This window comes from Neofelis nebulosa, chromosome 12 (genome assembly GCF_028018385.1).
Source record: "Neofelis nebulosa isolate mNeoNeb1 chromosome 12, mNeoNeb1.pri, whole genome shotgun sequence".
Taxonomy (NCBI): domain Eukaryota; kingdom Metazoa; phylum Chordata; class Mammalia; order Carnivora; family Felidae; genus Neofelis; species Neofelis nebulosa.
Window position 1 is genome coordinate 57,938,033 of NC_080793.1, and position 72,089 is coordinate 58,010,121.

General features: G+C 36.2%; 1 pseudogene; it reads left to right on the top strand.

Moving 5' to 3' along the window:
• Window positions 1-37,603: 37,603 nt before the first annotated feature.
• LOC131490763 (proteasome subunit alpha type-7-like) lies at window positions 37,604-39,174 on the top strand (annotated as a pseudogene).
• The last annotated feature ends 32,915 nt before the right edge of the window (window positions 39,175-72,089 follow it).

Here is a 72,089-nt window from a genome sequence, read left to right on the forward strand (position 1 = left end):
TGCGAGATCAAGCCTCGCATCAGGCTCTGTGCTGACAGCTCGGAGTCTGGAGCCTGCTTCAGATTCTGTGCCTTCCTCTCTCTGCCCCAACCCACTCACATTCTGTCTCTGTCACTTTCAAAAATAAACATTTAAAAAATTATAATTAAAAAAAAAGTTGCTGTGAATGTAAAATGTAAAACGACATGGTAGTTCCTCAAAAAATTAAACATAGAACTGTAATATGATCCAGCAATGTCACTTCTGGATGTTTATCCAAAATAATTGAAACCAGATCTTGAACATATATCTGCACCCTTATGTTGATTTCAATAACTCTTAATAGCGAAATTGCAAAAATAATTCAAATGATCATCATGGATGAATGGATAAAGAAAATGTGATAGGCCAAAGTATTCAGTCTTTAAAAAGAAGGAAAATGATGTCCTAGGTGACAACCTATATGAACTTAGAGGATATTACACTAAGTGACATAAGCCAGTCACAGACAAATACTACATGATTCCACTTACATGACATATCTAACATAGCCATACTCATAGAATCAAAGAGTAGAATGGTGGTTGCCAGCACAAGTATGGAGGGGGAATTATGGAGCTATTTAATTAAATTTTCAGTTATGTAAGAAGTAATATTTCTAGAAATCAGCAGTACAGTACCGTGTCCATAGTTAACAATATATATTGTGCACTTACAATTTTAAGAAATGAATTCTCATATTGTGTTCTCACTACAAGAAAAAAAAAGACAGAAGGGAACTTTGAGAGGTGACAAACATGTCTACTACATTGGGGACAGTTTCAGATGTAAGCATATGTCCAAATTCATCAAATTATATACATTAATATGTACAGTTTTTTGTACATCAATTACATCTTCCTAAAGCTGTTCTGAAAAAAATGTATTTATTGGTTTATATGCATCATGTTTCTGTTGATATACAACATAAAGAAAGCAAGTTGAAAACATGAAAGCATTATTAGAAAAGAAAGAGAAGACATAGAATATTATGTTACTTTTAAAATTATTTTATTATAATAGAATTTTAATATGGATATATATTTTAGTTGAAAGGAATTAATATAATAACTACCCTGTTCATGCCACTTATTTTAAAATTAATCACACATATATAGAGTGATATTTATTAATTTGCCTAATATTATTTGGTTACTGACTTTGTTTAAAGTACTATGTTAGGCACTAGGAATAATACAAAATGACTTGAATTAAGATTTTCAAGATGGTGGCAGGGCAAAGGACCATAGGCTCATCTTGTCCCAGGAACATAACTCGATACCATCAAATCATTCTAAATAGCCCAGAAATCAACAAGAAGACTGACAGAACTCCACAACTAAAGGGAGAGAAGAGGCCACATTGAAGAAGGTAGAAAGTGTGAAGGTGTGACTTAGGGGAGAAATGGATGATGGGTGCTGCAGAGAGGAAGGGCCCTGGTCACAGAGAAGAGTGAGAGAGGAGTACACAGGGGAATGCACAGGGAGAACATTTCCCCTGAAGCCAGGGGAAATAAGAGGCTCAATTTCATGAGTTAATGCAACCAGTGGGGCTTTGAGGGCACTGCACTGTTCCTAGAGAAAAGGCATTCAAACAACAGGGTGGAGGTTGGGGCAGCCACCTTGGAAGAAATGACCTGAAAAACACCTGAGGCATACAGAGGGGATGTTATTTGTTATTCTATGAGCACTTCCTTGAGAGGCAGCTTTCACAGAGACACCTCTCTTAGAACAGAGGAGCTGGCTGGCATCATTTCCCTCCCCTGTTCCCTCACCATGGACACAGAGCCACCTGAGGAAAGCAGCTCAGCACTGGCTGCCTAACTTCCCTACACCAAGCACCAAACCTCTGTGCTCTGGTCTTCTCAGTCAAGCTTGCCTCAGTCCCAGCACAGCAGGCCCCTACCCCAGAAGACCAACACAAACCCATGCCCACACCACATCTCCCAACTAGACAGTTCTGCAGGGCTTCAATTCTGATAGAGTTGGTGCCAAGTCTCATTTAAGAAGCAGACCAGAATCACCTAGTTAAAACTTGCCGCATTCAGGCCAGGAACCAAACACTGCCCACAGCAGGCAAGGAGAGTCTCTGCAGATGACTAAAGTATCGAGCAGCCAAAACAGAACAGCACAGCACATACAACTCCCTGAAGTACCAGGCCCTGGGCACTACATGACCTCTTCTTCATAAGGCCATGGCTTTCAGGAACAGGAGACATAACTGGTTTCTCTAACACGGAAGAAGGGAGAGACTTAGACAAAATTCCAAGATGGCAGAATTTATTCAAATGAAAGAAGCCCATGACTAGAGATCTAAGTGAAAGAGATAAAAGTAACATACCTGATGGAGAATTTAAAGCAACAATCATAAGAATATTGACTGGGCTTGAGAAAAGAATAGAAGACATTAGGAAGACCCTTACCACAGAGATAATAGAGTTAAAAAAAGATCAGAGATGAAGAATGAAATGAATGAGATTGGAAACAGGCTTGATGCAATGAACAGCAGGTTGGAAGAAGCACAGAAACAAATCAGTGACCTAGAACACAAATTAATGGAAAATAACGGAACTAAACAAAAGAGAGAATGCAACACAAGAACAGACTTAGGGAACTCAGTCACTTCAACAAACATAATAACATTCTTATCGTAGAAGTCCCAGAACAAGAAGAGAGAAAAAGAACAGAAAATTTATTTGAAGAAATAATAGTGGAAAACTTGCCTAATTGGGGGAAGAAAAAAAAAAAAGATTTTCAGATCCAGGAGGCACAGAGAACTTTCATCAAAATCTCCAAATGTGGTGGGGCACCTGGGTGACTCAGTCAGTTGAGCGTCCGACTTCGGCTCAGGTCATGATCTCATGGTTTGTGAGTTCGAACCCAACGTCAGGCTCTGTGCTGACAGCTCAGAGCCTGGAGCCTGCTTCGGATTCTGTGTCTCCCTCTCTATCTGTGCCCCTCCCCTGCTCACAGTCTATCTCTCTCTTAAAAATAAATAAAGATTAAAAAAAATTTTTAAAAAGATCAACAAATGTGGGCCAACAAGGAATATTATAATTAAATTTGCAATATATAGTGATAAAGAAAACATCTTAAAGGCAGCACGACAAATGAAGTCCTTAACTTATACAGGAAGGCACATAAGGCTAGCTAGAGTTTTCTTAACAGAAGTGTGGCAAGCCAGAGGGAATGACATGATATATTCAAAGTTCTGAATGGGAAAATTTGCAGCCAAGACTACTCTATCCAGCAAGGCTATCACTCAGAACATAAAGAAAGATAGTTTTCCAAACAAATGAAAACTAAAGGAGTTCATGACATTAAAACAGTCCTGCAAGAAATATTAAAGAGGACACTTTGGTTGGAAAAGAAAGACCAAAAGTGACAAAGAATAGAAAGGATCAGAGAAAATCTCCAGAAACCATGATAAAACATGTAATAAAGTGGCAATAAGTACATATCTGCAAATAATTACTTTGAATGTAAATGTATTAGTGCTCTAATCACAAGACATAGGGTATCAGAATAGATTTTAAAAAATTAAGACTCATCTATAAAATTAAGACTTAAAGCCACCTTCGAATTGAAAGTGAGGGGGTGGAGAAATATCTATCATGCAAATGGATGTGAAAGGAAAGCCAGAGTTACAACACTTATATTTGACAGACTAGAGTTTAAAAAAAGAATGTAAAAAGAGAAAAAGAAGGGCCTAAAGGAGACAATCCAACAAGATCAAACTATTATAATATTTATGCCCCCAATATGAAGGAACACAAATATATAAAACAATAACAAAAATAAAGCAACTAGTTGATAATAACACAATAATAAGACCCCATTTACATCAATGGACAGATCATCTGAATAGAAAATAAACAAGGAAACAATGGCTTTGAATGAAAAACCAGATCAGATGGACATAACATTTGTATTCAGAATATCCCATCATAAAAAAGCAGAATACACATTCTTTCCAAGTGTATGTGGAACATTTCCCAGAAGAGATCACACATTAGGTTACAAAACAGGCCTCGACATATACAACATAGTTGAAATCATACCATGCATCTATTCTGACAATGTTATGAAACTAGAAATCAACAAAAAAAAATAATTGGAAAGTCTACAAATATATGGAGGTTAAGCAATATGCTACTAAAATAATGATTGGGTCAACAAAGAAATCAAAGAAGACATATATCTACATATATATAGAGAGAGAGAGAGAGAAAGAGAGAGAGAGAGAGAGAGAGAGAGAGAGAGAGAGAGATGAAAATGAAATACAATAATCCAAAATCTTTGAGTTGCAGCAAAAGTGGTCCTAAGAGGTAAGCACATAGCAATATAGGCCTACATCAAGAAGCAAGAAAAAATCTCAAATAAATAACTTGACACACAAATCAGCTAGATAAGGAACAAGAAACAAAGCCTAAATCCAGCAACAGAAGGAAATAATGAAGATCAGAGCAGAAATAAATGATATAGAAACTAAATTAACAATAGAACCAATTGATGCCACCAGGAGTTGGTTCTTTGGAAACTAATAAAATTTATAAATTTCTAACTGGAATTTTTGAAAAAAAAAGGAAAAGACTCAAATAAATAAAATCACAAATGAGAGAGGAGAAATAACAACCAATCCCACAGAAATACAATTATAAGAGAATATTATGAAAAACTATATGCGAACAAAATTGGACAACCTGGAAGAAATGGACAAATTCCCAGAAACCTATAACCTACCAAAAATGAAACAGGAAGGAATAGAAAATTTGAACAGACCAACAACCAGCAAAGAAATTGAATCAGGAAAAAAACCCAAAAACCTACCGACAAAGTCCAGGGCTGATAGCTTCACAGGCAAATTCTACCAAACACCTGAAGAAGAGTTACTACCTATGCTTCTCAAACTATTCCAAAAAAATAGAAAAGGAGAGAAAACCTCCAAATTCATTCTTGGAGGCCAGCATTATTCTGATGCCCAAACCATATAAAGACACAATCAAGAAAGAGAAATACAGATGAATATCCCAGACTAAGATGGATGCAAAAAATCTCATTGAAATAGTAGCAAACCAAGTCCAACAATACATTAAAAAAATCATTTACCACATCAAGTGGGATTTATTTCTCTGTTGCAAGAGTGGCTCACTATTTGCAAATCAATCAACATCATATACCACATTAATAAAAGAAAGGATAAAAATCATAGGATCTCTTCAATAGATGCTAAAAAAGTGTTTGACAAGGTATATCTATCATGATAAAAACCTTCAACAAAGTAGGGTTAAGGGAATATATCTTAACAAAATAAAGGCCATATATAAAAAACCTGGAATTAGTATCATCCACCATGGGGAAGAACTGAGAAATTTTCCCCTGTGTTCAGGAACAAGACAGGGATGTCCAGTCACACCACTTTTATTCAACATAGTAACTGGAAGTCCTAGCCACAGCAATCAGAAAACAAAAAGAAATAAAATGCATCCAAATTGGCAACAAAGCAGTAAAACTTTCATGATTTGCATATATGATACTTTATATAGAAAACCCAAAAAACTCTACCCCAAAACTGCTAGAACTGATAAAAATATTCTGTAAAGTCACAGGATACAAAGCCAATGTACAGACATCTGTTGCATTTCTATACACCAATAATAAAGCAGCAGAAAGATAAATTAAGGAATCAGTTTACAATTGCACTTTGAGGTGTCTGGGAGACTCAGTTAAGTGTCTGACTCTTGATTTTGGCTTAGGTCATGATCTAATGGTTTGTGAGATGGAGCCCCACATCGGGTTCTGCATTAACAGTGTGGAGCCTGCTTGAGATTCTCTCTCTCCCTCTCTCCCTGCTTCTCCACTGCACTCTCTCTCTCTTCTCTATAAAAAATAAATAAATAAACTTAAAAAAATTTACAGTTGCACCAAACACAATAAGATACCGAGGAATAAACTTAACCAAAGAGGTGAAAGACTTATACTCCATAAAATATAAAACGCTGATGAAAGAAATTGAAGATGACACAAATAAATGGAAAAATATCCCATGCTTATAGACTGCAAGAAAAAATATTGTTAAAAAGGTCTATACTACCCAAAGCAATCTATATATTTAATGCAAACTCTACCAAAATACCCCTAGGGTTTTTCATAGAGCTAGAACAAAGGATCCTAAAATTTGTATGGAATCACAAAAATCCCTAATAGCCAAAGCTACCTTGAAAAAGACAAGCAAAGCTGAAGACACCACAATTCCAGACTTAAAGTCATATTTCAAAGCTGTAGTTATCAAAACAGTATGGTATTGGCACAAATAAATAGCCAGATAAATCAACAGAACAGAATAGAAAACCCAGAAATGGACCCACAAGTATGTGGTCAATTAATCCTTGACAAAGCAGGAAAGAATATCCAATGACAAAAAGACAGTTCTTCAACAAATGGTGTTGGGAAACTGGAGAACCACGTGCAAAAGAATGAAACTGGATGACTTTCTTACACCAAACACAGAAATAAATTCAAAATGGATTAATGACCTAAATGTTATACCCAAAACTATTAAGACCCTAGAGGAGAATACAGGCAGTAACCTCTTTGACATTGGCTGTAGCAACTGCCTTCTAATATGTGTCCTGAGGCAAGGGAACCAAAAACAACAACAACAACAACAACAACAACAACAATTAGGACTTCATCAAAATAAAAGCTTCTGCACAGTGAACAGTCAACAAAGCAAAAAAGCATCCTACAAAATGGAGAAGATATTTGCAAATGGCATATTTGAGAAAGGGTTAATATGCAAAATATGCAAAGAATTTACACAAGTCCAAACCCAAAACCCAATTTAAAAATGGACAGAAGACATGAGTAGACATGTTCCCAAAGAAGACATCTAGATGACCAACAGACACATGAGAAGATGCTTAACATCATTGATCATCAAGGGAATTCAAATCAAAATGACAATAAGATATTCCCTCACATCTTTCTGCATGGCTAAAAAAAAAAAAAAAAACCACAAGAAACAACAGATGTTTGTGAGGATGTGCAGCAAAAGGAACCCTCTTGTGCTGTTGGTGGGAATGCAAACTGGTGCAGCCACTCTGGAAAACAGTATGGAGTTTCCTCAAAAGTTAGAAAAAGAACTACCTTATAATCCAGCAATTGCAATACTAGGTATTTACCCAAAGAATACAAAAATACTAATTCAAAGGGATACATGCACCCCAATGTTTATAGAAGCATTATCTACAATAGCCAAATTATGGAAACAGGCCAAATGTCCATTGGCTGATGAATGCACAAAGAAGAGGCAGTGTATATATATAATGGAATATTATTCAGCTATAAAAATAACACAGCCTTGCCATTTACAATAGCATGGATGGAGTGAGGGAGTGTTATGCTCAGTAAAATAAGTCAGTCAAAAAAAACCAAATACCATATGATTTCACTCATATGTGGAATTCAAGAAACAAAATGAATGAGCAAAGGGGGACAAAAAGAGAGGCAAAGTAAAAAGTAGGCTATTAACTATAGAGAACAAACTGATAGTTACAAGAGGGGAGTTGGATGGGGCCATGAGTTAAATATGTGATGGGGATTAAATGCTGCGATGAACACTGGGTATTTTGTGAAAGTGTTTAATCAATATATCAGAAACTAATGTTATACTGTATGATAACTAACTAGAATTTAAATAAAAGTTGTAAAAAAAAAATGACCTGGGTTAGGACTCAGTGCTTAAAGAGTCTAATGGAAGATCTCCTTCATTGAAAAATAGATCTAGGCTATAGCATAGATAACCAAAACAGCACTGCAATTGCAGAGGTAATAAGTTCCTCAAAGGATGTATATACAGAGATCATAGAAATTCAGAGACAAATGAAACTACCATGAAAAGGGAGAACAAAGAAGGATGTCACTAATTCAGTAGTATTTAAGCTTTGTATTCAAGGTTAGGTAGAATTTGAATACATGGAGATTTAGGTGAAAAATACAGCACTTAATAAGACACATCATGAATACAGACGCATGTAGGTAAGCAGAAAAGCAAGCAAGGCTTATTGCAAAGAGGATAGTTCATTCATTCAATGCGGAGATAATTATATAGATATAATAATGAAGAATAATAATGGAAAGACATGTAGGGGCTAGATTATAGAAGTCATGGAAGGCCATGATAAAAATATTAAATGAAATATTTTGAATAATCATGAATAGTTATGAAAGATTTATCAGGAAAGGTCTGTCAAAACTAACTTGTAAGACCAAGTAACAGAAAAAAAGAGAGAGAAGAACATTAATTAAGAGTCTATTGTTATCCAACAATTAAAAAATGAATATTGGGGAAAAACTCTGAAAGTGAAAAGACAAGGTCAGAATCCTGATTTATTTACACGGAATACTAGGAGAATTGGAAATTCATTTGAAATGGATAAAAAAAAACAAAGATTTTGAAATGTATGCTTCAAACTGGATAGTTATTTCATTAATAGAACAAATCCTGAAAGGTGATATTCAAAATATTCCGTAACTACTAAGGTATGAATACTAATCATATGGAATGGGTACTGCCTTGTGGACTATACTGTCGGTTCCAGCTTTGCATTTCACACAGAGAAAGATTATTGAAGGGGAAGAAAATGCAGTAAGTGTCCAGGATTTTCAAGGTTATTAAGGTTTAAGTTGTTCATTGTATATCAATTTGGACATGTCCTGTAGTCATATGCTACTGGAGAATAGTACTCCATAATCTGGTATACTTCATTTAAACCAGTGGAAAATTGAATTCAGTTATAGACAGCGACAATCTGAGCTCAAAGTTACAAAACAACCTCAAGCAGTTATTGCCTGTAAAACATTCCAGAAGTTTTTCAGCAGTATACACTAAAGAAGATGGCAACCACTAATTGCGGGGGGGGGGGGGGGGGGGGCTTAAAATACATTGTATTCTGGCTCCACTAAAGAACTCATGGTATATTAGGTGAAGTATTTATGACTATATATTTTCATTAAGACAAAGAACATAATGCAGTGTGGTATAATGGAAGAAATACACAATTTTAATTTGTACTTATTTTCCTGCAAATTTCAGATATGTAAATTTAGGTATGATAATTAATGCTTAACTTCTCTGGGACACTCTTTCCTCCCATGCAAGATATGAAAAGTAATACCCTTAGGGTTTTTATTTAAGGTTCAAGTGGATAATAAATGTAAAAGATTTAACCAACACAAATGTCAGAGTAGTTGTGCCACAAAATCCAATGTGTACTATGTCATGCTAAAGCAGCTTGATGGATTTCCATTATGTTATAATGTATGCTTGAGAATGGTCTGATTTAAAGTATATTTTATAGGCATAATCAATACTAATTTTGGCGGCTTTCAGAGTGTGTATCAAAGTGAAGGGAAATCTATCTGAGTGGCTGAAATCAACATGCTGTATGTGGTTGGCGTGACTGTCTTTTAGAAAAACATGAGAATTTTCTAAAACAATGTGGACTAGAAAATCAACGGTTGTTTCAGAATCACCAATACAAAAGTCACAAGGGTACATAAACTAAATTCTAGGCTTTAGAAAAAGTCAAGAATGACTTATTCAACATATATCCCAGGATTTTTAATTCATGATAAACAATATTCTTTTAGATGCAGTAATGAAAGTATCATCTTAGTATTTAAGTTACTCTTTCATAGACGTTCAGAGCCTTGGAAAGCATTCCTCCTTTTGCAGAAAATTGCATATTGTACTGATTTATGAGAAAGTAGCTAGACAGAAATTATGCACCTCTTAAAGCAATAATCTCAATGTGAGAGAACAATTTAAAATAACACTGGGCATTGTGAGCTTTAAAAGTAATAAATATCACTGTTTTATTGTCATCAAACAAATTAAAATATGACTAACTCCCTATCGATTTAAATGGTTTCAAAGGGCAACAATTCCTTTTCTTAAACATTTGTAATGCAAGCCAGTTTTTTCCCCCACTCATGAACTAACCTCATTGAAACACACTTATAGCAGAGAATCTCTTGTGTTAAATGCACTGAAGTTTAGGCCGGTGACAGACCTGCAAATTATATGCCTGTTTTTCTTCAATCAAATGTATACTAAGATTCATTCATTCAAATCTCATTCCTGGAGCATACTTGATTATTTTAAATATCCTGTAAGGGCTCAAGTATTTCACTATTTCATTCACTGTACACTCAAATCTCTTTGTAAAGGAGTTTTCCATGCTTTTGTTAAGAACTTTGAAGGAAACCATAACCAGTGAGAGAAAATCAGAGACACATGCAAGAAACTATATGCAAGAAGAATTTGTTTCTAACCTGTTTTGGAAAGAACTGAAGATAAGTGAAAAGTAATTTGATGCAATAAATTTATGAGATAATTTATGATAGCGTATCTCTTGACAGATGGCAGATCTTTGAATATACTGTGGTTCTGTGGACATACAGATTTGACAGTGGCTTTAAAATCACCTTCATGTGATTGAAACCAAGGTGACAAGGATAAATGTGTGGACCAGAGGGGTATTTTACTAATTTTAAAAAGTTGTTGGCATTTTTTGTTTCTTAACAACACATATGCAATTATTTTTGCTTTTAATTATATAGACAATTCGATGCATTTTTGTCAACTCTGATACATTTCCAATGATATAGTCACCTACCTGCTAACATAGAAGAGATGGGCCTGGAGGTGGTAAGTCAGGTAGTATGTTCTTCCTTGTTTTCTTTGACATGTTGATTTGCCTCAGATCATGGAAGTAGATAAGAAAATGAGGACAGGATACTAGGTCTCCTAAGTCTCAATGTACTGCTGTTTCATGGTCTCCTGAAAATACAATGTAAGTCAAAAACTTCTGAAAAATAGCTAAATTTATTTTTTAAAACTTACACATGTCCATTGAATTTAGTCATTTTTTTATTCTAAAATGTTATAGTAAAGCATCATATGTGTATTCTGTTCGCATTCTGTCATTCCATGTGAATTTCTTCTTTTCACATATTCCTCATTATCTCACTTATTATATCAAAATTCTAAATTTTTCACCTATTTATTGAAAAAATGCCTTCTCCCGTGGTGTTTTGTTCAGGGAATTTAACTACAAGTACGTTTCAATGTCTTACACTGGGCATCCTTTTTAAACATCTTTCATGTTCCATTTAGTTGCTGCAGAGGTACTCACCATTTAGGACACTATTATCAACCATTGCTAGTAACAAGCGACTCCAATCTTAAACAGTTTATAAGACTCTTGCATTTGTACCCCTTAGGACCGGCTGTAACAGCTGTGGTGTGTAAAAATGATTATTTTTACTTTCCTTTAAGGATCTATATGTTGCTTTAAGAAACAATGAAAATTGTGATATATGATGCAAAAATGGTATTGTACATAAAATTGAAATATTTTTAATTTATCTGGTGATGATAATTTAACATATTGGACCCTGACTTAAGTTGCATTTCCTAAAAGCAGCCTCAGGTGGGTATTCTTGTTCAAGTGCTATATTGAATGTTGTTTTCCACAGGCGGGCAGTGAGGGAAACTGAGTCAGCAGACGAAAAAGTAGCAAGAAGGTGATCTCAGTGGCAGAGATAGTACCACAGATTTAGCTCCAGCTTGTGACAAGGGACTGGCCTTTTGTACAACTACAACAGTTGGCCGAGGGTGAAGGTGGAGAAGTCAGTGTGTCCACCCAGGTAAGGTAACTGTCATTCGGTCATGAGAAATTCACTAGAAAAGGAGACATCTGTGAGTTGTTACTGGGTAGGTACAAAGAGCAGAAAGGGGGATTCAGGTGGACACATAGAGCATCTAGGACAGATTCTGTTCCAATGTTCTAAAATGATTGGACATTTTATTTTGGCTTCTAAGTTTTGCATTAAAATGTAATTAATATCAGTTGTTGCTACCTCAGCAGAAAGAAAATTTCTATAAACTGAAATATTTTTTTAAATACTATGTGAAAACTACAAAGATTCAAAAAAAAGTTGTTTAATTTGCCTTCACCCACATTAAAACAGTAGTTATATTAAAATCTTGCTTAAAGTGATTTTGCTCAAATCATTGGATGAAATTTTAGAAAATATATATAATACTTTGTGAATTATGTGTGCCTCCATTTTATTGCAACAAAATTATCATAATTTTATCAACAGCATATGACACAGACATAGTAATAACTGAACTCATTGCCTTTTAATTGCTGAGTTTCTTCTTCCATCCTTTTTTTTATGAAACCATATCAGTTAGCATAGAAGAATTGATTATATTTCATTAAACAGTTTATCTAAATTTAATAAATGTAAAATATTTAAATGTAGTTTTGTGTCTCCTTGCTCTGGGCTACTCAGTGGTTAGGTCTAAGCTTGCCCCAAAATGATCACTTAGAAAGCTTCTTGGTTTGCACTTTTGCACCGGTAAACAAACAAACAAACAAAACAAACAAACAACCAAATTGTTACTTGCCATTTTTTAGTTAGTCACTTTTAAGTACAATGTATTCTAGCTCTCCATTTGAAAATATGGTACTCAACCCTCATATGGAATCCAAAATTTTCCTCCTCTATAATTCTTCCAAGTTTTTTAAAGTAGATTTTTTTTTACTTTTTTTATCTGCTGTTTTCATTTCTACAATTGTATTTAAATTTCTATTTCTTTAGATATCACATAGAAGCCATACCTTTTTTCTTCTTGTAAGACTAGGAAACTTATGTTCCTTCCCTAGACCTGACCTTCTCTCTCCTACTACTTAAATTTTACTTGCTATATTGTTACATTTATAATGTCAAGGTATGGAATATTTACTTTAGGTTTATAAATGAAATTGAGCCATCTGTTGTTGGTACTTAAAGTACCAACTCAAATATAAAACAAAAAACTGCTCATAAGATGGTTATTATGTTAAATGTAAATGTTGACTGTTCAATTCTGATTTTGTTAATGCACAATCTTCCTGGGATCTTACAGCAGAAGTAAAATCATTTTAACAACCTAGACTACTTCTAGAGACAAATTTACCCAGAGTAGCAGGAGAGTGGCTTTTCATTTCACTTTATATCCAACAGCAGTTTCTTCATGGAAGAAATTTAATCAAAATGAAGCAAATTAGGGGTGCCCAGGGTGGCTCAGTCCATTAGGCATCAGACTCTTGATTTCAGCTCAGGTCATGATCTCAAGGTTCCTGAGTTTTAAACCCCTCATCAGGCTCTGCTCTGACAGTGTGACTCCTGCTTAGATTCTTTTTCTTCCTGTCTCTCTACCTCTCCCCTGCTTGTGCGCCCTCTCTCTCTCTCTCTCAAAATAAGTAAATAAACTTAAAAAAAAAAAAAGTTGTTCTTAAAAAAAAAAAAGAAGCAATCTGAGCATAAAGGCATGAGCCTAATCACAGTCGTGATGCAGATTTGCTGTATCTGGAAAATTTTCAATCATACTGGTTTAAATGTATAGATTTACATAAAACCAGTATTTCTTTCTTTTTTCCCTCTCTTACCCCCATTGACTCATGCCCAATACTTTCCAAGGAGTTGTACTATGCCTCCAGTATGATATAGAACCACAATTGGCACTTACTTTTCCTTTAAAAAAATTATCTCACTTTAGGGGCAACTGGGTGGTTCAGTCGGTTAAGCATCCCACTCTTGATCTGAGTTCAGGTCACGATCTCACAGTTCATGAGTTTGCTGACCGCACGGAGCCTGCTTGGGATTCTGTCTCTCCGTCTTTCTCTCTGCTCCTCTCCCATGCGTGCTCTTTCTCAAAATAAAAATATTAATTTAAAAAATCTCATTTTTGGGGGCGCCTGGGTGGCTCAGTCGGTTAAGCGTCCGACTTCAGCTCAGGTCATGATCTCACGGTCTGTGAGTTCAAGCCCCGCGTCAGGCTCTGTGCTGACTGCTCAGAGCTTGGAGCCTGTTTCAGATTCTGTGTCTTCCTCTCTCTCTGACCCTCCCCCATTCATGCTCTGTCTCTCTCTGTCTCAAAAATAAATAAATGTTAAATAATTAAAAAAAAATAAAAATAAAAAATAAAAAGTCTCATTTTAATAAGAAGAATGTTTTGTTTCTTTTCCATTATATTTTGCAGGTAGTTGACGTAGTTATATTTAATATTTTTATCATTTCTGTATGATTAGCTTTGCTTTTTGTTAGAAATCATATTCTCTTAAGTCACATAAAAATTTTGTTTTAATGTTTTTAAATCAAGGTGAGACTTATTTTTTTAAATGATCCTCACTGTTTCTTAATTTCAATATAAAATAGTATTAATTGGATGGGGGGGGGTATAATCCTTGTCACTAAAACTTGCCTTTGAAAGTTCAAAGTCCAATGTATTCTAGTTTCTTATTAAAGCACAGAGATGTTAAATAAGGACACACAGCCCAAAAAGTGGATACTGGAGTCTTGCTGCTTTACATCTTCTATAGCATCCAGTGCTACTAATGAAATCTGATACCAGTTCAAGGATTTATTTGTTAAGTAAATGAATCTTTGATTTTGAAAACTTTATGAATTATGGAAGTTCCATAAGAATATTACCAGGTATGGACATTTTTCCATTCTGCTTCACACTCAGCAGTCACATACCTCTGCAGATAAATCTATTCACTTCTTAAAAGTTTTTATTATTATTTTTTATGTATAATTTCTCTGCTTGTATCCCTCTTCTGCAACCATTTTCTCCATTCCTTTTTCAGAAAATGTTTGTTTTTTAAATATAAGGTATTCTGGACTGATCCCCTCTGTTATTTTTCTGATTATTCTCACCTTTGCATCTTTTTTCTGTTCTCTACACTATAAATTTATTTTAATTTTTTTTAACATTTATTTATTTTTGAGACAAAGAGAGAGAGAGCATGAACAGGGGAGGGTCAGAGAAAGAGGGAGACACAGAATCTGAAACAGGCTCCAGGCTCTGAGCTGTCAGCACAGAGCCCGACGTGGGGCTCAAACCCACAGACCGTGAGATCATGACCTGAGCCGAAGTTGGACACTTAAACGACTGAGCCACCCGGGCGCCCCTAGAAATTTATTTTAAATTCATGTTTCAGAATTACTTTTATTCTATTCCTGAAAAATGTATTTCTTTAAAAAGTCTAGGATATATTTTTTGCATTCCCTTAAAAGATGATTCAATTTCTTTTTTTTTTTTTTTTTAATTTTTAATGTTTATTTTTGAGATGGTGTGAGTGGGGAAGGGGCAGAGAGAGAGGGAGACACAGAACTCAAGCAGGCTCCAGGCTCCACGCTGTCAACATAAAGCCCTATGAAAGGCTCAAACTCACAACTGCAAGATCATGACCTGAGCCAAATTCAGACACTATTAACTGACTGAGCCACCCAGGCACCCCTCAATTTCTTAGAGACCAGATACTAATTTTGAGCCTAGGTTACTTTGTAATACTTAAAATTTCTCTACATACACAGGGATGAGAGACTAACAAATGTGGACCTCTATTCCATATGTAGTGCACAAATTATTTAAACTCATTATTAAACTACGGTCTATGCCTGCTGTCTATACTCTGATTTAGGCCTTAATCATTCTTAGGGATCTGCCAAAAAGAAAGGACTAACTTTTGAGGTACCTGGGTTGCTCTGTTGGTTAAACATCCAGCTTTGATCTCAGCTTATATCTTGCTCTCTGGGTCATGAGTTCAAGCCCTGCCTTGGGCTATTGAAGCCTATTTAAAAAACAAACAAAAAAGACTAACTTTTGAAGCTGCCTTATTAAGTATATATTTTAGTTGCAATGTTTTTTTTTGTTTGTTTGTTTTTTTTATTTTGGCTTATCTTCTTTCCTCTTCTATCTCTCCCACTCTGTTCTTAACAAATATATCTGCTGTTGGTCCCCAATAACCCAAGTCACCTTCAGTTATCAGTTCTGGTATATATTTATTCCTCTCTGTACATAATTGACATTATTTCAGTGAGATATTTTGGAAGGGAGGAAATGTAAGGACATACGGTATCATTTTTTTAAGTTATAAATCTGATGCTTGAAAAAATTTGTTATAAAGGGTATATTTTAAAATTCATTTGAAAGTTATAAAGTGATAGCTTCTGGTTATAGGAAATGTTTGGTTCACAAATATTATTAATCTGTCCCCAGAGTTTTAATATTTCCCTGATCTCTTTTTCCTCTGGACCTAGCAAATATATAAGACCTCTTATTCCCTTTTGCAAAATTTCTCTTATCCCCAGTTCTTTTTTCTACTATAACTGTTAGAAAGTAAGTATATCTTCTGTACTTTTTTTTGTGTGTGACAAGTTCACTGTCCTAGAGTTCTCTGTTATATTTTTTCATCTTTCATTTCCATGGTGAGCTATAGATGCTACCTCAAGCAGTCTTTTAATGGTTTCCATCTTTCCTTCTCTTTTTCATTGATATCCTTGTGTTTGAAATATTATCATCCACCTCCAGGGCACTCAAGAGCAGTCACACTTCTCATTCATCTTGAAACTCCAATAATTGAAGTCCTCTACCTTCTCATATCTTTCTGTTAGGTGTAAGATTTGTCTGTTGTAAGAAATTTCCATTTTGTTTCAAGATCACACACAGGTGCTGACGTGTACACCACATTGAAGAATAAGCTCTTCGCCCAAGATTCTAAATATTCCCTTTCTTAACAACTGATGAGCATGCTTTTCAGATTACAGAAGGTGAAAAGCAGATCATCATGAATAAATAATTTGTCTAGTCTGCCCTGCGATAGAAAAAATGATACAAAATTGTAATTAAAGTTTTCAAAATGTCTTCATAGATTTTTTTTTAAGCACAGGAGTGTAAACTTCTAAAAAAAAGGGAATGAGAAATCCTTAGAGACACTTACCTCATTTATCGTTTTTCTTGAATTTCTTATCTCTCTACATCATCCTTTTCCTTTCCTTCCTTCTGTACTTGTCCTCACATAAAGAGCTGGAAGAATCCCACACTGGGAATGTCATGCACTTTGTGGAACATATGACATATTGTATGCACATGCTTTTAAAACTGTCTAGGGTCAATTCATTTTGATTTAGTAGTAGTAGCTACTATGGAAGATACTAGCAATAGGAGTTGCTCCTAAAGTGAGAATAATTTCTGTATGGATTTTTTTGACACTTCTCTTCTCAAGAAGGTGTTGAAATTGATTAGTATCCCTTCACAGATTTAAAATGTTTTGGGGGCGCCTGGGTGGGCAGTCGGTTAAACCTCCGACTACGGCTCAGGTCATGATCTCATGGCTTGTGAGTTTGGAGCCTGGAGCCTGCTTCGGATTTTGTGTCTCGCGCTCTCTCTGCCCTCTCTCTCTGTCTGTCAAAAATAAATAAACATTTAAAAAATTAAAATGTTTTAAACAAGAGCTGAATCTGACAAAGGTAAGTGAAGATTCCCTTGGAGGTAAGGAAGTAAAAAAAAAAAAAAAGAAGTTAAATATTTTCTTTGTGCCACCAAGTTATAACTTTTAAAAAAGTTTATGTAGGGGCGCCTGGGTGGCGCAGTCGGTTAAGCGTCCGACTTCAGCCAGGTCACGATCTCGCGGTCCGTGAGTTCGAGCCCCGCGTCGGGCTCTGGGCCGATGGCTCGGAGCCTGGAGCCTGTTTCCGATTCTGTGTCTCCCTCTCTCTCTGCCCCTCCCCCGTTCATGCTCTGTCTCTCTCTGTCCCAAAAATAAATAAAAAACGTTGAAAAAAAAATTTTAAAAAAGTTTATGTAACTACTTATAATTGATCATCTATAGACAGACTACCTCTTAAGCGATTCTCTAGTGAAATAAGCTGTATGATAATTGCATTATTGGATTTTCTTAAAGATAAAAAGATTGTAATAAACCTTCTAGCAACTGAAAAATGGTGATCAGCAATGTCACAGAAATTTGGAATGCTGACATTTTTATGGAGTGACTACTCCCCATTCAAGAACATTTACTAGAAAATTTGTGTCTATTCTGCTGAGTCAGGCAGAAATGCTATTGGATAGAGGGAATGGAGGTTTACAGTGAAATTCTCTCATTCATACTGCCAGGTTGTTTGTGGGAAATGACTGCTAATAATATATTGTGTAGTGCGATAATGCAAAATTAATTGTTTCACTTAATAGACTTTGAGAATCCTGGTAAGATTTCATTGATTCATTAGAAAAAGGAAGAAATCCATTGAAAAGGTCAGAGAAATTTAAGAGTCTAAAAAAAAAAACAAAAAAAAAACAAAAAAAAAAACCCAAAGCCTCTCTCTTTTCCAACATGCACCTCACACAAGCTTCTTACATTAGCAGTCCAGAGAAGCGGGCTATGAGCATAAGGAAACTGTTGAGATTCAGAGTGTGACATCTAGAAAGTACACAGGGCTTTATGCTTTTACCAAATAAGTATTTTAATTAAGGTGTTAATATCTATGCTTACAAAATTATGATAACCATATTGTTTGATAATATTTATTCACTATGTACTACAGAAGCTTCTATTGGCATGCATTTAAATACTAGACTCATGTCTACTAATGGAACAAACTCTTAGCTGTCCTACCATCCATGTCCATTGCACACATTATATCCCACGTTTCCCTGACTCCAGCATCCCGAAAAAGGTAAGAGTAGTTCTTAATTTTATAGTTACTTTTATTGTATTATGCTTACAAGTTCACCTTCCATAGTCGTGCAACACAGTTTCCAATTCCATCTCCAGCTGGTATGACTGTGTGGACTTGGACAAATAATATAATTTTTACTTCAATTATCTTACCTTTAAAATGGCAGTAGCACTTCTTATATGTATCTTATAGTTGTTTAAAGAATTAAGTTGAGAACAATCATTATGTGCCTTATCAACTGGAACGTGAGATTCACTCATTATGTCCTATTATCATTAGCACCATCTTCTTATCTGGCACTGTATGTTCATTAGTAAAATCATGGGATGCCCCCCCCAACCCCTTATATTCTAATTTCCTTGAGGTAGATTACATACTCTCTTAAACCACCACAATAGAGATCTTATGAATGTTTTCCTCTCTTCCTTCTTTTCTTTCTTTACCTTCCTCCTTTTTCTCTTTCTGCTTTCCTTCCTTCCTTCCTTCCTTCCTTCCTTCCTTCCTTCCTTCCTTCCTTCCTTATCTCCCTTCCTATCTTCTTTCTTTTCCTTTCCTCTCTCTGTCTCTCAATCTATCTCTTTTTTCTTTCTTCGTTTCTCACCTCTGGAAATGATCTGCAAGCCAACTAGTCTCTTCTTCCCTAATTATCACTGCTGTACATTTTATTTGTTGGTTGGTTTGTGATTTTTTGTTTTGTTTTGTTTTGTTTATTTTTTGTGGCCCAAGTCATTGAAAGACTCAGAGAGTCTCATCAAACTCAGTGCTATTGTGGATGCTCTAAGTGTCCGGCTGTGTCACTCTACAGCAGTGGGGTCATTCGTTTTCCATCTTGTTTGAGGTCCTATTATGTCCCCATTATCTTACCCCAGGAAATGTAAAGTAATTCCTACCCACCCATGGAAAGAAATTATCTGGTTTTCCCTCTGCCCTAGATCTTGCATCCCTAGAACCCCCCTCACTCCACAGGCTGATTGCAATGGGGACTGAAATACATTTCCTGAAGTAGATTTACATCTACTATCCAAGTCTCCTGATTTCCAATACCCATATAAATATTACATATTAACACAATTTTTTTTAACGTTTTATTTATTTTTGAGACAGAGAGAGACAGAGCATGAACAGGGGAGGGTCAGAGAGAGGGAGACACAGAATCTGAAACAGGCTCCAGGCTCTGAGCTGTCAGCACAGAACCCGACACGGGGCTCGAACTCACGGACCGCGAGATCATGACCTGGGCCGAAGTCGGCCGCTTAACCGACTGAGCCACCCAGGCGCCCCCATATTAACACAATTTAAAACATTGAGCTAATATCTGTTTTAGCAGCCTCTGTGATATATCCACAAAGTTTTGGAACTACCATCTATATATTTTCTTTTATTTTGGACAGCCCATGACTTTCTCATTCAATTTAGACTGTAGTGATTAATTATTAATCTTTCTTCAAAACTCAGTTATTTTTATTCCTTCTTTTCACTGAATTTCAAAGGACTCTGATTTACCTAAATTATATAAATAGTTCTTCTGTGATCAATTAATGTCAGTTTTCCTCTTCTTTCAAGTCATCTTTCAGCATCACTTTAGAATAGGAAAGATGTTAGGGGCACCTGGCTGGCTCAGTAGGTTGAGAGCTGATTTGGCAAAGGTTGTGATCTCATGTCTCGTGAGTTCGAGCCCCGCGTCAGGCTCTGTGCTGACAGCTCAGAGCCTGGAGCCTGCTTAGGATTCTGTGTCTCCCTCTCTCTCTACCCCTCCCCTGCTCATGTTCTGTCTCTCTTTCTCCCCAAAATAAATAAACATTCAAAAAAATTTAGAATAGAAAGATGTTAGTAGGAAAGATACAAAGATGGGAGTAAATGTGACATATATTTTCCTAATCCATATGGTTTTCTATTGTCAATATGAATTCTGAGTTGATGTGTTTGACTTATAATTTTTGATAAATATTTAAAATTTCTGAAACTCACTGTGGATGTTATATATCCATATCTATACATGTACAGATATGGATATATAGATATGTAACATCTGCATATATGTGTTTTTATTTAAATTCCAGTTAGTTAACATAATATTAGTTTCAGGTGTATAATTTAGTGATTCAACACTTCTTTACCACTGTTTTCCAGAATGGCTGCACCAGTTTATATTCTCACCAACAGGGAGTGCATTTCTCCACATCCTTTCTCCAAATCCTAATGAACACCATGTTGTTAATTTTAGTCATTCTTATGGATGTGAGGTGATATCTCATTATAGTTTTGATTTGTATTTTCCTGATGATGAGTGATGTTGATCATCTTTTCATGTGTCCATTGGGCATCTGTATGTCTTCTTTGGAAAAATGTCTATTCATGTCTTCTGCCCATTTTTTAATTAATTTATTTTTATGGGGGAGTTTAGTTTTATAAGTTCTTTATACATTTATATATTTTGGATTATAATATATATTGTATAAGTTTTTATATATTTTTGAGATATATATGTGTGTGTATATATATATATATATACACACACACACATAATACACACATATATTTAATCTAACACACTTGTATTCTTTAGGGAATTGTTTTTGGTGTTATTTATTTATTTATTGTCCCTACTCTCCATAGGATATATCATTAAAAATTTACTGTGTTCATAAATGGCTCTGCCAGTAATTCATGTAAAACTGTGCTGGTGCACATATGAAAGGTATCCTTAGGATATTCATTCTGAGGAGAACTGCTGGATCTTAGAGCATGTGTACCTTTAACATTAGAAACTAATGTCAAACTGTCTCCTACAGGGATTATATCCAACAGCAGTGGAGTACATATTCATGCTAATATTAGAGACTAAAAAAGTTTTTACTTTTTAAAATTCTTTTATTAGGTCCATATTGCCTCATTTTAGTTTTAATTACATTTCTGGGATAGCTATTAAGGTTGAGCATCTTTTCCCATATTTATTGTAATTCCTATTTATTCTTCTGGGAAGGTTTATATCTTTTTGCCATTTTACTTTGATCTGTTTGAGTTTATTCTACAGATATTTGAAATCCTTCACAGCTGGGTGAAAATTCTTGATAGGTTATATATGGTGGAATTCTATTCTCTGTTGGTAGTGTGTAATTTGGCTTTCTTTATGGTGACTGCTGATGAACAGAATTTCTTAATGTATTTTGATTTATCAATTTCTTAATTTTTTGTTTAAAGTGGTTTGTGCTCTTACATCTTCTTAAAAATTCCTTCCATGCCACAGCATCATAAAGATTCTCTTTTTTAACTTTCAAAAACATTAAGGTTTTGTTTTTCACATTAATCCAGAATATAAATGTATGACAAAGATTGCTTTCAGGTTGCTCTCAGCTAAATTTTAGATGGGCTTCTTCCTAACTATAGCCCCTCACTTGCCTTTTTAAAAAGAATTTACTTTAGAAAACTTATAGTAAATTCTTCACCTACCTCCTTTGAGATATAAAACTGTTTGAAGGCCACCTGCCAATTTTACCACCCAGGAGTGTATTTCGTAAGGACTTGGGAACCATCACTTTAAAATATAATCATCAAGGATAACCTCTAGGTTTCTGTGAAAGGATAGGAATCTGATTTCAGCTGGCAAGTTACTCCACATTGTAACCCTACCTCCTATCATGGAAATATGAGGAAGTTTACTTTGCGTACAGTCACTTAGCAAACACAGATGGTCCATGTTCCTCTTTTCATCCCAACTCTTACAAAACAGCAGTGTTTCTTTTGGTTCATCAGAGTTAAATTCATACTTCATTCTGATCTCTCTCTCTTTTTGAAATAACAGTGAATAAAGTCTTCCTTACCTATCCAACTTTGGTGCAATTTTTGTTTTGACATTAACCCTTTAAAAAAAAGTCACTAAAAAAAATTTAATCTATTTTCTGTTGAACTATTTTAAATGAACATTGTCTATTCTTTGTTGTTTTGAGTTTCACAATTCTGAATGAAGTAGAATTATTATTACTTTTATTTATCTTAGTTGAATTAATTCATTGGGCTTCTGCAATTAAAGAATCATTGGCTTGGGAGACCTGGGTGGCTCAGTCAGTTAAGTGTCCGACATTGGCTCAGGTCATGATCTCATGGTTTATGAGTTCAGTCCCCATGTCGGGCTCTGTGCTGACAGCTCAGAGCCTGGAGCCTGCTTCAAATTCTGTGTCTCCCTCTCTCTCTGCCCCTCCCCTGCTAGCACTCTGTCTCTCTCTCTCTGTCTCTCTCAAAAATAAACATTAAAAATTAAAAAAAAAAGAAAAGAATTGTTGGCTTTTCTTAGTTTTGGAAAATTCTCAGCTGTTATCTCATGGAATATTTCTTTTCCATTCTCTTCTTTACTCCATAACTCTGATTACATGTATTTTAGAAATTATAAATTATTGTCTGTTTCCATTTTGTGGTTTTATAGTTTAATTCTCCTTTCAATTATATCAAAACTCTCATTTAAATCCATTAGCTTTTTTTTTTTTAAGTTTTATTTATTTATTTTGAGACAGAGAAAGAGAACACATGCAGGAAAGGACAGAGAGAGAGGGAGAGAGAATTCTAAGCAGGCTCCACACCATCAACCCAGAGTCCAATGTCAGGCTCGAACTCAGGAACTGTGAGATCATGACCTGAGTTGAAACCACCAGTCAGTCAGTTAACCAACTGAGCCACCCAAGCACCCCTAAATCCATTAATTTTTAATTATTTAAGAAATGTATAGTTCTATTTTATAATTTGTAAATTTATTTATTAATGTTTTATAGTCTCTTTCTCCTCACTTACAGTTTAATCCCTACTTACATTTCATTAAATATTTGACTAATAATTTTTATTTTATGTCTTATAATTCAAATAGCTGAGATCTTGGTGATTTGATACTGCTGTCTGACATTTTATAGTATTTTTTTATTTTCATGTTGTGATTTTGGGAAGATTATTTCATATTTATTGGGGGTGTTGGTGACATTTATTAAGCTTTGGAAAAGGTGATATTTCCTGAAAATATTAAATTTAGCTTGTGCTTACTATTTGCAAGCATTCTACTGTTGATTCTATTTTGTTTTGTGTTTTGTTTTGTTTTGTTTTTTTGAAAAGCTTTTTTTTTTTTCAACGTTTTTTATTTATTTTTGGGACAGAGAGAGACAGAGCATGAACGGGGGAGGGGCAGAGAGAGAGGGAGACACAGAATCGGAAACAGGCTCCAGGCTCCAAGCCATCAGCCCAGAGCCCGACGCGGGGCTTGAACTCACGGACCGCGAGATCGGGACCTGGCTGAAGTCGGATGCTTAACCGACTGCGCCACCCAGGCGCCCCCTGTTGATTCTATTTTGAAATAGAATTTTGGCTTTAGATATTTTTCAGGTGTTCATAATATCAAGGAACTATGGATTGACACTACTAATATGTACATTGTATGATGAGTGCAAATTTTTAGAAAACTATATATATATATAGAGAGAGAGAGAGAGAGAGAGAGAGAGAGATTATATCTGCCCTCTTAACCACAGCTCTAGAAGTGCAACTATCATTGTCCTTCCTCATAGTAAACGGTTAAGTGGTAATTTAATTTAAAATTATTCTCAGCATGGGGGCGCCTGGGTGGCTCAGTGGGTTAAACAGCCGACTTCAGCTCAGATCATGATCTCACAGTCCGTGAATTCGAGCTCCGTGTTGGGCTCTGTGCTGACAGCTCAGAGCCTGGAGCCTGTTTCAGATTCTGTGTCTCCCTCTCTCTGACCCTCCCCCATCATGCTCTGTCTCTCTCTGTCTCAAAAATAAATAAACGTTAAAAAAAAAATTAAAAAAATAAAATAAAATAAAATAATTCTCAGCTGAATGCATAGTCCTTTGAGGACTCAATCAACTTCATGCAGTTGCTTCCCAGCTGGACTTGCTAACTACCCTAACTGGGATCAAGGCTTAATATTCCTATCTTCTTTGGTCTTTCATGCCTAAAAGTTATCATTGTGCTCACTAGGGTTAGGCAAATGCGTTACAAATGAAAAATGGTTTCAGTATTCTGATTAAAGGTCTAGACTCTTGCTTTATTTTTTTTTTAAGTCAGGATTTCTAAATATCTTGCCAGAATATACACACTTGAAGTTTTATTGTTGTTGTTTTCTTTTATTCATTTTGTTTTATCTATCATTATTAGTTATTTTCATTGACAGTGAAAATAGCAATTGTTTTCACTGATAGGTATCTAGTTTGCTGGAAAGTGACATTAGCATGATTAGATTTAAAATTTTTTTTTTAACGTTTATTTATTTTTTAGACAGAGAGAGACAGAGCATGAACAGGAGAGGGGCAGAGAGAGAGGGAAACACAGAATCGGAAGCAGGCTCCAGGCTCTGAGCCATCAGCCCAGAGCCCGATGCGGGGCTCAAACTCACAGACCGTGAGATCGTGACCTGAGCTGAAGTCAGACGCTTAACCGACTGAGCCACCCAGGCGCCCCTAGCATGATTGGATTTTAAAAAACAACTGATATGAAGGAGAAAATAAGGTTGAAATATAACTTGTGACAGTATCAATTGCATATTTTTAAAAACATAGAAAGCTATAATATATATTGTTTGTAAATACATGTATGTTGTGAAAATATATTTTAAATGTATAGTTGATGAAATGATGAGATATACAGCAAGCTCAAGCTACTTCAGAGGAAGGTATTTGGGAATGACATAGGACATTGATAAGGAGAATGGATTAATTTATTCATTGATATTTACTTAGTTTTTGAGAGAGAGACAGAGAGAGAGAGAGAGAGAGAGAGACTCTCAAGCAGGTTCCATGTCCAGCATGGACCCCGATGTGGGGCTCAATTTCATGACCCTGCGATCATAACCTTAGCCAAAATCAAGAGTTGGATGCTTAACTGACTGAACCACCCAGGCACCGCTCTTCATTGGTTGTTAAAACATAGTCATTTTATTTATTATAAAATGACTTATACTTTATATATCATTATTTCATTAAATTGCCTTTAAGCATCAGGAAAAATAGGAAATAGATTTAAATAGTATCCACAGTAAAGTTACAACCAGGACCAGAACCTGAATTATATGATTATAGAATTATAAACTGATTAGCTAAAATGTATCACTTTGCATAAATATATCATGTACTACCTTAAAATAACCTTTGAACAAGGTACTTTTAGTTCATGTTTATTGTTATGGATACTAATAATGATGTTTATTTTTCTGTGCTTATTAGAAAGCATATAATTTCTATTTCTCAGTAAATTAGCAGGAAATATTTTGACTTTATAAACATGTTATATGTTTTCTTCCATTTCTGTAATAATGAATTCATATTTGACCTTATGAATTTTTTAGGTTCATTCATCTACTTTGAGGGAGAGAGAGAGAGAGAGAAAGCAAGCTGGGTAGGGGCAGAGAGAGAGGGAGGGATAGAATCCCAAAAATGCTCCATGCTGTCAGCACATGGAACTTTTCACAGGGCCCGATCTTATGAATTCTGAGATCATGACCAGAGCTGAAATCAAGAATCCAACACTTAACCAACTGAGCTACCCCGGTGCCTGGACCTTATAATTTTGAAAACATTATAAAATCCTATACTCCGTTTGTTTATCCATGACATTCTTTATATACCAGATGCCCGCCAGATGTGCAAGGTAGAGAGACGAGCTTTCAATAACTTACCAATTTGCATTCCCTTTGTTTAAATCTTTTTTTTTTTTATTTTCAAAATACTTTATTTCTATCTTTTTATTTTTCCATTGGAAAATAGAGTCCAAAGTCGTGTTCTCATGCCAGCGGTAATGTTGGCATTCACTTATGCATTGAATAATTTATGCATTATTTTAACACCCTAAAATTATTAAGATGACACTTTTAGATCTATGTAACAATTACTTCCAAAAATGTAAGTTCCATTTAATGGTGACAGAGATTATAACCATAAAGCATGTATATAGACAATTTAGTTGCATAAAGTTCTTGAGTGATTTCAGTGGGAAAAAAATTCTTTAGAACACTGTCTGAGGTGCCACTTCCAAAGACATTTGCCAAACCTTCTAAGTATTATTAATAAGTGTCCGTAAGTATAAAACTCAGTAATGGAAGTACAGTAATTCAGAATAATCTTCATACTGGAAAATTGAGAATGCTACTAAAATTTATATATGTGAGCATAAATATATAAAAAATATATACATTTAAATATAAAATTATGTGTATACATGCATATACAAATTTACACACACATACATTTTTATATGTATATATCAAAATCCAGAAAAAGACAAAATTCAGGAGCTTAAGCCAGCTTTTTAAAAAAAAATAGTGTTTATTTATTTTTGAGACTGAGAGAAACAGAGTGCAAGAGGGGGAGGGGCAGAGAGAGAGAGGGAGACAGAGAATTTGAAGAAAGTTCCAGGTTCTGAGTTGTCAGCACAGAGCCTGACATGGGGTTTGAAACCACAAACCATGAGATCATGACCTGAGCCAAAGTCAGATGCTTAACTAACTGAGCCACCCCGGTGCCCCAAGCTAAAGCTGGCTTTTAATGTTGTTTTTGCTAAATTAATATAGCCACTGTGAAAAATATTATGGAAATTTCTCAAAAAATTAAAAAAATATAAATGCCATAGGATCTAATAATTCCACTATTATTTATCCAAAGAAAACAAGAATACTAATTCAAAAAGATATGCACTCTTATCTTAACTGCAGCACTATTTATAATGGCTAAGGTATGGAAGCAATGTAAGTGACCATTGATAGACGAATATCATAAAAAAGGTAAGAATGTGCATGGAGGGTACTATGCTAAGTGAAATAAGTCAGACTGAGAAAGAAAAAAATACCATGTGATTTTACTCATGTAGAATCAAAAAATTAAAAAAAAAATGAACAAACAAAAAGGAGAATCAGAGCTATAACTACAGAGAACAAACTTAGGGTTGCCAGAGGTGTAAGAGGTTGGGCAAATGGGTGAAAGTGGGTGGGAAATACAGGCTTCCAGTTATGGCATAAATAAGTCACAGGATTAAGGCACAGCATAAGGAATATAGTCAATTATACTGTAATAGTAATGTATGGGGAGAGATGGTACCTACACTTGTGAATACAGCATAATGTATAAACCTCTCCAATCACTACTTGTACACCTGAAACTAATGTAACATTGTGTGTCAACTAAACTTAAAACAAAACAAAAAATAATAAACAGAGGACCAAGAGTTTAAAGAAGCTGTAAGTATAATAGTAACCATTAAAACAAAAATATAAACTTTCTTAAAAATTCAACAAAATAGCTAACAATGGACATCTCATAGAAAAATAAACAGGAAATACAACATAATAACAATAATAAAATAAAGCTGCTTTTGCTATGGGCTAAGACGGAGAAACAATTTTGAGAGCTTTGAGATGAAACGCAAAAGTTGAAGTCCAAGATAAGGTGGGAATCTGGTAAACAATCCTCTACTTATACGTAATTATATAAACTGCACAGCTGCTCCCTGAAGTAAACTTAAAGCAGAATTGAAGTAGGTCTTGCAGACACAGAATCCTGACTTCAAAACACTTTGATAGTTCAGGAAATTTCAAGTTGTGAAATTGGCTTACAGTGATTTTAGATTACTCATTCCATCATATGGCTTTAGTGCAAAAGAAAATTCTCCTGAAGAAACGTATTATTTTTCTTGTTCTCAAAATGTGTCACAAAAACTTCTAAAATACAGTGCCTAATACACATTTAAAATAATCTAGGCATGAAATAAAGTAAATCATTGTGTCTGAGAACCAAGAGAAATTATTAACAGCTGATAGGAGCTCACTAAAATACTTTGTAGTAAAGGACATTCTTTCTATTGGGGAGATAAGTTGAATTTAAAAATGTCACCAAGACACTAGAAAATATAAACATGCATTGCATATTTGCAAAAGAGCCAACTACAAATTGTAAAAATAGAATATACACTAATCAAGACTAAGAACTCAATAAGTACGATTAATAGCAGTGTTCGAATAAAAAAAATTCCAGATTTAAACACACAGGAACAAAACGATTGAAAAATTGTGACGAAGGAAGAAGCATGGAAAATCTAGTGAGAAAATATAACACATATTTATTTGGAGTCAGCAGAAATGGAAAAAAATGTGGAAGAACCAATTTTTTTTTTAATTCATGGGAGTTTCCTCTAATTGATAAAATACAGCATCTGTAGATTCAAGAAGCCAAATGAATACCAAAGCAATAAGTAAAATCTATATACAAAAACATTATATGAACCTAAAGAAATCATACACAAAGAGAAATTTAGAACAGATTACATTTGGCTTGAAGAAAGGATGATGGCAGCGTAGGAGCAAGCTGGGCTCACCGTGTCCTGCTGATCACTTAGATTCCACCTACACCTGCCTAAATAACCCAGAAAACTGCCAGAAGACTAGCAGAATGATTTCTCTGGAGCCAAGAGCAGATGAGAGGCCCACGGAAGGGGGTAGGAAGGGCGGAGAAGCGGTGTGCGCTCAATGGACTGGCAGGAGGGAGCCTGGGTAGAAGGGCAGCCCTCCGGCAAAGCAGAGCCCCCGAGTCTGGCTTGCAAAAGTGGAGGGGCTGGATGGAATGTGTTCGGACAGCAAGCGGGACTTAACATCTGGAATGTTATAAGTTAACAGCTCTGCTCAGAGAGCAGGAGGCCTGGAAGACAATGGGAAGGAGAGCTGTGGAGCCCCGGAAGACAGAGCTAAGCTTGGCGGGGAACAAAGGCGCTTGCCAAGGCCATCTCCCGCGTCTATCCCCCAGCCAAAATCCCAAAGGGAACCAGTTCCTGTCAGGTAACTTGCTTGCACTGCACAAACACCCAAGGCTCTGCTTCTGCTGATCCATCTCTCTGGCGGCGGGTCTGACTCACTCCTGGTGCCGCAGGGCCCCTCCTGAAACAGATCACCAAAGGAAAAGTGAACTGAGCCTGCCCCTCCCACCCCTGTGTAACTTGCGGATCCAACCAAGCTAATAACCTAGATCCCCAGCACCACAAGCCTGGCAGTGTGCAAGTAGCCCAGAGGAGCCACGCCACCCCACAGTGAATCCCGCCCCTAGGAGAGGGGAAGAGAAGGTACACACCAGTATGACTGTGGCCCCAGTGGTGGGCTGAGGGCAGACAACAGATCTGACTATGGCCGCCCACCAATGCAAGTTATTCAAGACAGCACAGGGGAGTGCCCTGCAGTTCCGCACCATTCCAGGGACTATCCAAAATGACTAAACAGAAGAATTCCCCTCAAAAGAATCTCCAGGAAATGACGACAACTAATGAATTGATCAAAAAGGATTTAAACAATATAACAGAAAGTGAATTTAGAATAATAGTCATAAAATTAATCGCTGGGCTTGAAAACAGTATACAGGACAGCAGAGAATCTATCACTACAGAAATCAAGGGACTAAGGAACAGCCAGGAGGAGCTAAAAAAATGCTAAAAATGTGCTGCAAAATAATATGGAGATGACCACAGTCGGATTGAAGAGGCAGAAGAGAGAATAGGTGAACTAGAAGATAAAATTATGGAAAAAAGGAAGCTGAGAAAAAGAGATAAAAAAAAATCCAGGAGTATGAGGGGGAAATTAGAGAACTAAGTGATGCACTAAAGAGAAATAATCTACGCATAATTGGTATTCCAGAGGAGGAAGAGAGAGGGAAAGGTGCTGAAGGTGTACTTGAAGAAATAACTGAGAACTTCCTGGATCTGGGGAAGGAAAAAGGCATTGAAATCCAAGAGGCACAGAGAACTCCCTTCAGACGTAACTTGAATCGATCTTCTGCACGACATATCACAGTGAAACTGGCAAAATACAAGGTTAAAGAGAAAATTCTGAAAGCAGCTAGAGATAAACGTGCTCTAACATATAAAGGGAGACCTGTAAGACTCGTGACCGATCTCTCTACTGAAACTTGGAAGGTCAGAAAGGAATGGCAGGAGATCTACAATGTGATGAACAGAAAAAAATATGCAGCCGAGAATCCTTTATCCAGCAAGTCTGTCATTTAGAATAGAAGGAGAGATAAAGGTCTTCCCAAACAAACAAAAACTGAAGGAATTCGTCACCACTAAACCAGCCCTACAAGAGATCCTAAGGGGGATCCTGTGAGACAAAGTACCAGAGACATCGCTACAAGCATAAAACATACAGACATCACAATGACTCTAAACCCATATCTTTCTATAATAACACTGAATGTAAATGGATTAAATGTGCCAACGAAAAGACATAGGGTATAGAATGGATAACAAAACAAGACCCATCTATTTGCTGTCTACAAGAGACTCATTTTAGACCTGAGGACACCTTTAGATTGAGAGTGAGGGGATGGAGAACTATTTATCATGCTACTGGAAGCCAAAAGAAAGCTGGAATAGCCATACTTATATCAGACAAACTAGACTTTAAATTAAAGGCTGTAACAAGAGGGGCGCCTGGGTGGCGCAGTCGGTTAAGCGTCCGACTTCAGCCAGGTCACGATCTCGCGGTCCGTGAGTTTGAGCCCCGCGTCAGGCTCTGGGCCGATGGCTCGGAGCCTGGAGCCTGTTTCCGATTCTGTGTCTCCCTCTCTCTACACCTCCCCTGTTCATGCTCTGTCTCTCTCTGTCCCAAAAATAAATAAAAAACGTTGAAAAAAAAAATTTTAAAGGCTGTAACAAGAGATGAAGAAGGGCATTATATAATAATTACAGGGTCTATCCACCAGGAAGAGCTAAAAATTATAAATGTCTATGCGCTGAATACGGGAACCCCCAAATATATAAAACAATTACTCACAAACATAAGCAACCTTATTGATCAGAATGTGGTAATTGCAGGGGACTTTAACACCCCACTTACAGAAATGGATAGATCATCTAGACACACGGTCAAAGAAACAAGGGCCCTGAATGATACATTGGATCAGATGGACTTGACAGATATATTTAGAACTCTGCATCCCAAAGCAACAGAATATACTTTCTTCTCGAGTGCACATGGAACATTCTCCAAGATAGATCAAATACTGGGTCACAAAACAGCCCTTCATAAGTATACAAGAATTGAGATCATACCATGCACACTTTCAGACCACAATGCTATGAAGCTTGAAATCAACCACAGGAAAAAGTCTGGAAAACCTCCAAAAGCAGGGAGGTTAAAGAACACCCTACTAAAGAATGAGTGGGTCAACCAGGCAATTAGAGAAGAAATTAAAAAATATGTGGAAACAAATGAAAATGAAAATACAACAATCCAAATGCTTTGGGATGCAGCGAAGGCAGTCCCGAGAGGAAAATACATTGCAATCCAGGCCTATCTCCAGAAACAAGAAAAATCCCAAATACAAAATCTAACAGCACACCTAAAGGAAATAGAAGCAGAACAGCAAAGACATCCTAAACCCAGCAGAAGAAGAGAAATAATAAAGATCAGAGCAGAAATAAACAATATAGAATCTAAAAAAATGTAGAGCAGATTAACGAAACCAAGAGTTGGTTTTTTGAAAAAATAAACAAAATTGATACACTTCTAACCAGGCTTCTCAAAAAGAAAAGGGAGATGACCCAAATAGATAAAATCATGAATGAAAATGGAATTATTACAAACAATCCCTCAGAAATACAAGCGGTTATCAGGGAATACTATGAAAAACTATATGCCAAAAAACTGGACAACCTGGAAGAAATGGACAAATTACTAAACACCCACACACTTCCAGAACTCAAACTGGAGGAAATAGAAAGCTTGAACAGACCCATAGCCAGCCAAGAAATTGAATCAGTCATCAAAAATCTCCCAACAAATAAGAATCCAGGACCAGATGGCTTCCCAGGGGAGTTCTACCAGACGTTTAAAGCAGAGATAATACCTATCCTTCTCAAGCTATTCCAAGAAATAGAAAGGGAAGAAAAACTTCCAGACTCATTCTATGAAGCCAGTATTACTTTGATTCCTAAACCAGACAGAGACCCAGTAAAAAAAGAGAACTACAGGCCAATATCCCTGATGAATATGGATCCAAAAATTCTCAATAAAATACTAGCAAATAGAATTCAACAGCATATAAAAAGAATTATTCACCATGATCAAGTGGGATTCATTCCTGGGATGCAGGGCTGGTTCAACATTCGCAAATCAATCAATGTGATACATCACATTAATAAAAGAAAAGATAAGAACCATATGATCCTGTCAATCGATGCAGAAAAAGCATTTGACAAAATTCAGCATCCTTTCTTAATAAAACCCCTTGAGAAAGTCGGGATAGAAGGAACATACCTACACATCATAAAAACCATTTATGAAAAGCCCACAGCTAATATCATCCTCAATGGGGAAAAACTGAGAGCATTTTCCCTGAGATCAGGAACACGACAGGGATGCCCACTCTCACTGCTGTTGTTTAACATAGTGTTGGAAGTTCTAGTGTCAGCAATGAGATAACAAAAGGAAATCAGAGGCATCAAAATTGGCAAAGATGAAGTGAAGCTTTCGCTTTTTGCAGATGACATGATATTGTACATGGAAAATCCAATAGACTCCACCAAAAGTGTGCTAGGACTGATACATGAATTCAGCAAAGTTGCAGGATACAAAATCAATGTACAGAAATCAGTTGCATTCTTATACACTAATAATGAAGCAACAGAAAGACAATTAAAGAAACTGATCCCATTCACAAATGCACGAAGCATAAAATACCTAGGAATAAATCTAACCAAAGATGTAAAAGATCTGTATGCTGAAAACTATAGAAAGCTTATGAAGGAAATTGAAGAAGATATAAAGAATTGGAAAGACATTCACTGCTCATGGATTGGAAGAATAAATATTGTCAAAATGTCAATAGTACCCAAAGCTATCTACACATTCAATGCAATCCCAATCAAAATTGCACCAGCATTCTTCTCAAAGCTAGAACAAGCAATCCTAAAATGTGTATGGAACCACAAAAGACCCTGAATAATCAAAGTAATATGGAAGAAGAAGACCAAAGAGGGAGGCATCACAATCCCAGTCTTTCGCCTCTACTCCAAAGCTGTCATCATCAAGACAGCATGGTATTGGCACAAAAATAGACACATAGACCAATGGAATAGAATAGAGACTCCAGAATTGTATCCACAGAAGTATAGCCAATTAATCTCTGACAAGGCAGGAAAGAACATCCAATGGAAAAAGACAGTCTCTTTCACAAATGGTGTTGGAGAACTGGACAGCAACATGCAGAACGTTGAAAGTAGATCACTTTCTCACACCATTCACAAAAATAAACTCAAAATGGATAAAGGACTTGAATGTGAGACAGGAAACCATCAAAACCCTAGAGGAGAAAGCAGGAAAAGACCTCTCTGACCTCAGCTGTAGCAATTTCTTACTTGACACATCCCCAAAGGCAAGGGAATTAAAAGCAAAAATGAACTATTGGGACCTCATGAAGATAAAAAGTTTCTGCACAGCAAAGGAAACAATCAACAAAACTAAAAGGCAACCAACAGAATGGGAGAAGATATTTGCAAATGACATATGGCACAAAGGGCTAGTATCCAAAATCTATAAAGAGCTCATCAAACTCCACACCCGAAAAACAAATAATCCAGTGAAGAAATGGGCAGAAAACATCAATAGACACATGTCTAAAGAAGACATCTGGATGGCCAACAGGCACATGAAAAGACGCTCAATGTCGCTCCTCATCAGGGAAATACAAATAAAAACCACACTCAGATATCACCTCATGCCAGTCAGAGTGGCCAAAATGAACAAATCAGGAGACTATAAATGCTGGAGAGGATGTGGAGAAACCGGAACACTCTTGCACTGTTGGTGGGAATGCAAACTGGTGCAGCTGCTCTGGATAACTGTGTGGAGTTTCCTCAAAAAATTAAAAATAGACCTACCCTATGACCCAGCAATAGCACTGCTAGGAATTTATCCAAGGGATATAGGAGTGCTGATGCATAGGGGCACTTGTACCCCAATGTTTATAGCAGCACTCTCAACAATAGCCAAATTGTGGAAAAAGCATAAATGTCCATCAACTGATGAATGGATAAAGAAATTGTGGTTTATATACACAATTGAGTACTACATGGCAATGAGAAAGAATGAAATATGGCCCTTTGTAGCAATGTGGATGGAACTGGAGAGTGTGATGCTAAGCCATACAGAGAAAGACAGATACCCTATGTGTTCACTCTTATTCAGATCCTGAGAAACTTAACAGGAACCCATGGGGGAGGGGAAGGAAAAAAAAAAAGAGGTTAGAGTGAGAGAGAGCCAAAGCATAAGAGACTGTTCAAAACTGAGAACAAACTGAGGGCTGATGGGAGGTGGGAGGGAGGGGAGGGTGGGTGAAGGGTATTGAGGAGCGCACCTTTGGGATGAGCACTGGGTGTTGTATGGAAACCAATTTGACAATAAATTTCATATATTGAAAAAAAAAACAGATTGCATTTAAGTTAGCCACATTTAACAACCATTAGGCTATTAGATGACTTCTAATAGCAGAATGGAAGCAAGACAGCAGGAAGATAATATTTTAAATACATAGGTTGAGATAATTGCCAACCACCAGTTTTAAACACAGCAAAAAATAGTATTCAAGAATGGATGTGAAAAAATGGCATTTCTAGATAAACAAATTCTGGTAAGATCCACCGTCAGCAAACCTGTCATAAAATGAATATTTTGAGCTTTCTTCAGGAAGAAGAAAAATCATCTCAGTTGTCAGTTTGGAGATGCAGAAAGGAATGGAGAGCAACAGAAATAAGCAAGTATACTTTCACCAAGATACTCAGATTCTGGGCCATAAGACATACTTCAACAAACTTAAAATAATTGGAATCATACAATGTCTGCTCTCAGACCACAGTGGAATTTAACTAGAAAACAGTAACAGAAAAATGGAAAGTCCCCAAATATGTGGAGAATAAATAACGTGATACTAAAGTAAGACATGGGTCAACGAAGCAATCAAAAGAGAAATTTTAAAATATTTTGAACAAAATGAAAATTGAAAGTACAACTTATTAATTTATTTGGGATTCAGTGAAAGCAGTAGTTAGAGGGAAGTTTCCAACACTGAAAACATATATCAGAAAAAAAAAAGATATAAAATCAGTATCTAAATTCCCCTTAAGAAACTAGAAAAAGAAAAGCAAGCTAAATCCAAAGTAAGCAGAAGAAAATAAGTAATCACAACAGAATCACTGAAATTTAAACAGGAAATCAATAGAGAAAAATCAGTGAAGCAAAAACCCACTTCTTTGAAATGATCAATAAAATTGACAAGCCTCTGGCCAGACTAACAAAGAAAAAAAAGTACACAAATTGTTAAGATCATAAATGAAAGAGAGGCCATTACTACAGGTCCCATGGACATTAAGAGGATGATCAAGGAATACTACGAATATTATACCCACAAATACTCTATATCCACAGATGTAATAACCTACATAAATGGACAAATTCTTTAAAAAGTACAATCTGCCAAAACTCTTATAAGAAATAGACAACTGGGGAGTGCCTGGGTGGCTCAGTCAGTTAAGCTTCTGTCTTCAGCTCAGGTCATGATCTCCAGGGTTGTGAGTTCGAGCCCTGTGTCAGGCTCTGTACTGATAGCGCAGAGCCTGGAAACTGCTTCATGTTTTGTCTCCCTCTCTCTCTCTGCCCTTCCCCCACTCACATTCTGTCTCTCTGTCAAAAATAAATAAACATCAAAAGAATAAAAAAAAGAAAAAGAAACAATCACCTGGAATAGGCCTATATCTTAAAGATATTGACTCAATAATTAATAACCTTCCAAAACAGAAGGTACTAGGCCCAAATAAGTTCAGTATTAAATTTTATCAAGGATTCAAGGGAAAAAAATATACGAATTTTCTACTATTTCTTTCACAGGATAGAAGAAGAAGGACTATTTCCTAACTCATTCTATGAAGCCAACATTAACTTAATACCAAAATCAAAGATATTAAAAAAAATCAAATCAATATTACTCCTGAAAATAGATGCAAATATCCTTAAGAAAATAGCAGTGAGTTGAATCTAACAATGTATATGAAGAATTATACAACATGACCCAAGTGGGATTTATGACAATTTTGTAAGGCTTGTTCAACTTTTGAAAATCCTTTAATGGATTCATCACACCAACAGGCTGAAAAACAAAACTCACATAATGATATTAATAGATGCAGAAAAGGCATTTGCCAAACATAACACCCATTCACAATAAAAAACGTCAGTAAAGTAGGAATAGCAACAAACTTTCTCACACTGAAAAAGAATATCTAAAAAGCATGTAGCTGACATCATAACTAGTGGTGAGAAACTTGAAGCTTTCTCACTAAGATGAGAAACAAAGCAAGGATGCCTCTGGTCACTACTGTTTTTTAACATCACACCTTGCATTAGCAAGGACAGTAGCATCCCCTAAAATTCAAATACTTAGGTACAAATCTAACAAAATGTATACAAAATATGCATGATGAAAACTACAAAACTCTTATGAATGCCAAAAAAAAAAACCCTAAATAAATGGAGAGATACTCCATGTTCAATAATATGAAGGCTCAATACTGTCAAAATGTCAGTTCTTCCCAACTGATCTCTAGATTCAATGCGGTCCCCATCAAAATCCCAGCAAGTTATTCTGTGGATATTGACTAACTCTGAGGCAAAAGACCCAGAATATTCAACACAATATTGGAGATGAACAAAGTTGGAAGATTGGCCCTACCCATCTCCAAGACTTGTCTTAAAGCTACAGTAATCATGACAATGTGCTGTTGGCAAAATAATACACAAATAGATCAATGAAACTGATCAGAAAAACTAGAAATAGCCTCTCGTAAGTGATGAACTTCTGTAGCACAGAGGTTTTTTGGGTCGGTGGAAATCATCTATTTGAGACCATAATGGAGGATATATCTCATTATACTTTTGTCCAAATCCACAGAATGTACAACAACAAGAACAAGCTATAATGTCATAATGGACTTTGGATGTTTAGATGAGATGTCAATGTAGGTTCACCAATCAAAAAAAAAAAAAAAAAAGTACCATTCTGGTGGAGATGTTGATAATGAGGAAGGCAGTGAACTACTCTAAAACAAACAAACAAACAAACAAAAAAAAACCTCTTCATTTAAAAAAGTCATATATATAAATATAAGTGAGCATTGGCTAACTGTCTGTAATGGTAATGCACTATAAGGTTTTAAAAGGATTAGAATAAAAATAGGAAGATAGCATTTTAATTGAGGAAATGCATAAAACCAACAGTGTTTGTCCTCCATTCTGTTCCCCCAGATCTTTTCCCCCCCCCCATGTCTGTTAACCTCCACTCTTGATTCCCTGAAATTCTTAGCCAAAAATTCTTCATCACTAGCGCATAAAAACCTATGTCCTTTCCACGGGTCAAAGTAAAGCTGAGGCACTGCTTACTTAACTCCAGAGTTACCAGGTGAGACTTTCCCCTTTCAGTTTCCTTGCTATGTCCAAAACATCTTTGCTGTTTCTCCTAAAGCCCTTCTTTAATACATTACCAACAGATGAAACCTAATCTTAAGATCTGCTTCTGTAGAAACCTACCAAAGATAGTTTTCATTTTAGATCTAATAGTTAAACTACTATCATGTTTATGAATGCATGGAAGGGAGTAAAATATCCAAAAAGCATTAACTTTGATCAGTCAAGCTTGCATAGTATAACCTTCAGCCTATGACCAATTCATAGTAAAAGAGCGTATAACTTTCAAACTAAGTGGAAAAATTGAAAGAATAGTAAAAATAATCAAATCAAGAGAATGCAAGAAAGGGGAAGGAAAGAATCATAAAACAGGACAAATAAAAAGTGCATTGTAAGATGATAAATTTAAAATCAGATATAGCACTGTTCCATTATTAATCCTACAAATGATGTTAGAAAAAAAAAAAAAAAAGCCAAACAATGGAGACAGCGGGCACTGGGTTACAACGTCTGCATGGCATCTTCAAGGCTCGCCTCCGATGCGAAGACAGTCATCGACAGGGCCCGGGCAGAGTACCAGAGCCATTAAGTGAGCATGGACGACCTGGTCACCGTGGAGAACATCGCCGGCTACTTTGCCAGTCTGAGGCAGCTCAGGGCAAAGGGTGCAGGCTCTTTGGTATCTCTGCCCTGATTGTGAGTTTTGACTTAGACGGCACCCCCAGACTCTATCAGACTGACCCTTCGGGGGACGTACTGCGCCTCGAAAGTCACTGCTATAGGCTGGGGTGCCATAGGTGAGAGGATTTCCACAGAAGAATTACACCCACAAAGCCATAGAGACAGAGGAGCTGACCTTTAAGCTGCTTATCAAGGTTCTCCTAGAACTGGTTCTGTCTGGCGGCAAAAACATTGAACTGGCTGTCCTGAGAGGAGATCAACCCCTCAAAATTTTAAATCCTGAGGAAATTGAGAAATATGTTGCTGAAATTGGAAAAAGGGAAGAAAACGAAGGAAACCAAAGAAAGCATCATAATGACAAAATCTTGTTCCTGGTGTTTTTGAAATTCAGATCATGGGTATTCTCAAAATGACAGGTAGGCATTTCCTTTCCATGTATCTACTGTACAAATGTCCTGAAATAAACACCTATATTTGTTAAAAAACAAAACAAAACAAAAAAGCAGATACATTGAAAACATTCTGTACTATTCCATTCACATTCAATTCAAAAACAGTTGCACCTAAATCATAGTGTTTAGAGGTTTGTACTTAGATAGTAAAACTATAACAAATGAAAGCAAGCGATCACTTCTTGAACTGAGGAAGAAGTGCCGGCACAGTGATTTCTTTGAACAGGGAGGGAAAGATTTGTTATTTATAAGGAGGATTATGTTTGATGTCTAATTTTATGCGTCAACTTGACTGAGCTAAGGTGCCCAGTTGTTTGGTCAAACACTACTCCAAATGTTGTTGTGATGGTATTTTGTAGATGTGATCAATATTTACAATCAGGTGACTTTAAGTAAAGCAGATTACCTTCTGCAATGAGAGTGGATATCAACCAGTTGAAGGCCTTAACAACAAAACTGAGGCTTCCTGGAGAAGAAAGATTTCTGCCTCGACATTCTAACATAGAAATCCTATCTGAGTTTTCAGAATTTTAGCCTGCCGTATGCATTTTGGACTGAAGTTTGCACCATCAACTCTTACCAGAATTTTCACCCTGTTGGCCAACCCCACAATATTCAAACTTGATGACTCTTACAGTTGCATGAACCAATTACTAAAACAAATCTCAATTTCAATCTTTCTCCCTCCCTCTCTCTCACTGTTCCTCTCTGTCTGTGTGCATATGTGCATAGGTACAAATGCAGAGGAAGGAGTACACACACATGTGTGCGCACAGGTACACACACACCCACACACACAGGAGAGACAAAGTGAGGCAGTAAGAGATAGAGACGAGAGAGAGAGAGGGAGATTCCTATCTCCATGTATCTATTTCGTGTTGCTTTAGTTTCTCTGGAGAATGCTGACTGATAAGAGGGCTTCTGAGTTGCTGGCTACATGTTATTTTTCACTTATATGATGGTTTACATGGGTGTTCTTTTTTTTAATAATTTACTTAGCGTTACATTTATGTTTAAGCCATTTTCCTTACGTTTTTATATTTCACAACAGAAAGTGAAGCAAAAATAAATAAAAAGGAAAAAGAAGGGTGAGGGAACGCTTACCAGGGACTGTAAGATTTAAACTTCTGTGACAGAATGTCCAGTTTGCATACCACACTTCATCATGTGCCCACATTCGTATGTTAAACAGTGTCAGAGCCCCATCAGGAGAAACCCGCCAGGCAGTCAAATATGCCAGTCCTAATATAATGAACTCCTCTTCTCTTCACCAGTGATGGTTACGTCTCTGCAGCCGTGCTTTTCTGTGTAGCTTTTACTCCACCTGGATTGAGTCCGTGCTTCCTTAAACCTAAGGTAATTTCCCTTAGCTTCCTTTTCCCCAGAGGTGTGGACCAGTTTACAGAAGTGAATAAAATCATGGTTTCCAAAGACAGAGGGCTCAAGTCCCTTAGCCACTGAAGAATCTGATTTAACCAAAACAAAGTGAAAAGACAATTGTTACAATAGCTTTGGCCTGTATAGAAATTTAGAGATTTACTAGCAGTTTAGCAAGCACAACTCATTTCATTTTGAATCATTAGCATGTGAGCTTAGTATGATTGTCCTCATCCTATAGCTGAGGAATCCAAAGTTCACAGATGTTAGTTTATGGCTCCCTGTCACTCAGCTGCCACCAGGAAAGAAGCCAATTGGATATGCAGGGCTTCTTTCTGATCTAATTTGTTGCTGTGTATTGGGGGTGCTGGCTTCCAATGGAGCTAGACTATTTGAAGGACTTTCTTGAAGCCTATGGTTCATAAGCAAGCTAAAAGCCCCCAATAGAGTGATGCTGTGTGGGAATTTACAGTTTCAAAGTGTTTTAAATTTATATTTTTAGCCAGTCATCAAAGTTTAAACATTGGTTTTAATATTGCATTGCTTGTGCATATATTGGAACTAAAGTTTTCCAGATGAAAGCACAGAGGTTCAAAGAGATTGAGTGAATAGTCCAAGGGATAACTTGGGACTTAAACCTAGATCACTTGAATCAGAGCCTGTGCTTGGCCCACTATGTCATATTACCCCTAAATGATCATATTGTTAGAAATACCTTTCTAAATTTTGTAAGCCCTTCTGGAAATCATATTATTATGTTTACATAGTTACAGGGGTATTAATTGTATAAGCAGTGTGTGTATATATATGTATGTGTGTGTGTGTGTGTGTGTGTGTGTGTGTGTGATTTGGATAATGTCTGCAAAGGTATTGTAATGAAACCACAAAGTCCTGAAACCTAATGCTGTAAATTCAGATGGGGAAGGTAAAGCTAGGCAGATATGTATCTTTAGTTACAATGGAAAACTTTCATTAATTTGAATTTCACTAATTCACACTTCATAGTAATTCATTTAGGGCATTTACTAAATTGTTATAAAATGTCCTGAGCTTTTACTTATCTATAATGAAGGAGTTGAAAGGAAAATTAATACTTGCCCAGAGAATATCGAAATAACTGAAAAGAATGTAACGACCTGTTTTCAGGTGTCCAAACACTCCAGAAATCATTTACATACAAGCAATTGATGAGCTAATTTCGACTCATTCTTATCTATTCTTTGAGGCTATTCAGCTTCAGAACTCTAGTGCTTTGTTAGTCTAATTCCAATTATAGTATATAAGAGGGTATTGAAAATGCATTTTGAAAAAAAACACTGCATTTCACTCTAAAAGAAAAGTTATAATTTAGACCTTTCACTAAGGGAAATTAATCCAGATTGGAAACCAGATTATTGAGTTTTTTTATTTATGACTAAAAACTTTATGCTTTCTAATATACTAAATAAAGGAGAAACCATGATCTAGGTTATAGTTTCTATTCTCAGGATTAATTGCTTTTTTAAATTAGAAATTTTGCATTGGTATTAACTTTAATTAGGGAGTGAAAATATATTTACAGTTTCAGAAGTATATAGTAATTTAACAAATTTCAATTTTAAAACTTGAGAGCGACTCTTAAGAATATATAAAATACCAGCCTGGCCAGGATGTTTGATTAAGCATTTAAAATAATCTAAGGAAAAGTGAGGAATTATTAGTACAAATCCAGTCATGGGATTGAGGCGATGCACGGTAGCCCATTGACACAGCAAGTGTGTCAGGAGTCATTATCAGAGAAAAGAGAAATGAATCGAAGGTATTTACATGTTCACTGAAGCCTGCTGAGGGCAGGCAGAATGATATATAAATCTCAAAAACTACTATGAGAAATTATAATACAGAGGCAAGAAAAACATCTGATTCAAGTCATAACATTGCCACCTATGAATCATGTGGCTTTCTGCCAATTAACTTTATGCCACTTCTATTCCCTTCTCTGCAAAAATTCTGCAAATAATACTTCCATTCCCCACTCCTATAAAGTTGCTATGAGGATGAAAAAAAAAATATCAGTCAGTTTTGAAAATGGTAAGTCACTCTATAAATACATGGTATCAATTAGCTTTAGGAATAACCTGCTATGTGACTAATTTGACCCAGAAAAATTCTGGGATGGGTACTTTGAAACAAGTTAAGAAAGATCACTTCATTTCTGCCACACAAACTGAGTGCTCACTGTCTTGCACCGGCTGAAAACCTGTCAGATATGAAATGCCGACCAAGAGTGCTGGAAAAATGCATGACAGAGTGACACTGAAAATAGCAGAGCCAGAGGCAACAACATGATTATATTAATTGCCGACCTACAGGACCTTAATATTGTATTGTAGCACTGGAGAGACAACTGAAAATACTTAAGACTCCTAGGAACAAGTGCTTTCCCATCATCACAATGTAATAGTTTGAACATGATGTCATCCCCAAAGAGACTTTTGATTTTATCCTTGAGATTATATTCCCTGCACCTTATAGATTTATCTAGCCCCTTTTGTTCCAGACCAAGTTGATTGCCTCAGTTTTAAATAAAAATATCATTGGTTTGTTCCTTTTATGCTTTTCTCAAAAGAAGCTAGACAAGTTTCAGGAATGACACTATGATAAATTAGAAAAAATTACCAGTAAAATAAAGAGTACAGGTGTCACATGGGTTGTAAATTATTCTGACAGCCCAAGGCAACAAGCAGCAAACAATTTGTACAGAATATTTCAGTAGGGCATCACTTTCCAAACTCAGAGCTAAAGTTTCCATGGAAAGTTCCTCATATAAGTGGGCTTAGGTCATGAAAATTGTTCATCTGAGAACTGCAGCTGGTCACACAAACTCAAGGTGTAAATTAGATAAGGCTCCACTGAATCAGTATCTATCTAATAAAAAGAGAATACTGAACTAGTTCTTCTCTTTTGGAAACTTCACTGTATTTAAGTTTCTGAGAAAATTTAGCCCAGTGGAAACTTGAGTCTCCATAAGATTCAAGTTGGAGGATAAAGATTATAATTCCAATTTGATAAGTGAGTAGATATTTAATCTTGACCAAATAAAATAAATTCCCTAAGCCTTATTTCCCTTATCTATGAATGAGAAAACACATAATGGAAAAAGTATTATCAAATGGCTTTGTTAAAATAATCAGATGAAGCCATATATCCCAAGCAGTCAGAACCTACTAAGTGCTCAACTATATTCACTAAATAAGAGCTCTAAATATTGCATTGTAGTATTTGTACAGGTGACATTTTTTTTTCTATTTAATTTTGCACAATTACTATGATTTTATGTTGATTGTGTTTCTCATTGTTTTAATGGCCCATCCCCAGAAAGAACACGAAGATAGAGAATTTCCTGGCCCCTTTTACTTCTTATGTCCTTGCCTTTCTTCTGTCAGTCTTTCATTTCCCATTTCTGCCTTCCACAGTAAAACATGCTGGACAGGCCTCCTCCTGGATCAGCACTAGTGCTCTGACTGAAGGAGCTGTCATTTTCCTTGTCTACTACTTGCTAAACTTCAGTGATTTAAGAAAACACTTCCTGGCTCAACTCCCATGAGTTCAGCCAGTATGTTTCCACTGCCCTTGTTATTTCTGTTCCTAATTGTTAATGGGAAAAAATAAAATAAAATCTAAGCAGTAGAAACTGCAGAAGGTGCTACTTTACTAGGGAGGCTTCCCACAGTCTGCAGAAAAATTGAATTTCCTTTGCTTTGTCTTCACTATATGAGATAGATTTAAAGAATTAGTTAAAACAGTGGGAATGAATATGTTGAAATGAGTATTGTTTGGGAGTGTTTTCCCATTATTCAAAAAGCCCTTTCTTCTCTGGTTGTATATCTGGGTTCAAATCCTGACTCTAATACATACTATAATCTAGGCATATGATATGGTTTCTGAGCCTCTTGGTTTCTCCTTCTGTAAAATAGGGGAAATACCATATACATCACAGGATAGTAGTTAGCATTAACTTAATTAATATTTGTAATGATTTTAAAGTAGTGTTGAACATGGTAAAACTACTACACATTAGCCATTATTATTGTTAGTCTATCTTCTACAATACATCATGTTACTTAAGAAGTTACTTAAAAAGAGGTTACACTTGCCAGTTAACTCTCATATCGACTACACAAACTCTGTTTTAATGCATAATGAATGTAATATCTATGCACACATATACAAAAAATTCACACGTAAATAATTATTAAAATTCTTTTAAATATTTTCGTCAGCTATATTAGTTTTTTTTTTTTTTTTCCAATGTAATCGGTAATTGGCTGAACTGAAGAGTGTTAAGGAAGCAAATTAAGGAGGACTGGACAGCTACTCTCTGAAAAGACATTCCTAATGCTGCTACAATCTTTCAACTGTGGGAACAATGTTTTTTCTCCACTATATTCTTAGTCACCACATGTTACTGAAGTGTTCCCCTAGAGGGACTGTACCATATCCTTGTAAAAGGTTAGAAAGGAGGGAGGTGGGCAGAGACTAAAGCAAGGAGTCTATTTTTAAAAATTATGTAGAAAACCCTACACCTGCTTCATTTCATTTCTTTAGAAAATAATAACCCCAAATTCTTGTTCAGTAGCTGTCAAATTTTTCTTTTGAGACTTCCGTTATTTTAATATTCTGAGATATATTGCAGATGCTATAGCTAAAACTATGTAAACTATTTAACTAAATATAGTTTTATGACTATAATTTAGTACCAAAATTTGGGGTTCAGTGTAATGATGCTGATGTCATTTCTGTTACTATCTTCCAAACAATTTGAAAGGAGGTGTAAAGAGTTCTGACTCAAAGGTGAGAGGAATGTGAATTCCACCGCTTCCACTTACTTATCTGTGAAACTAGGGGAAAATCACTTAGCCTCTCTGAGCTTCCGTTCCATTTTTTGTAAAATGAAGATTGCAGTGCTTCCTACGTCAGAAAGCTCTTATTCTAGGAAATAAAAGACAGTTCTGCTCTGCAAGGAGAATAATTGACCAAAGGCCCCCACCTGCTGCCCCTCTAAATGCACATGGTGTCTGTGTGAGGCCATGCTACCTAAGAGTTGCTCCAGACAATGTTTAAGAACAGCTATAAGAGGGGTGCCTGGGTGGCTCAGTCGGGACTTTGGCTCAGGTCATGATCTCACGGCTCCTGAGTTCGGGCCCCGTGTCAGGCTCTGTGCTGACAGCTTGGAGCCTGGAGCCTGCTTCGGATTCTGTGTCCCCTTCTCTCTTCACCCCACCCCTGCTTGTGCTCTATCTCTCTCTGTCTTTCAAAAATGAATAAACATAAAAAAAAATTTTTAGAAGAACAGCTATAAGAAATATAGTCACATGGAGACAGATGGTGACTACACTCGTGGTGAGCATAGCATCGCTTATAAACTTGTCCAATCACTCCTTTCTACACCTGAAACTAATGCAACAGTGTGGATCAACTATACTCAAATTAGAAACTTAAATATAAAAAGAAAAAAATAAAAGAACTGTGGGTGTTGAAACCAAAGTAACCTCACTCCTGAGAGGAACAAGACTCCTTTACTGGAGACTATGACAAGAAGACTCCAATGGGCCTGGGTAAACCTTCTTAGACCTGGGCTGCAGGCCTTACTTCATACCGAAGCTTCCTCCTTTCCTCTCTCCTTCATACTGTCTGATCCATACAGCAATCAGGAAAAATAAAATCTTTATCTGCTCCTTGCCCTAACTCTGTATGCTTCTCACACATTTCCCACACTAAATGTGTTACCTTTAATCACATCTTGACATCTGCAAATCCAACCTAGCAAATCATATAAGGTAGAACATGGCACATAGTAACCATTTAAAAACATGTTGTTAATAACTTTATAAGAATCAACACCACATGAAAGGAAATATTCTACACAGACATTGTGTGAAGTGAATATACAGAATTTTTATTTTCTTCCAGACAAAATGTGTATATTCTTGCACACAGAATCTGAAAATAGATTTCTCTGTTTTTTTATTTCACATTGTAGCAAAAGCATCAGCATATTGTATTTTATTTCTATATAGATTTTCCCTGACACCTTCTGTAGCCACATGATGCATATTTTAATAATTCTGACAATATTGTAACCTAAAATAGTGAGTTAAAAATTTAAAATTTAGCCTTATTCTGTCTAGGCTATTTTAAAGGTATGAAGAAAACATGAAAGAGACATATGAGCAAGAAGGAAAGGAAACAGTCATTTAAAAGCATCGGAGTTAAAAATAAATGGCAAGGGAAAACCTGAATTGATCACACTTTTCTTCTTTATGGCCAGTATTTCCCATGGACTAATGATATGTGTACCTGACAAGGGAGGGGTTGGTATCAGACAGCACTAAGGGGGAAGAATGGAAAAAAAGTAGAAACGAATGAGGAAGAAGAACAAGAACATAAGCACTCACAAGAAATGGAGATTCAATTTCCCCAAAAGATGAGGAAACCATCATTTCTCATCTCGTCCTTATATTTGTACAATGGAAAACTCAAGTTCTGCCATTCCTGCCTTGTAATTCTGGATAGCCACCTTTGATTCTGGACTTACATGTGTTATTTAAAAGGCCATGCTTAAAAACAATGCTTGCTTATGTGCTATTATTTTAATTCTACAAACTTTACTGGGAACTTGTTAAGTGATAAAAATTGTTCAGAGGATTCTTAACTAAAAACAATATGGTTCCTGCTTTTCAAGACTCTAAACTGAATTGTAGGTATTAAAAAAAAATTATAATACACTGTGCAAACTCTTTTATTAGAGGACTGTATAGGGTGGTCTAGAAGTATCAGAGGGAAAGCTTTGCTCTGCCTTTAAGAGTGGAAATATTCTTCAAAAAAGTGAAATTTCACAGAATCTTGAAGAATAGACCTTCTCCAGTGAGATGGGATCAAGAAACATCTTCTGAGGCAGAGGGAAAAAATAGCATCAATAAATTCATAGAAGCAGGAGGAATGACAAATTATTCTGCATGATTGGAACTAGGTCAACAAAGGTGGAAGAAAGCATGACAAGGATGAGGCAGGATTGGTGGGAAGAAGTCAAATTATGAAAGCACCAATGTGCTATGCTCTTATTATATAGGGAAGTGAGTATTACTATCAAACTATTAAGAAGACTTGTGGAAGCCTCTTCGTTTATCTAAAACTTCATCTCTCGTTTTTATTTCCCAATTGTTTACTCAGAGCAAACTTTCTTTCTAATCACCATTTTGGAATATGTAAGAAGAGACTTCAGATATGTAATTTAGCAAAACAAAAGTATTAAAACCCATTTAGTTTATCACTTGTTCTGTGTGTCAGCATTCTACAACTACGTTGGATTGTACAGCATGCTTTTCCTTCATTCCAAGTGTTAACTGAAATTCATTCTTTGAAAAGCACACAGATATGTCCCATGTTCAAAATTAAATATTTTACATGAGGGATTTGAGATCTATGAATAAGTAAATCTGTGAAAAATGTGTTTTTTCCTACTGATCTGTGTAAATGTAAAAAAAAAAAAAAAGTATTCACCAAATTAATACAAGCGATTACCTCTCGTCACAGTGCAATATTATCAAGGTCTTACTTAACAGAATCCCTAAATTGATGTTAATACTGCAGGGGACTGAATAGAGATAAAGCTTTAGTTCTATATTCTGTTTATCTGGTAACCAGAGAGAGGGCAGTTTTCCAGCACCAGTCTACATCAGAAAAAGAGAGAAAGACAAAACTCTCACATTTCTATTGCCAAAACTCATTGCATTACTTCTCAGAGTAGCACTTTTGGGTGAATGATAATTGCAAAGTTAGGGTGAACAGTATTTGCAAAATTTAAAATGCCCATATCATGTTAATATGGCATGGCTTTAATTACTCAGCCATGTAAATTTATTTTTCAGCATTAAAACAGCTTTCACAAACTTGAAGAAGTTTCTTTTCAAGCCAGGTTGTTTTGTGTGAAAATTCATTTTCGTCACTAAAGCCACAGCTTTCTTTTATTTCGTACCAGAGCCGGACCCCTATCACCGAAAAAAAGAAAATTACACTCCTTTAGGGCTTTAACCTTGGCAGTTGTAACCTAAAACATTAAGTATAGAAGAAGTCATCAAACTAGAAATGGAGCACAGAGCTCATCCACAGCTCCCCATGTGGAGTAATTTCATAATAATTCAGTAAACTCAATACCTTTAAAGTAAATCATTAGGAAGTTTGATGCCTCAAAAGCCTAGATTATGGTTTTTCCGTTAGTAATCTGATAACTGCTAAAGGCATAAAACGTAATATTGAGGAGCAAACGTTTTGAAAAATCTTATCTTTTCAAATTATATTGAAGATTTTTTCCAGATATTACTTTTTGTAAAGATGTGGGATGATTCAATTCTAAATGGACTTCAATGATTTTTTTTTCCCAAACATAGTGTTATCTTGTGTGTGTTGGGGGTGGGTGGGTAGCTGATGTAAACTATGATTCAAAAAACTAAGTGTGCTAACTATTTGTAACATAAATATAGCGTACTTAAAGTATGTGAATAATTCATTAATCTATTCTTTATACACTAGAATAAAGCTACGTAATACTATATGGTTGCATTATATATAATTAGTATGCTGTCATTTGAAAATCACAGAAATCATTAATGGTATCACCCTTCTTCGAACGCATTTGACTCTAGGACACATCCCACATAGCATTTTCTTGATCCCCTCAATGTGTGTGTACCTTCAATGTAAGACTAAAGTGACAACAGTAAAGGTTTCAAGACATAGAGATTTCTATATAAAGCTTTCAATATCTTAAATTGTCAAAATCCACAATGACAGGCAAGACATACTTGTATAGAAGTACATTTTTAGAGGAGATACCATGAAATATTATTTAATGAAAAACCCTATGTACACATATATTTATCCTCATCCTTGATATGTTATATGCTCTTTGATTAATTCCAGTCATCAGTCTTAGTGTGGAAATTTATAGGATCTCTGACCACGACATGAAACTTTAAGGAGATATCATATTTAGCCATGTTATATGTTTTGTTGTTGTTGGTTATCATTAGTATTTTATCCCTCTTCTTGTCATCTCTTTTTTGATCAACCATCAATTTCTGCAAATAAGTTCACCATAATTTTGAAAGGGATTGCATTGAATCTATACATTAATTTGGGGAATGTTGTCATCTTAACAATATTAATTTTTCCACTCCATGAACATGGGATATAATTCCATTTATTTAGATCTTGAATTTCTTTAACTAATGTTTAGTAGTTTTCAGTGTACAAAATATTGCACAATTTGCTAAATGTATGTCTAAGTAGATTTTAAAATATTGTAAATGCAATTATTTTCAGATGGAATATAAATACATGTTATTTTGTATATTGCTCTTGTATCCTGCAAGATTCCGTTATATTTAATGGAAGTTTGCTGGATATACAATTCTTCACCTCTAGTTTTTCATCAATTTGAATATGTTATCCTACTGCTTTTTGACATTTGTGGTTGTGATAAAGAGTCAATGTTCACTGTGCCGAGTTGAGATTCCCTTATTTATGACGCTTTCTCTTGCTGCTTTCAAGATTCTCATTTTGTTTTTGATATTTTTGAGTTTGTTTATGATGATACACTAATGACTTTCTCAGAGTGTAGTGTACCTGATGTTCAGATGTGTAAATTAATGTTTTTCTTCAATTTTGGTTAGTTTTGACCACTATTTCTTCAAGTACTCCTTTGCATTTTTTTTACTCTGATTTTTGATAGGTACAGTTGATAGTGCCTCATGTATCTCTGAGTTTCTGTTTATTTTTCTTAATTTTCCTTTATTTATTTTAGACAGGGTACTTTTAATTGACCTATCTTCAAGTCTGTTAACATTTTCCTTCTACCAATTAAAATTTGACTCTGAATCTCTATGTGAAATTTTCATTTCCATCATTATAGTTTTTAATTCTAGAATTTCTATTTGTTTTTTTAAATAATTTCTTTATCTTTATTGATTCGCTTTATTTTGTGAGACTTTACTTTAGATCTTCAGAAATGTTTGCCTTTGATGAAGATATTTATAATTACTGATGTAAAATCTTTGTCTTCTTTTTTTTTTAATTTTTTTTTTAACGTTTACTTATTTTTGAGACAGAGAGAGACAGAGCATGAATGCGGGAGGGTCAGAGAGAGAGGGAGATACAGAATCTGAAATAGGCTCCAGGCTCCGAGCTGTCAGCACAGAGCCCGACACGGGGCTTGAACTCACGGACGTGAGATCATGACCTAGGCCGGAGTCAGAAGCTCAACCGACTGAGCCACCCAGGCGCCCCAAATCTTTGTCTTCTAAGTCCCATATATAGGTCCTCAGGGACAATTTCTATTGTCTGTTTATTTTTGTTTGTTTGTTTCCTCCACACATACAGGGCAATATTTTCTTTTTCTTTCCATATTACACATTTTAAAAATTATATACACAGGCAATCTGAAATATTAAAATACAGCAAACCTGGAAATCATAGATCTATTCTCCTGGGTTTGTTGTTCTTGCTTTTTATTGTTGCAGCTTGTCATGGTGCTTTTTCTCTGTTGAGTGACTTTCCTGATCTAATTCCCTAAATTATATTTTCTTTGTGTGTGAGGCTAGTACAGCTTCTGATCGATTAACTTAGTGGTCAGATGCTGTATGGATAAGAAGTTTCTTAAAGGCAATTTATCAATATACCATCCACACCTTGCTGAAAGGCTTTGTATGTGTGTTGCAGGACACCTTCAATGTCCCTTCAGTATACAACTCTGCCTTAGCCTTCACTTTCTCATTACACAATGTCTCAAGGTCAGAAAGAGTTGGGAGATTAAGGTCTTTTCACACCTTTCCTGAGCATTCACAAAGCTTTATACATGTGCATGGCCTTTCAGATTCCCAGGAATACTCCTTTGACAATTGAAGAATTTCAAAGCCTCTTACTGATACCTTTTGTACCACATTTTCTTTTCATGCTTTCCAGCCAGCCTTTCATTTGCCCCACTGGGTAAATTGCTACCTCAGGCAGTTGTGATGTTAAACAATTGCCCTGATTTTTTGACAAACACCCTGAAAATAGGTTTTTTAGTACTGAAGGAGTTTTGGTTAAGGTAAAATATATATTAGCTGTGTGAATCAGGCTTGTCCAGAGAGCCTACAGACATGTGAAATGGTGACAATTCTTGAGAAAGGGGCTTTTTGGTGAGCTATAAATTGATTCTATCCTCCAGGATGTTCTGGTCTTCTGACTTTCAGAGCTGCTGGGGTCAGAAGACTGCTGACTTTTAAATCTACTGCAGGACTAGAAAGAGACTTATGAGGATTGGACAAAGTAAAATGTCACAAAGTTTACTATCCTTACTGAGATTCAGCTGTTTCATTGAATGAACACTCCTCATCTGTTTCTATCATTGATTAATTTCCAGAATTTGAAAAGGTTGTTTTAGCAATTTTTGCCAGTGTTCTTGTTACTCTAATGTGAAGATCAGATTTTTAGAGTTTTTTTTTTTCTCCATCATTCTGGAAGTGTCTTCCTCTTTCACTGTGATTTTTATAAACAAAATATATGAAAACCTTAGATATTTTTTATAGCTCTCCACTTTATGTTAGCCAAATGAATGTGTAAGGAAAAAGAAGATATCTAGTTGATCTTTGATTATTGTACTAAACTATATTGTTATTTTGTAAAGATAGAGTACCACTCAAAAATAGACCTGCTGAATCCCAAATAATTCTGAAGTTTGTATAGAAAGTTTACTTTTTATTTATTTATTTTTAATTTTTTTAATCTTTTTTTATTTTTGAGTGAGAGAGACAGAGCATGAGCAGGGGAGGAACAGAGACAGAGGGAAACACAGTCTGAAGCAGGCTCCAGGTTCTGAGCTGTCATCACAGAGCCAGACACAGGGCTCAAACCCACAAACTGTGAGATCATAACCTGAGTCAAAGTCAGATGCTTAACCGACTGAGCCACCCAGGTGCCCTGAAAGTTTACTTTTAAAGCGACTTAACACTGTGATCCAACTTCTGTTTCTAAATCCCATGATCAAAACCTATCAACACTTATACTATCAATAGCTAGTGCTCCATCATGATTAGGCTATATGCTATTTGAATTTATCTACCTACTCATTTGTGTGTTTAATGAACAGCATATAGATTGATAATTATGGTTATCAAAGATTTTATTTGTGTATATATACTCTTACTGTTAAGTTTAGTAAGTTGCAAACTGTGTATGTGTAAACTAAGTGTGTATGGTCAGATGTGGCTGTATTTAACCATCTTCTTATATCTACTAGATATTTTTGTAGTGCCTTGTAATTAATAGGTACTCATTACTTCTGAATGAAACATAATCTCCGGTCATTCTCTAATATCTAATGAGTCTGCTACATAAATATTTTCCCATAAGTAATAAATAACATTCACCTACACATTTACCTTTCTTATTTAATGTTAGAATATTGTATTCGCAACAAATCTAACACACCTCCCCCCATATTTTGGCAACTGAGTCTCACTAAGGACTTTAAAATATATAAATCTCCACAAATGTATTATTAATGTATTTGTACCATAATTGTCTTTAAGGTGAGAACACTGTTTTTTTTTTATATGAGACAGGCACATATTCATTTCTAGAAAAACTTACCAGGATCTTGGTTCCTAAATACTCTTGTATTCATCATCTGTACATTTCTCTCCCCTAATTTTGTTATTCATTAATTATTTATATGCTTTACCTTAAGTTTGAATTTATACATTTTATTTTTATCTTTTATTTTGTTTTATAGAAATTTTGGAAGAATCTACTCAACCATGCTATGTGTTTTGTAATATGGACACTGGGTTTTACTCAGGTTCCTGGCTTAACCATACCTAATCTTTTCTTTCTCAACTGACCCTCAACTCCCCATGTCAGTTAAGAAAAATAAATCATACATCTGACACTCTTCCTAATGAGAGGTGAGATTTATATTTTCTCCCCTGAATTTAGGAAGTCTAATGCCTGCTTTGATCAGTTTAGTAGAGCACACCTGGCACTTCTGAGAAAAGGTCAAAAACACTTTGCAGTCTGCCTGATTTCTCCTGGAACACTTGCATTTAGGATGCTTCCTTTCAGAACATAGCTTCCACAATGTGAGACCCCCAAGTCACATGAAGAGGCCATGTGTTGTCATGCTGCTTGACAGACTCAAGTGAAACCAGCTTCCATATCTTCACAACCCATCTACAAAACAATAAATTCCAGATGATTTAAACTCCCAAATGATTACATCATTCCCAGCTAATCAAATCCTTTCAGTTGAGACCCCAAATATATGTAGCAGAGATAAGTCATCCCATTTGGCCCTGCTTGAGTTCCTGAGACACACAAGTTAAGTATAATAAATTGATTGTATATTATTGTTTAAACTGATTGTTTTATGTCACTCAGTGGATGTTTATTTTACATTAATAGTAAAAAAGGATCTTGCCTAGTTCCCAGTTCTCTCTAAGACCACATGCACTGCTTAGTGAAGTTCTGGCAGGTGGAATCTGACAGCATATCAGTCTTCCAAGGAGTTTTGAGAAAATCATGTCATAGAAATTCACTGGGAAAGGGTGCCTGGGTGGCTCAGTCATTAAGCATCTGACTTTGGCTCAGGTCATGATCTGGAGGTTCGTGAGATTGAGCCCAGCGTCGAGCTCTGTGCTGATAGCTCAGAGCCTGGAGCCTGCTTCTGATTCTGTGTCTCCCTCTCTCTCTGCACCTCCCCCGCTCATGTTCTGTCTCTCTCTCTGTCAAAAATAAATAAGCATTAAAAAAAAAAAGTTCACTGGGTGACGTATTTGCTTTCTCTCTCTCTCTCTAATGTCCCTTTCTCTTGGAGGTAGCATTACTATGGTTTAAGGATGTAAGTCAACACATTCATTGGACATGTGGCTTTCCCATTTTAACACTATATGTCTTGGGGAAGGTAGAAAGAAAGTGTGTAAGGAAAAACTGGAATTTGAGGTATCCCCATAGTCTCAATACATCACAGTTTTCACTACAACAGGGGCACAAACCATTTTAAAAACTCATTGTCAATCGTTTGAAATGATTGGCCCATGAGGTGGGCCAATGAACAATAAATGTTCAGAAAGAATATTGGTTTTAAATTAAATCTGTCACTTAGATCTTTTTTGTAGTAGAAAAGTGTATATAAAGTAGCAAACTGCCTCCCAGGATTCAGCTATATGCCTGCCATTTAACATTACCATATATAAGCTTTATGTTACTGTATTCATCTAACCGCAGTTGGTCCACTTCATTAATGGAAATCTACTATAGGAAGTGATAAAAATTCCAATCCAAATATGTAGAATTTGGTTCTAAATCATTAGCACAAGATATAAAAAATCCTGTGCTATTTAAGTAAAAATGGTACCTGTTTGGTTATTGAACTCAATGGCATAAATAATCAAGAAGATTAAGATAACTTGACATAAGATAAGGCTTTCTATTATACTAGCAGAGATAAGATGCCTACAAAATAAGAGTAATCATTTCTGTACATCGATGATTTATACATCTAGTGGTATATTATAGAAGTTAGGAAGCAATTTACTGAGCTTAGCCAAATTAATAGAAAATTTTATATTTGTTTGGTTTAATCTAAGAAAAAATATAAATTTAACTATGAAAAAACTTTGGAAAAACTATTGTAAACCTTTTCCAAAAATATCAATAAATATTACTAAGTATTAAGTTCTAAAGATATAGTTTATATATTAAGTTGTATTCTATTCCTTGAAGTTATTTATAGTTGAAGACACAAATCAATGAGACTACACATTAATTTAATGTGTTTTAGAAAATAATGATTTTGGGCTCACCGCGCATCCTGCTGATCATTTAGATTCCACTTACACCTGCCTAACCCAGAAAACCACCAGAAGACTAGCAGAACGGAGTCTCCAGAGCCAAGCTCAGACTAGAGGCCCACTGAAGAGGGTAGGAAGGGCGGAGAGGCGGTGCGCGCTGCATGGACTGGCAGGAGGGAGCCGAGGCAGAGAGGCAGCCTGCCTGCCAAGCAGAGCCGCCGAGTCTGGCTTGCAAAAGGGAGGGGCCTGACAGAGTGTGTTCCAACAGCAAGTGCGACTTAGCATCTGGGAGGTCATAAGTTAACAGCTCTGCTCAGAAAGCGGGAAGCCTGGAGGACAAAGGGAGGAAGAGCTGCTGAGCCCCTGGACGACAGAGCTATTTGGCGGGGAACAAAGGCGCTTGCCAGCGCCATCTCCCTTGCCCATCCCCCAGCCAAAATCCCAAAGGGAACCAGTTCCTGCCAGGGAACTTGCTTGCTCCGCAAAAATACCCAACGCTGTGCTTCTGCTGAGCCACCCCTCCGGCAGCGGGTCTGACTCCCTACCACTGCCACAGGGCCCCTCCTGAAGTGGATCACTTAAGGAGAAGCGAGCTAAGCCTGCCCCTCCTGCCCCCGTGCACCTTGCCTACCCACCCCAGCTAATATCCCAGATCCCCAGCACCACAACCCTGGCAGTGTGCAAGTAGCCCAGACGGGCCACGCCTACCCCACAGTGAATCCCGCCCCTAGGAGAGGGGAAGAGAAGGCACACACCAGTCTGACTGTGGCCCCAGCGGTGGGCTGGGGGCAGACATCAGGGCTGACTGCGGCTCCACCCACCAACTCCAGTTATACACCACAGCACAGGAGAAGTGCCCTGCAGGTCCGCCGCACCACTCCAGGGACTATCCAAAATGACCAAACAGAAGAATTCCCCTCAGAAGAATCTCCAGGAAATAACAACAGCTAATGAACTGATCAAAAAGGATTTAAATAATATAACAGAAAGTGAATTTAGAATAATAGTCATAAAATTAATCGCTGGGCTTGAAAACAGTATAGAGGACAGCAGAGAATCCTTTGCTACAGAGATCAAGGGACTAAGGAACAGTCAGGAGCTGAAAAACGCTTTAAACAAAATGCAAAACAAAATGGAAATGACGACAGCTCGGATTGAAGAGGCAGAGGAGAGAATAGGTGAACTAGAAGATAAAGTTATGGAAAAAGAGGAAGCTGAGAGAAAGATAAAAAAATCCAGGAGCATGAGGGGAAAATTAGAGAACTAAGTGATACACTAAAAAGAAATAATATACACATAATTGGTATCCCAGAGGAGGAAGAGAGAGGGAAAGGTGCTGAAGGTGTACTTGAAGAAATAACTGAGAACTTCCTGGATCTGGGGAAGGAAAAAGGCATTGAAATCCAAGAGGCACAGAGAACTCCCTTCAGACGTAACTTGAATCGATCTTCTGCACGACATATCATAGTGAAACTGGCAAAATACAAGGATAAAGAGAAAATTCTGAAAACAGCAAGGGGTAAACGTGCCCTAACATATAAAGGGAGACCTATAGACTCGTGACTGATCTCTCTTTTGAAACTTGGCAGGCCAGAAAGGATTGGCACGAGACCTTTAATGTGCTGAACAGGAAAAATAAGCAGCCGAGAATCCTTTATCCAGCAAGTCTGTCATTTAGAATAGAAGGAGAGATAAAGGTCTTCCCAAACAAACAAAAACTGAAGGAGTTTGTCACCACTAAACCAGCCCTACAAGAGATCCTAAGGGGGATCCTGTGAGACAAAGTACCAGAGACATCACTACAAGCATAAAACATACAGACATCACAATGACTCTAAACCCGTATCTTTCTATAATAACACTGAATGTAAATGGATTAAATGTGCCAACCAAAAGACATAGGGTATAGAATGGATAAAAAAACAAGACCCATCTATTTGCTGTCTACAAGAGACTCATTTTAGACCTGAGGACACCTTTAGATTGAGAGTGAGGGGATGGAGAACTATTTATCATGCTACTGGAAGCCAAAAGAAAGCTGGAGTAGCCATACTTATATCAGACAAACTAGACTTTAAATTAAAGGCTGTAACAAGAGATGAAGAAGGGCATTATATAATAATTACAGGGTCTATCCATCAGGAAGAGCTAACAATTATAAATGTCTATGCGCCAAATACCGGAGCCCCCAGATATATAAAACAGTTACTCATAAACATAAGCAACCTTATTGATAAGAATGTGGTCATTGCAGGGGACTTTAACACCCCACTTACAGAAATGGATAGATCATCTAGACACACAGTCAATAAAGAAACAAGGGCCCTGAATGATACATTGGATCAGATGGACTTGACAGATATATTTAGAACTCTGCATCCCAAAGCAACAGAATATACTTTCTTCTCGAGTGCACATGGAACATTCTCCAAGATAGATCATATACTGGGTCACAAAACAGCCCTTCATAAGTTTACAAGAATTGAAATTATACCATGCACACTTTCAGACCATAAAGCTATGAAGCTTGAAATCAACCACAGGAAAAAGTCTGGAAAACCTCCAAAAGCATGGAGGTTAAAGAACACCCTACTAAAGAATGAGTGGGTCAACCAGGCAATTCGAGAAGAACTTAAAATATATGGAAACAAACGAAAATGAAAATACAACAATCCAAATGCTTTGGGATGCAGCGAAGGCAGTCCTGAGAGGAAAATACATTGCAATCCAGGCCTATCTCAAGAAACAAGAAAAATCCCAAATACAAAATCTAACAGCACACCTAAAGGAAATAGAAGCAGAACAGCAAAGGCAGCCTAAACCCAGCAGAAAAAGAGAAATAATAAAGATCAGAGCAGAAATAAACAATATAGAATCTAAAAAAATGTAGAGCAGATCAACGAAACCAAGAGTTGGTTTTTTGAAAAAATAAACAAAATTGACAAACCTCTAGCCAGGCTTCTCAAAAAGAAAAGTTGATGACCCAAATAGATAAAATCATGAATGAAAATGGAATTATTACAACCAATCCCCCAGAAATACAAGCGATTATCAGGGAATACTATGAAAAATTATATGCCAACAAATTGGGCAACCTGGAAGAAATGGACAAATTCCTAAACACCCACACTCTTCCAAAACTCAATCAGGAGGAAATAGAAAGCTTGACCAGAACCATAACCAGCGAAGAAATTGAATCGGTTATCAAAAATCTCCCAACAAATAAGAATCCAGGACCAGATGGCTTCCCAGGGGAGTTCTACCAGACGTTTAAAGCAGAGATAATACCTATCCTTCTCAAGCTATTCCAAAAAATAGAAAGGGAAGAAAAACTTCCAGACTCATTCTATGAAGCCAGTATTACTTTGATTCCTAAACCAGACAGAGACCCAGTAAAAAAAGAGAACTACAGGCCAATATCCCTGATGAATATGGATGCAAAAATTCTCAATAAGATACTAGCAAATCGAATTCAACAGCATATAAAAAGAATTATTCACCATGATTAAATGGGATTCAATCCTGGGATGCAGGGCTGGTTCAACACTCGCAAATCAATCAACGTGATACATCACATTAATAAAAGAAAAGATAAGAACCATATGATCCTGTCAATCGATGCAGAAAAGGCCTTTGACAAAATCCAGCACCCTTTCTTAACAAAAACCCTTGAGAAAGTAGGAATAGAAGGAACATACTTAAAGATCATAAAAACCATTTATGAAAAGCCCACAGCTAATATCATCCTCAATGGGGAAAAACTGAGAGCATTTTCCCTGAGATCAGGAACACGACAGGGATGCCCACTCTCACCGCTGTGGTTTAACATAGTGTTGGAAGTTCTAGCATCAGCAATCAGACAACAAAAGGAAATCAAAGGCATCCAAATTGGCAAAGATGAAGTCAAGCTTTCGCTTTTTGCAGATGACATGATATTATACATGGAAAATCCGATAGACTCCACCAAAAGTCTGCTAGAACTGATACATGAATTCAGCAAAGTTGCAGGATACAAAATCAATGTACAGAAATCAGTTGCATTCTTATACACTAACAATGAAGCAACAGAAAGACAAATAAAGAAACTGATCCCATTCACAATTGCACCAAGAAGCATAAAATACCTAGGAATAAATCTAACCAAAGATGTAAAAGATCTGTATGCTGAAAACTAGAGAAAGCTTATGCAGGTAATTGAAGAAGATATAAAGAAATGGAAAGACATTCCCTGCTCATGGATTGGAAGAATAAATATTGTCAAAATGTCAATACTGCCCAACGCTATCTATACATTCAATGCAATCCCAATCAAAATTGCACTAGCATTCTTCTCGAAACTAGAACAAGCAATCCTAAAATTCATATGGAACCAGAAAAGGCCCCGAATAGCCAAAGTAATTTTGAAGAAGAAGACCAAAGCGGGAGGCATCACAATCCCAGACTTTAGCCTCTACTACAAAGCTGTCATCATCAAGACAGCATGGTATTGGCACAGAAATAGACACATAGACCAATGAAATACAATAGAAACCCCTGAACTAGGCCCACAAACGTATGGCCAACTCCTCTTTGACAAAGCAGGAAAGAACATCCAATGGAAAAAAGACAGTCTCTTTAACAAATGGTGCTGGGAGAACTGGACAGCAACATGCAGAAGGTTGAAATTAGACCACTTTCTCACACCATTCACAAAAATAAACTCAAAGTGGATAAAGGACCTGAATGTGAGACAGGAAACCATCAAAACCCTAGAGGAGAAAACAGGAAAAGACCTCTCTGACCTCAGCCGTAGCAATCTCTTACTCGGCACATCCCCAAAGGCAAGGGAATTAAAAGAAAAAGTGAATTACTGGGACCTTATGAAGATAAAAAGCTTCTGCACAGCAAAGGAAACAACCAACAAAACTAAAAAGCAACCAACGGAATGGGAAAAGATATTTGCAAATGACATCTCGGACAAAGGGCTAGTATCCAAAATCTATAAAGAGCTCACCAAACTCCACACCCGAAAAACAAATAACCCAGTGAAGAAATGGGCAGAAAACATGAAAAGACACTTCTCTAAAGAAGACATCCAGATGGCCAACAGGCACATGAAAAGATGTTCAAGGTCACTCCTCATCAGGGAAATACAAATCAAAACCACACTCAGATATCACCTCACGCCAGTCAGAGTGGCCAAATGAAGAAATCAGGAGACTATAGATGCTGGAGAGGATGTGGAGAAATGGGAACCCTCTTGCACTGTTGGTGGGAATGCAAATTGGTGCAGCCACACTGGAAAGCAGTGTGGAGGTTCCTCACAAAATTAAAAATAGACCTACCCTATGACCCAGCAATAGCACTGCTAGGAATTTACCCAAGGGATACAGGAGTACTGATGCATAGGGGCACTTGTACCCCAATGTTTATAGCACACTCTCAACAATACCCAAATTGTGGAAAGAGCCTAAATGTCCATCAACTGATGAATGGATAAAGAAATTGTGGTTTATATACACAATGGAGTACTACATGGCAATGAGAAAGAACAAAATATGGCCCTTTGTAGCAACGTGGATGGAACTGGAGAGTGTGATGCTAAGTGAAATAAGCCATACAGAGAAAGACAGATACCATATGTTTTCACTCTTATGTGGATCCTTAGAAACTTAACAGAAACCCATGGAGGAGGGGAAGGAAAAAAACAAAAGAGGTTAGAGTGGGAGAGAGCCAAAGCATAAGAGACTCTTAAAAACTGAGAACAAACTGAGGGTTGATGGGGGGTGGGAGGGAGGGCAGGGTGGGTGATGGGTATTGAGGAGGGCACCTTTTGGGATGAGCACTGGGTGTAGTATGGAAACCAATTTGACAATAAATTTCATATATTGAAAAAAAAATAAGAAAAGAATGATTTTGTTCTAGAAAATAACGATTAAAAAAAAGAAAAACAGTAAGATGTATGGGGCATCTATTCTATATGATACATCCTAAGAAATGTGTAAATGGAAAAAGAACATTAAAAGAGTAAATTAAAAGTCACATTAGAAAAAAAGCCCTAAATATAAAACATTTCAAATGTAAGAAGAAACAATATCAATTCTAAATATTTTCATAATAAAGGTGAAACATATGGTTCTTACATCCATTTTTTTAACCTAGGAATTTCACTAAACATATTATAAAATAGATTGGTCAAAGTATGTATTTCTAAAATAGTAGGAAATTAAAAGGCAAAAAAGAAATTAATTGGGGGAAAGCAAGATCATAAGAGTTAAGTGTGTAACACAGGAAATTTGGAAAACAAAGTGTACTGAGGTAACCAAAAATGTGTATTTCATAATTAATATACATATATAATACAATATTATTCAACAGGCTAAGGAATTCACAAATCTAAAGAAAGCCCTCCCTTTTAATTTCAGTCTTACCCAGATTCAAGTATGACAAAGCCTCCTAAAACTTACTTTTTAAAATTGCCTTTTAAAAATATGTATTTTAAAATTAATGTAGTTAAATCCTTGCAAGCATATGTTGTACCTAGAATTAGGCAAATTGCTGTAACAAGAGATGAAGAAGGACATAATATTCATAAATAAGAAGTCTATCCATCAAGAAGATCTAACAATTGTAAATATTTCTGTCCCCAACCTGAACCACCCCAAATATGTAAGTCAATTAATCACAACATAAAGAAACTCATTATAATACAATAACAATTGTAAGTTTAAAAACCCACTTACAGCAATGGGCAGATCATCTAAGCAGAAAATCAACAAAGGAAACAATGGCTTTGAATGACACACTGGACCCCATGGACTTAACAGTTATATTCAAAACATTTCACCCCAAAACAGACTACACATTCTTCTCCAGTGCACATGGAACATTCTCCAGAACAGATCACATTCTGGGTCTCAAATCAGCCCTCAAGAGGTATAAAATCATCAAGATCATACCATGCATATTTTCAGATCACAACACTATGAGACCTGAAGTCAACCACAAGAAAAATTTTAGAAAGCCCTATATACATGGAGGTTAAGAACATCTTACTAAAGAATGAATGGGTTTACCAGGAAATTAAAGAATAAATTAAAAAATACATAGAAGCCAATGAAAATGAAAAAGTGACAGTCCAAACTCTTTGGGATGCAGTAAAGGCAGTCCCCAGAGGAAAGAATATTATAAGTGAGGCCTCTGTCAAGAGGTAAGAAAGGTCCTAAATACACAGTCTAACCTTATACCTAAAGAGCTAGAAAAAGAACAGCAAATAAAGCCTAAATTCAGCCTAAGGGAAATGATAAAGATTAGAACAGAAATAATACAGAAACAAGCAAACAAACAAAACAGTAGAACACATCAATGAAACTAAGAACTGGTTGTTTGAAAAAATAAACAAAATTGATAAACCCCTAACTAAACTTACAAAAAGAAAAAGGACCCAAATATATAAAACCACAAATGAGAGAGGGGAGATCGCAACCAACACCACAGAAATACAAACAATTATTAAGAGAATACTATAAAAATTTTATGCCAACAAACTAGGCATCTGGAATAACTGGACAAATTCCTAGAAACATACAAACTACCAAAACTGAAACAGGAAGAAACATAAAATTTGAACACACCTAAACCAGCAAAGAAATTGAATCAGTAATAAAACATCTCCCAAGAAACAAGTCTTGGGCCAGATGGCTTCCCAGGTGAATTCTACCAGACATTTAAAAAAGATTTAATACTTATTCTTCTCAAACTGTTCCAAAAAAAAATAGAAATGGAAGGAAAGCTTCCAAATTCATTCTGTGAAGCCAGAGTTACCTTGATTCCAAAACCAGACAAAGAGGGGCAACTGGGTGGCTCAGTCAGTTGAGTGTCTGACTTCAGCTCAGGTCATGATTTCACAGCTTGTGAGTTCGAGCCCCACGTCAGGCACTGTGCTGACAGCTCAGAGCCTGGAGCCTGCTTTGGATTCTGTGACTCCCTCTCTCTCTGACCCTAACCCACTCTCATTCTGTCTCTGTCTCTCTCAAAAATAAATAAACATTAAAAAACAAAACAAAACAAAACCAGACAAAGACCTCACTAAAAAGAAAATGACCCTGAATGCAAAAATTCTTAAAAAGATACTAGCAAATTGAATTCCACAATACTTTATAAGAATTATTCACCATGATGAAGTGGGATTTATTCTGGGGCTTCCAGGCTGGTTCAATATTCACAAATCAATCAAAGTAATACAAGAAATTAATAAAAGACAGTATAACCATGTAATCATCTCAATACATGCAGAAAAAAGCATTTGACAAAATACAGCATGCTTTCTTAATAAAAACACTCAAGAAAGTAGAGATAGAAGGAACATACCTCAACATCATAAAAGCCATATATGAAAGATCCACAGCTAATATCATCCTCAATGGAGAAAAATGGAGAGCTTTCCCCCTAGGGTCAGGAACACAATAGGGATGTCCACTCTCACTACTGTTGTTAAACATAGTGCTGGAAGTCCTAGCATCAGCAATCAGACAACAATAAGAAATAAAAGGCATCCAAATTGGCAAAGAAGTCAAACATTCACTCATCACAGATGACATGATAACCTATGTGGAAAAGACTCCACCAAAAAACTGCTAGAACTGACATATGCAAAGTATTAGCAAAGTTGTAGGATATAAACTCAATGTACAGAAATAGGTTGCATTTCTGTACACAATAATGAAGAAATAGAAAGAGAAATCAAGGAGTCCATCCCATTTACAACTGCACCAAAATCATAAGATACCTAGGAATAAATCTAATCAAAAAGGTAAAAGATCTATATGCTGTAAACTACAGAAAGCTTACCAAAGAAATTGAAGAAGACACAAAGAAATGAAAAACATTCCATGCTCATGGATTGAAAGAACAAATATTGTAAAAATGTCTATTCTACTCAAAGCAATCTACACACTCAATGCAATCCCTATCAAAATAAGCATTCTTCACATAATTAGAACAAACAATTCTAAAATTTGTAGGGAACCATTAAAGACCCCTAATAGTCAAAGTAGTGTTGAAAAAGAAATTCAAAGCTAAAGATATTACAATTCCAGACTTTAAGCTGTATTACAAAGCTGTAATCTTCAGTACAGTATGGTACTGGCACAAAAACCGACACATAGATCAAAGGACTAGAATAGAGAACCCAGAAATAGACCCACAAGTGTATGGCCATCTAATCTCAACAAATCAGCAAAGAGTATCCAATGTAAAAACAGACAGCAAATGGTGCTGGGAAAACTGAACAGTGACACACAGAACAGTGAAACTGGACCACTTACTTACACCATACACAAAAATAAACTCAAAATGGATGGCAAACCTAATTGTCAGACAGGAAATCTTCAAAATCCTAGAGGAGAACACAGTCAGCAACATCTTTGACCTCATCCACAGCAACTTCATCTAGACATGTCTCCTGGAGGCAAGGGCCCAAAAGCTAAAATGAGCTATTGGAATTTCATGAAGATAAAAATCTCTGCACAGTGAAGGAAGCAATCAACAAAACTAAAAGGCAATTGATGTAATGGGAGAAGATATATGCAATTGGCATATCAAATAAAAGGTTAGTATACAAAATCTATAAAGACTTATCAAAGTCAACACCCAAAAAACAAATAATCTGGTAAAAAAAAAAATGGGCAGAAGACATGAATTCATTTCCAAAGAAGATATCCAGACGACTAACAGACACATAAAACGATACTCAACATCATTCATTATCAGGGAAATACAAATCAAGACCGCAAAGAGATACCACCTCATACTGGTCAGAATGGCTAAAATTAAGAACTCAGGAAAAAACAGATGTTGGTGAGGATGCAGAGAAAGGGGAACACTTTTGCACGGTTGGTGGTAATACAAACTTTGCAGGTGCTCTGTAAAACAATATGGGGGGCCCTCAAAGAGTTAAAAATTAAACAACCCTACAACCCAGCAATTGCACTACAAAAATGCAAAATGCAAAATTGCAAAAATGCTGATGCAAGATGCTGATGCAAAAATGCTGATGTGAAGGGGCACAGGCATCCCAATATTCACAGCAGTGCTATGAACTATAGCCAAATCATGGAAAGAGCCAAAATATCCATTGATAGATGAATGGATAAAGAAGTTGTATACACACACACACACACACACACACACACACACAATGGGAATATTACTTGACAATCAAAAATAATGAAATCTTGGCATTTGCAACAATGTGGATGGAACTAGAGTGTATTATACTAAGCAAAATAAGTCAGGCAGAGAAAGACAAATATCGTATGACTTCACTCATATGTGGAATTTAAGAAACAAAACAGATGGATATAGGGGAAGGGAAGGAAACATAAGATTAAAACAAAGGGAGATTTTTTAATACAGAAAACAAACTGAGAGTTGCTGAAGGGGAGATGGGTGGGGGTTGGGCTAAATGGGTGATGGGCATTAAGGAGGGCACTTGTTGGGATGAGCACTGAGTGTTATACGTAAGTGATGAATCACTAAATTCTATTCTTGAAACCAATAATACACTATATGTTAACTAACTTGAATTTGAACTAAAAAATAATTAAAAAAAAGAATTAGGCCAATTGCATTGAAAATATATTCATTGGTTTTTGTTTGCTTGAAATGATGTAGATATGGCAAGGAAAAATGATGTAGATATGGCAACTTACATAGGTAGATTGATTATAAAATAATTTGATTTATTTAAGAATGTTTAAATTAATTATAAAAGAGTGGTCTTCTTAATAGTCAAAAATATCTGGAGCTAATAATATAATAGATTACATATTTTGATACACAGACACATTGCCAAGTACTTGGAATACTTGGATGAATAGAAAAGCAGTTCATTCTGTCAAGAAACCTAATATGTATTAGAGAGATTCAGAAAGAGGTAAATTACAGAACAATGCCAGAAGCTTAATGATCAAAGACTGTATTAGATACAGAGATCACAAGATGAAGGAGATATCAATTCCATTTGGAGAGAGGTCAGGGATGCCTTCCCTTGAGAAATTCTTTCTGAGTGTTTTTGAGAAATAATTGCTTCACTTTGAGAACATGGAAAGAATAGTTATTACAATTAGAAGGAATAACAGTGAGGAATGTATGGTAGAATAGAAATTTGATTTTAATGTATTGTACTACTGTGTCGGTAAGTAAAGTGTGAGTTACTTGAAAGCATACACACATCCCCCCACCACCCGCCCCCCAACCGGTTTCTGCCACTCTGCATCCTATAAACTGGAAAGGGCAACATCCATAATCATAAAAAAGGTCTCACACAGTGCTGTTATGGTCATCAAATAGCTTCATATCTTTCTTTGAATTTGTTAACATTGCATTCCTACTTCTAGCTTTCTATGATATTATGTCAGCCATTGTCCTTAATTAAGATGGCCAAAGGAAAATATCATTTATGTTAGTTCAGTTTTTAAAAGTGAAAGTAGATACTTATGTTGGAGTAGGTGGCACCAAATGGGACTGTCACAGGTCAGTGAATATGTGTAGTAATACCACTTCTACACTTCCTATTCTGACAATCCAGCCTACTTTTTCTTTTAAATTGATCTGTGATTAGAAGAAACTCACTAGATCTTGATCACTTTGGGAAACTTTTAAACATTCCCAATTACCTTTTAGACAAGGGGAGATTAGTTTTTAATGAAGATTTTTACTTTATAGCCTCAATTAACCATTCCAAGTTCAGCTGTTACTATCTCTCTACGTGTTCTTAACAAGAGAATCAATCTAGGTGACTCAGTATTTAATGCATGCATGGGGAAAATATTTTCACATTAGATTATTTGTGTTGTTTCCAACGCAATGTTTCCTACTTTTATTCTTTATTCTTCTTGTCTTTTGCCCCACTACATTCACTTAAGGAGCAACAACGGCTTTCTATATGTATAACCTTCAGTGTATGTTGGCTTTTATAGAAAGATGTAAAAGAAAAGGGAAGAGCTCAGTTTTGAACTTTGGTTAAACTTTCAGTTTTGAGGATCTAAACACTACACATTTTAAATAAAAGGCTCTGGGGATTAGAACAGCTTGAGAACCCAACACTAAGGTATATGTCATGAACAACAAACTTCCAGTAAGATAGAGGAAGATCCAGATTGTTCTTCCTTCACAAGGATAAATAAGAAATGCTGGGGCTGTAGTGCAAAAGGAGAAAGAAGACATAACCCAGGGTATAGATGGATGGGTTAGCTAGGATAAGTAAAAGGGTCTGGAGGGACTAATGAGAACAAGTAGAGTCCACATTACAGTTCCCAAAAGAATAAGCACTCTTTTCTTGGTTCCAAGCAACAGAGGTGGGAGCCAAGTTATCACTGGTTATTATTGGAAAGGAGGAGGTATCTTGCCTATATTGATTGCAATATTATTTGTTCTTTCATACTCAAGCAAGCAGTGATGATCTCTCAGCTGCAGTAGCCCAAATGTTGCAGGTCAATAGCCCACCAAGAGCAAAATAAAGAGCAAATTGGGGCCCCTGGGTGGCTCAGTTGGTTAAGTCCACCCCTTGATTTCAACTCAGGTCATGATCTCATGTTTTGAGAGTTCAAGGCCCACATTGGGCTCTGTGCTGGCAGCACGGAGACTGCTTGTGATTCTCTCATTCTCTACTCTTCCCCCACACATGCTGTCTCTGTCTCTCTGAATATAAATAAATAAACCTAAAAATTAAAAAAAAAAAGCAAATCAAAACTACAACAGGACATCACCTCACACCTGTCAGCACAGCTAAAATAAAAAACACAAGAAACAACAAGCGTTGGCGAGGATGTGGAGAAAAGGTGACCATCTTGCACTGTTGGTGGGAATGCAATTGCTGCAACCACTCTGGAAAATAGTATGGAGGGTCCTCAAAAAGTTGAAATTAGAACTACCTTACAACACAGCAATCATATTACTAGGTATTTAGAATACAAAAATACTAATTCTTAGGGATACATGCACCTGATGTTTACAGCAGAATTATCTATAAGAGTCAAATGATGAAAATAGCCCATGTCTATCAACTGATGAATGGATTAAGAAGTGGTGCATATACATACAATGGGCTACTCTTCAACTATGACAAAGAATGAAATCTTTCCACTTGCAAAAACATGAATGAAGCTAGAGAGTGTAATGCTAATGAAATACACCAGAAAAGACAAATACCAGACTCTAAATGTTAGACAACAAACTGATGGTTACCAGAGAGGAGGTGTGTGGGGGGATGGGTGAAGTAGGTGTTGGCATTAAGGAACATACTTGTTGTCAGGAGCACTGGGTAGTGTATGGAATTGTTGAATAACTATAGTATACACCTGAAACTAATATTATACTGTATGTTAGCTAACTGGAATTTAATTAAAAACTTTAAAAAAAAAAAAGAACAACAGAAAGAAATGTATCTTATGTGCCCTAAACTGTCTTAACATTTAAAAAAATTCAGTGAGGTTTGAAAGAGCAAACATTAAAAAAAAAACTGGGACGCCTGGGGGGCTCAGTCTTTTGAGCATCTGACTTCAGCTCAGGTCTTGATCTCACACTCCATGACTTCGAGCCCTGCGTCAGGCTCTGTGCTGACAGCTCAGAGCCTGGAGCCCGCTTCAGATTCTGTGTCTCCCCTTCTCTCTGCCCTTCCCCTGCTCGTGCTCTGTCTCTCTTTGTCTCAAAAATAAATTTAAAAAATTAAATTTTTTTTAAAAAAGCAAAAAATGATTATTTTCCCACTACTTCCCTTTAATTGTCCACCTGCCTGTCAAGTTGGATAGGTGGAAGACAAAGTTACCCAGGACTCCTCAGAGATGTTAAACCCCCCATCACCATTTCTTTTGTGTGTGAATTCCATCTTCTGCTTCTACTCATACTAGCCCTTTGCCTGAATTATCACTTCATTCCTTGCTGCTTTGTCTTATTCATCAGCAAAGGATCAATATAAATACAGGTTATTGGAAACTGACTGCGAGTAGTCTTTATTATAGAAGTTGGAGTTTGAAGCAGTATTATCTTTCGATGTCCATCTCCAGTCCCTTTTTAGTAAAATTTCCTCAACAAACCCATTCATATGTAATGATTTCTTCTATTAAAATTGCACCCCACCCTTTGGTTTATAATAAACCTGTAAAGTATCAGTCAGAAATTCTGGATGTGATAAACCTTCATTCGGTCCACATGCTAGTACCTAAACTAATGGTACCAATTCTTTTCAAAAAAGAGATTTAATCCTCTTTATAACCAAGTCAAAGATAAAGACCTTAAAATTATCTTTCATGCCCCCTGCCATTTCCCCTCACAAGGCTTTCTAGATGTTCTAGAATATTTAATCTTGCCAACATTATCCAAATGCAGGGATGCACTTGCTCTTCTCTCTTCCTTCTGACAATTATCAGCCCAAATTTGAATTATCTTACAGTACTCCTCTGAACCTAGCTTTGTGATAATTCTAAAATCATCTTTGCTATCTTAGAGTTCGTCTATATTTTCTCATCAGTGTTCCGGCAGAGTAGAGGTAGGCAAACTATTACGGGGGATCAAACTAACGTATTGGCCTTTTTTGTGGGTTGTTGTTATTTTTTTTACACAGGTTACTAATAATGGATTTTAAATTTTTCATGGGTTGCACAAAAAAAGAACGTGTATGGCTTGCAACAAAGAACGTGTGTGGCTTGCAAAACCTAAAATGTTTACTTTACTAATTGATGTTAACAATTAGCCACTTTAGAGAAAAAGTGCACTGACCTCTTCTATTCAGTAACTGCCATCACCGCAGAATATCTAGGCTCCAAGTCTAGAATTTGTAGAAAGTCTCCCATGCAGATATGTACCAAATAAGGATTCTTGGAAGTCCTATAAGGGACTCAACAGGAGTGTGTTAATTTCTGTAAATTCTGGAATCCTCAACAATCCCTTAGTTTTTTTCAGTCCAGTGGGTCTCTAGCTATGGTCAATATTTAAATTAATTTTGATCTACTATTGACTGCAGTTGAGACATAGTTCAGATAAGGTCATCTGCTTTCTTGCATCTGTATACTTCTTATCTAAGATAATCAATGTTGAAAGTTAAAAATCTCCTCAGGCTTCTTTTTTTTTTTGGTTAATAATAGTCTGTATGAAATCTGAGTTTTAATATTTGTGTTTGTTTTTACAGCCATGAATTAGATCAATTATTCATTAGGTACAGGTACATATGGGTAAATATACTGTAGAATTTGAAACTTTCTCTTTTATGGTAATTTTTACCTATGCATATTTCAAAAGATGGTAAAATGCAAAAAAAGGAAACAATTTTGATTTCAACATCTTCAATGTTACAGTAACTAGCCTTTCTTCTGAAACAAAGAATGAAGTGTTTTTATTCAGGGATATCATACAGTTATATTAATAAAATTGCAATGAAAAGACTTTAAAATACATTTTTAAAAGAAAGGTGGTTGGTTGTTTTCCCTGAAATAGTGGGTGCCTATTTCTATTCTCGGACAGTAGGGGAGGTTCCATTATTTCAAAGGTTACATTATGCCTCTGCTGAGAGAGTGAAATAAACAAACTCAATTCACTGAAAATGAGAGCAAAAGGAAGGCAGTCACATTCATTTAAATCCTGAAAATTTATAGAAAGCATTTATCTCAAGGTGAGCTGTTAGGTGCTGCTGAAAGAGTGCATATTATCCAACTAGTCATCAGCATATCCAAATGAAAAAACAAACAAAAAGGATTAGAAAAATCTAGGAAAATTAAATTCTCTTTTCTTTGTATTTGGCATGCAAGAAATAATGAACTTGGTTCTCTATATGTCTAGAAGATGATTGGCAGGGTATCATTAGCAATGCAAAAATTAAATGTTTTTACTAATACACTCCTCTTATATTCATTGGTGTAGCAAATGGAAACGCTAAACAATAACACACCTGCCACCTCCAAATACACATGTTGATGTTTATCATTCAAGCAATAGTTTATTTCCCTAGTGAGGAGGCATTAAACAATCTGAGCTAAATTGTTAAGGAAGTGGATGCCCCTCATTACCATCTCCTTTTCCTTTTCTCTGTTCACTACAGAGGAAACTCCACAGGAAACTGGTGTTCTCATCCTTGGGAACCTAAGAGACATTAATTTGGGTGCTGCCACTAGAAATATCTGTGACACCAGTAATTCATATCTTTCTTTTCTTTTTTTTTTAATGTTTACTTAATTTTGAGAGAGCGAGAGAGCGAGAGCGACAGAATCTGAACCAGGCTCCAGGTTCTGAGCTGTCAACGCAGAGCCAGGCTGGAGAGTCAAACCCACAAACAGTGAAATCATGAACTGAGCCAGTCAGATGCTTAACCAAGCACACTGCCCTCATGTAATTCATTTCTTAACCCCATTCTTTTTCTAACATATTATACTACTAGATACGCTCTTTTCTCTGAAGGAAATTGAAGCAAGCAATTGTAATGAATCAATGACAAAATCAGAAATGAGGTACAAGTTCTAACTGATTTCTACCAAACTGATTTTACAGATTACTTAATGCTTTCAACTCAATTTGTAGAACATTAACATGCCGGTAGGCTACTCTTTATTACATCTGCACTGATTGTTGCCTTACCAGGTGTTTATTGGGTTTATACAC